Genomic DNA, 72,089 nt, shown 5'->3' on the forward strand with positions numbered 1-72,089 from the left:
CACACACAGTGGAAATGGTATTGGCAAAACATTCAAATGCTGACAACTTGAACCGGTAATGGGTAACTATTGTAATGTATATGTATACATTAACCACCCCCCCCCCCTCCACAAATCTGGCTATCGTCTGATGATGCTGGTTGTAATTACTGACGAAACGTCGTACTCGAATTGAAAATGTGGGCTTACTCTCCAACACACCGGTGTGCTGTACGAGTAAGGAATTGGCGCGTCTTGTTTACGCGACAAACCTTACTAATTGGCTGTGTCGGGTGGTGGCGGGTTTAATTACACATTTAGATTTATTCAATCTAACCCAAAATAACTCTATGGTGCTGAAAATGTACTTGCAAATCACTCAATTGGGATCACACACAGCAGCAGCAACATCCCCCCACCCGCTAAGAAAACTTGACAGGAGTCTTGGGAGTCAGTGAGGCTTCCCTGAGTAAAGAAGTGAAATAATAGAATAACAAGTACACTCGTGGTTGCAATGAGTGTGGCTGTGGTTATGCTGTTGCTGCTGTTACTGCCACAGCTGCTGCTGATGACCATGAAATGTATGGTTGGTAGTGGTCACGAGGATTGCAGCTGCGGTTATGATTCTGCTGCTGCTGTTACTGCCACAACTGCTGCTGATGACCATGAAATGTATGGTTGGTAGTGGTCACAAGGATTGTAGCTGTGGTTATGATGCTACTGCTGCTGTTACTGCCACAGCTGCTGCTGATGACCATGAAATGTATGGTTGGTAGTGGTCACGAGGATTGTAGCTGCGGTTATGATTCTGCTGCTGCTGTTACTGCCACAGCTGCTGCTGATGACCATGAAATGTATGGTTGGTAGTGGTCACGAGGATTGTAGCTGCGGTTATGATGCTGCTGCTGTTACTGCCACAGCTGCTGCTGATGACCATGAAATGTATGGTTGGTAGTGGTCACGAGGATTGTAGCTGCGGTTATGATTCTGCTGCTGCTTACTGCCACAGCTGCTGCTGATGACCATGAAATGTATGGTGGTAGTGGTCACGAGGATTGTAGCTGCGGTTATGATGCTGCTGTGCTGTTACTGCCACAGCTGCTGCTGATGACCATGAAATGTATGGTTGGTAGTGGTCACGAGGATTGTAGCTGCGGTTATGATGCTGCTGCTGCTGTTACTGCCACAGCTGCTGATGACCATGAAATGTATGGTTGGTAGTGGTCACGAGGATTGTAGCTGCGGTTATGATGCTGCTGCTGTTACTGCCACAGCTGCTGCTGATGACCATGAAATGAATGGTTGGTAGTGGTCACGAGGATTGTAGCTGCGGTTATGATGCTGCTGCTGCTGTTACTGCCACAGCTGCTGCTGATGACCGTGATATTTTTGGTTGGCAACGGTCACGAGGATTGTAGCTGCGGTTACGTTATTGCAGTTACTGCTGCCACTGCTGTCGCTGCTACCACGGCAGTGAGTGTAGCGTGACCGGCCTGGGCCTCCATCGCTCTGTTCCCGCACGACGTCCCCCCGGCCGCTGTGTCTGCGTGCGTGCGTGAGTGAGTGCGTGCGTGAGTGAGTGCGTGAGTGAGTGCGTGAGTGAGTGCGTGCGTGCGTGAGTGCGTGAGTGAGTGCGTGCGTGCGTGAGTGCGTGAGTGAGTGTGCGTGAGTGAGTGTGAGTGCGTGAGTGAGTGCGTGAGTGCGTGCGTGAGTGCGTGAGTGCGTGCGTGAGTGCGTGAGTGAGTGCGTGAGTGCGTGCGTGAGTGCGTGAGTGCGTGCGTGCGTGAGTGCGTGAGTGCGTGTGTGCGACACGGCCCCTGGATGAGCCTCCGCGTTCCTGTGCCGGTTTAATTCCGTCCCGTTTGGCCGCGATCAGCGGCGGCCCCCTCGCCCTGGGCGCGTCTCTGTCACCCGCCGCCGCACCGCCGGCTCGCCGCCCTCCAGCCAGCGACGGATCAAATGAAGCAGCCCCGCTCCCTGTGTATCCTGTTTGCAGGGCCGATTAACGCATCCAGGAGTTCGACTGGCCCACCCACATAGGCAGACGCGCGCGTGTGCGCGCCAGCCTGCTAATTCTCCTCCCTTATCTCATCACCTCTCCCCCTCTTCTGTTTTGAACTCTCCTTGTCCTTCTCCTCTCACCTCTTTCCCGGACTCCCGTTTCACCTCTGTGCTCTCTCCCTGTGCTGTTCTCTCGACTCCCCGTCGCTACTCTTTTCTCTCACCTCTTTCCTCTCCACCTGCCCTCTGCTCTCCTCTCTCTCTTCCCTAGGCTCCCCTCTCTCAACTGGTACCTCCCTCTCGTCTTACCTCTTCCCCTTCGTTCCCCTTCCCCACCTCCTCTCCACTCCAGTCTCCCATCTTCTCTCCTCTCACCTATAACTGCCCCTCCCATCTCACCTCTTCTCTCCTCTTTACACTGACCATGCTCCCCCCCCCCCTTGCCTTCCCATAATCCCACCTCCAAAGATGGACTGCTGGGGCAAGTGCTGTAGAGAGCGCCTATCGAGGCTGATATGCTCACACACGTACAGGTACACGTGCAGACAGACCACGTGGTTTAGAAACAACCTCACACAGTGATACAGTGGAACGGCAACAACAACAACAGCTGACACTTATGACAGCTATGGTGCCAGCCTAGATGCACTTTGACAATAACACTGAGAAACACAAAAACAACGATGGTAACGATTTTAATAATAATCACGGTGATAGTGAAATGAATTTAATTAATGGTGGGTTGATGATGATAAGATGCCTACGGCGTTGCCCATGATCATGCATCAAATTTCTAAATAAAATAAAAAAGTTGCTCTCACTAACCACTGTGCCTCCGCTCATTCCTCCCAACCCCCCTCCCCCGCATCCCTCACTGCGCCCCTCCAACCCCCCGGGGGACAGCCCCCACAGGGCCAACAGGGGGAGGCTGCCACACCGGGCGACGTCGGGCCCCCGGCTGCGATGGGGCTGGCCGCGGACTCCGTGGAGCCCTACAGCGTGCAGACGGAGCCCGTCGACCTCTCCATCAATAAGTCGAGCCGGAGTTCGCCCGCGGCCTCCGCCACCGCCCGGCTCAACCACACCAAGGCCGGCCACACGTTACCGCCGCGGCCGCTGCCGCCGCCACCGCCGTCGTCGTCCGTCTCCGTCGGCGTTATCGCTGCTGACCTCGTCCTGCTCCTCCTCCTCGTCGCCGTCGTCGGTGACGTGCCAGTCGCTGGCGCTGTCGGCGCTGCCTGGCACGGCCGCGGTGCTGGCCACGCCGACGGGAGCCGGCCTGGTGCGGGTGTTCCACGCGCGGCTCGCGGTTGGAGCCCACCCCCCGTCGCGGTGGCGGTGGGGGGGGCGACGGCTCCACCGCCGCCGCCGCCACCGCCTCCTTCCGTCGGGGGGGGTGCCGGCGGCGGCGGGCCCGGCGCTCGGCGCGTGCCGCTCGTGGTGCAGCCGGTGCCCGTGGTGTACACCGCGGCCGTGCGCAGCCACCCCGGCGTGTCCATCGCCGTGCCCGTCATCGAGGAGCACGCCGCACCACGGCAAGAAGGTGGGGGAGGACGATGAGGAGGGTGGTGAGGAGGGTGGTGAGGAGGGTTAGAGATGGTGATGGTGAGGCAGAGGAGCCAGTGTTATCCATAATCGATGTTTGGGTTAGGCCACAATGATCTGGCCAAATTTTTGGAGTGAAAACCCTCCACCATCCGACATAGCCAAGTGGGCGAGTAATTTGGTGAAAGTAATTTACCGCTACTAGCGTGAAGTTTGCTTATAAAGACCTTTCAGATTTTATTTCATTTGGTCTTGCTACTTACAGAAGTATGTATGTATGTGAACTTTTTCCGCTCTGTACGTAGCCTACCCTGCTCATTGGAGGTTCGATATGGCCAAATTGTTGGCACCTTATGCTCCACACGGGCACACCTTGAAATCGTCAAACGCAGAACGTCTTGTTGGTTGCTAACACCGTCGTTTAGGATCAGGAGGGCCTTGAGTTGATGTGTTCCTTGTCTCTGGATGTCTATCCTAGTCATGTTAGGACTGTCATGAGCCTGCGGGCCGATGTTGTGGGTAGTGCAGAATAATCCAATTCCAGTTACCAAGATTTCAACATACTGGGTGGCCCTAAAAGCCGGGACACAGAGTTATTATATTTATTTCAACGCACCACGTAGGGTTATTTCGTGTACTTTAACAAAAGTTTAAACTGACTTCCATTAAGATTCATGCATGATGCATGACATTCTGTTTTGAAAATTAATGTAGGCCTTTGTTTTTAAGATTACAGCTGTGCAATCTTAGAACGTTCATCAATTGCGTTTTGTAGTCTCGATTCATTCAGGATTCTTGGGCGAGTTTTGTCAACGCCGTCTGAATAGGAAGAAGAAGAAGAAAATTGTTAATTATGATAAATGGATAAAATATTAACTTAAACAATATAAACTATTAAAATGTTTTGATGCCAGTGTTAAAACAAAATTAAATAACCCAAAAGAATATAAACTATTCAAATGTTTTCATGCCAGTGTTGAAACAAAAAAAAATGCCCCAATGTGTCCCGACCTGTTTGGGACCCCCTCTATAAACTTTTGAATTTTTTTACTTGCATTTAATGTTTTTGATGCTCTCTCTCTGTGTGTGTACAATCCCAACTGAGCAATTTGCAGGTAACTTTTTTCAGCATTGAAATGTTGTTGGTGCATGATACCAGCAGTTAAGTCACATTGTAAGTTTGGGGTTAGCCACGGGAGGAAAGAGGAGAGCCCAGAGGAAACCCCATGCAGAACAGGGAGAGAGAACATCCAAACTCCACGCGCAGTCGGGAATCGAACCCAGGCCCTTCTTGCTGTGAGGCACGGGCATTACCGCTACGCGATGAACCAGCGCGACCCGAGTTCGATTCCTGCTCATGGCCAACGCCAGTGACGATTTATCTGAACCGGTCCTGGGCCTCCCCTAGGTCGACTTAACCTCAAACGAGTCACCGGTGCAGTGCGTAATAGGTGCTCGCTCACAGTACCTGCTCCAACGGTCTGTAAAGACTCTACACGGGGGATCTCTGTCTTCTGCATGGAAGTTATATGCCGAGTTATATTCGCTATCGAGGCGTAACTCGCCCCCTCGTGCAGCGTCAGATGAATGACTTGGGTGCCATGTAGACTGCCGTATTCACGGGATTATGAGACGTTCCGGAAAGAACGACGCACTCAAGATTTCTGCCTGGTGTCATCAAATTTCTACAAATATGAAAACAACAACAACAGACTGTTGGGACAAGTGCTGTTAGCGAGCAGCACCTATGAAGGCCGGCACGGCACATGAGGGGGTGGGTGACCAACACCACGCCCGGCCGCCTTTGTCTCCCCAGTAGCGATGTTTTTACACACCGCACCAGCCACTCGTTTGGAGGCTAAATCGGCATAGGGCAATCCAAGGAGCGGTTCAGATAATCGTCGTCACTGACGGTGATGGCCGTGAGTGGAAATCGAACTCGGGTCGCCGGGGTTCGTATCGCAGCGCGCTAACAGCTACGCCACCGCTCCCACACACGCACACACAGACACACACACAGACACACAGACACACACACAAGCACACACAGACAAACAAAGATCCCCCATACAGCCTCAATAGACTGTCGGGGCAAGTGCTGTTAGCGAGCACCTATGAAGGCCAGAACGGTACACGAGTGGGTGGGTGGCCAGCACCACGCCCGACCGCCTTTGTCTCCCTAGTGGCGATGTTTACACACCGCACCAGGTACTCATTTGAGGCTGAGTCGACGTACGGGAGGCCCGGGACCGGTTCAGATAATCGTCACCGATGTTGGCCGTGAGCGGGAATTGAACCCGGGTCGCCGGGATTATACACAGACACACACAGACACACACGCGCACGTTTATCGGATTCTAAGACTCACCCCCAACTTTTGCCTTGAAAATTCGGGTGGGGTGTGGGGAAGCGCGTCTTCTAATCTGCACGTGTTGTGAATCCACTACTGGATGAGGGCCGTCCCTCATCCCACTTGAGGGGCACTTGGGGAATGGTTTGGCCATACCCCTCCACCACGCTGGTCAACGCGGGCTGCAGCTGCTGCTTGTGGTGGGAGTTATTTTTTTTGCAGACGGATGGATGCTGCTGCTCTGCCCTCTGCTGCCTGCCCGTGCCTGCTGCACGCGTTGTCGATGCATGCTCAGGGGTCAGGCAACGAAAATATAACGAGAGCAGAGCTATTTTTTTGTTCGAATTCTCTCCAATTTTTTGTTATATTTCAAGAGCGTAACGAGCATGGGGGGCAAGGCACCCCCTGCCTTGCCACCCACTCCACCCCCCCTGGTGGCCAAAGCTACGAGCTGGGCCCCCCATGACACCCACCATGAGATTTGTTGTCAACAAGCAGTGTTAAAGAACAACGACGCTCATTTAAAACGGAGCGCCCCGTACAGCGTTAAATGTTCGAGACCGTGAGCGTTACGATTGCGAGGAGGCAGAAGGAGCCGCGATATCGAAAGGCCTCCTCGGTGCGACCGTGCGAGACAAATCAAATATTGTGGGTGCACCACCCTGACCGATCGCCGCGCCGCCTGAGCTGATGATGGAGTAACTGCGCCACTGATTACGCCGCATTGCGTGCGAATAGGAGACGGTGGGCCCCTTCATAAAATCACGTGACGAGGCCAGGCCCCTTAAAGAGCCACGCGGGTGGCTTCCGGAGCCGCAGTTTGCCGACCCACGCCGTGCGTCGTAGTCACAGCAACGAGTGATTTCAACTCGGGATTACTGATGCTGCCATCACTCCTCGTCGAGTAGAGGAGGGTGGAGGGGGGGAACGACTCAGCAGGTGCCGAGAGGAGGAACCCGCGGACGAGCGAGAAGGCAGCAGCCGGAACCACGCGGTGATGAGCCGGCGCTGCCAGCAATTTGCCCGAGCTTCGCGGTCCTCTGTACGTTGAGCTGTTATCGGCCAATTAGTGAGTGCGTGCGAGGGGGAAACACTCTATTCCGTACAGGCGGAACGGGTGGAGTCCACAGTTCTAGCTGGACCGCCTCCTCCTGGCAGGGCCAGGGCACGGATTGTCCGCGACGCCCACACGGAAAGGGAGTTTTACACCGTCTGTGTGGTGAGCCACCAACCCTCGCTGCCTCCACAGTGCTGTATTACAGGCCACATGCGTAGCCATCACGACCACCAACATCCAGGCACTGATACAGGCTCACAGCTGCTAAGCTTTCGAGATCGCGCTTATTTCTGATGATTTAGGAGTAAGCAGGTGGTGATAGCGAGCGCCTATTACGACTGTGAAGTTCATCACACTCAGATGTCACCTTAGCAGGTTTTTGAATGTCGATGAATTTAAATGTAAAGACTGATGTTCCCCTCGGTTTAAAATGGAACCGCCCGATGGGCAGGTCGTTACCATTCACCTGTGTGGACGTGAGAACGTGGAATGTACCACTGTGGCCAAACAGTGGGTTGGTTTTGGAGGTGGTCATGTTGATGATTGTAAATGTTGTAGATTTGTCACTCCAACACACCGGTGTGCTGTACTGGCAACGAATTGGCCACGTTCTATTTACGTGATAAACCTTACTAGTTGGCTGTGTCGGTTGGCGGCGGGTTTAACGACACATATTTACGCGATCTCATAAAAAATATACCTGTATGATGGATGATATTGGTCGCGAAAGCCTACTTGGTAAACTGATGTTGATGGATGACTGAATTTTGTGCCCGTGTCTCCTTGTCTCCCCTGTGTCTCTCTGTCTCTTCCCACGTCTCCCTCCCCGTCCCCGTCCCATTGTCTCAGAGGGTGCGGGAGCCGAGGCTGGGATCCGCGCCATCAAAAGCGAGAGTGGCAGTGAAGACGAGATGACGTCCCTGGTGGCAGACGAGGCGCGCTCCTCTCTCTCGCAAGAGTACGGGTGGAGGGGGGGGGGTCATGAGGGGTGGGGGTGAGGTCGGGGGGGGTCAGAGAGGAAGGTCATGAGGGGCGGGGGGGAGGTCAGGGGGGGGTCAGAGGAGGTGGGGGTCAGACAGGGATGTGGGGGGGGGGGCGGTCATGAGGGGCGGGGGGGAGGTCAGGGGGGGTCAGAGAGGAAGGTCATGAGGGGCGGGGGGGAGGTCGGGGGGGGGGTCAGAGAGGAAGGTCATGAGGGGCGGGGGGGAGGTCGGGGGGGGTCAGAGAGGAAGATCATGAGGGGCGGGGGGAGGTCAGGGGGGGTCAGAGAGGAAGGTCATGAGGGGTGGGGGTGAGGTCGGGGGGGGGGGGTCAGAGAGGAAGGTCATGAGGGGCGGGGGGGAGGTCAGGGGGGGTCAGAGGAGGTGGGGGTCAGGCAGGGATGTGGGGGGGGGGGGGCGGTCATGAGGGGCGGGGGGGAGGTCAGGGGGGGTCAGAGAGGAAGGTCATGAGGGGCGGGGGGGAGGTCAGGGGGGGGTCAGAGAGGAAGGTCATGAGGGGCGGGGGGAGGTCAGGGGGGGTCAGAGAGGAAGGTCATGAGGGGCGGGGGGGAGGTCAGGGGGGGGTCAGAGGAGGTGGGGGTCAGACAGGGATGTGGGGGGGGGGCGGTCATGAGGGGCGGGGGGGAGGTCAGGGGGGGTCAGAGAGGAAGGTCATGAGGGGCGGGGGGAGGTCGGGGGGGGGTCAGAGAGGAAGGTCATGAGGGGCGGGGGGGAGGTCGGGGGGGGGTCAGAGAGGAAGGTCATGAGGGGCGGGGGGGAGGTCAGGGGGGGTCAGAGAGGAAGGTCATGAGGGGCGGGGGGGAGGTCAGGGGGGTCAGAGGAGGTGGGGGTCAGACAGGGATGTGGGGGGGGGGGGCGGTCATGAGGGGCGGGGGGGAGGTCAGGGGGGGTCAGAGAGGAAGGTCATGAGGGGCGGGGGGGAGGTCAGGGGGGGGTCAGAGAGGAAGGTCATGAGGGGCGGGGGGGGAGGTCAGGGGGGGGTCAGAGAGGAAGGTCATGAGGGGCGGGGGTGAGGTCAGGGGGGGGGTCAGAGAGGAAGGTCATGAGGGGCGGGGGGGAGGTCAGGGGGGAGGGTCAGAGGAGGTGGGGGTCAGACAGGGGTGTGGGGGGGGGGCACGGTTGAGGACGATGTGGGGTAGAGCGGGTTTGGGGTAGGGATGGTGAAAACAAAACTACGGATGGGAATCCAAAGAAACGTCGATGTGCCGTCAGACGAGAAATGTTTGTGATGATAACATCGATGGGCCCTCAAAGATCGGAAACTCAAACGTCGAAGCGTGTATTTTTTTCGGTGCGGTGTTTTTTTGTATTCACTATTTGCAGGAGAGAGCAACATAAATGAGCGAAAGCCTTGTTCCTTACTGGAGAAAATAACGCATATTTAATAACAAATAGCACAGAGTCTAATGTTTACAACGCTGTTGCTGCAGTCAACACCCAGCCTACGTCTGCTTTCCAGAACATCCACAATAACCCTCTCTGCAGTGCATATTCATCTATCCTGTATACAGCATCGACATCTATCAACCACGTCAGTAGAGTTTAACATGTAGGTTTTCACGACCAATATACATAATGCAGGTTTTTCTTGGGTTAGATCGCGTAAATATATAAATATGTCGTTAATCCCGTCAATCAGTAAGGGTTGTCACGTGAACAGAAAGTGGCCGATTCGTCACTAGTACAGCACTAACCGGTGTGTTGGAGAGCCAAGCCACCACATTTACAATCTGAGTACGACGTTTTGCCATTAATTACAACCAGCCTCATCTATTTGAGGAACAACACAGGTGGACTTCTACACAAATCTGGCTGTCGCTTGATGAAGCTAGTTGTAATTATTGGCAAAACGTCGTACTCAGATTGTAAACGTTGTGGATTTGCTCTCCAACACACCGGTTAGTGCTGTACTAGTGACAAATTGGCATGTTCTGTTTACGTGACAACCCTTACTAGTTGGCTGTGTCGGGTGGTGGTGGGTTTAACGACGCATTATATTTATGCGATCTAACCCAAACAAAACGTGTATGATGGATGTCAGTTGAGCGACCAATTTGTCTCCTTATTTTAGATAAAAATTCAGGTGGCCGTCAGGTGGTGGGATGTTGTTTTTTTTATATTTTGGTGTTTACTTGCCTCCTAGAAATGAGTTTCAGAATTTTAATTGTTTTCCAAAATGTTCAAGGACACCTCTCGATTTGTTTTCTTCTTCAGATATCGTTCGTTGTAATTTAAGGCGTCGTCCTGCCACGTTTTGCCAATTTTGCCGGGAAATCAAATTTTCTGGCAGGAAAAAAAAAGTGGCAACGTGAGTGTCATTTCCTGTGACATCTTCCTGTCGACTCTACATAGATTTTAGTTTTCCGGATCGTCCAAAATATAATGTAATTGTGTATTATCGAGCGCATTCAACTCGAGGCGCTTGACATAGCTTGCAAAACGGTGACAGAGTAGAATGATTTAGATGGCGGCGGCGTGCTACAAGGAGTGAGGAATGAGAGACAGCGATAGAGGGTTACCTAGGGATCACGAAAGGGCAGGGGAGGGACAGGAAGGGGTGGAGGGGCGAGGCTTTGAGAGAGGAACAGAGGGAGGTTAAGGAGGGGGTAGCTTAATGTACAGGGGCAGTGTTGAGTCAATGGGCAGTGTTGAGTCTATGGTGCAGTGTTGAGTCTATGGTGCAGTCTATGGGCACTGTTGAGTCTATGGTGCAGTGTTGAGTCTGTGGGCAGTGCTGAGTCTGTGCGCAGTGTTGAGTCTATGGTGCATTGTTGAGTATGTGGGCAGTGTTGAGTCTATGGTGCAGTGTTGAGTCTATGGGCAGTGTTGAGTCTATGGGAAGTGCTGAGTCTATGGTGTGGGCAGTGCTGAGTCTGTGCGCAGTGTTGAGTCGATGGGTAGTGTTGAGTCTATGGGCAGTGTTGAGTCTATGGGCAATGTTGAGTCTATGGGCAGTGTTTAGTCTATGGGGAGTGTTTAGTCTATGGACAGTGTTGAGTCTATGGGGAGTGTTTAGTCTATGGGTAGTGTTGAGTCTATGGGCAGTGTTGAGTTTATGGGCAGTGTTGAGTCTGTGCGCAGTGTTGAGTCTATGGTGCATTGTTGAGTCTGTGGGCAGTGTTGAGTCTATGGTGCAGTATTGAGTCTATGGGCAGTGTTGAGTCTATGGGAAGTGCTGAGTCTATGAGCAGTGCTGAGTCTATGGGTAGTGTTGAGTCTATGGTGCAGTGTTGAGTCTATGGGCAGTGTTGAGTCTATGGGCAGTGTTGAGTCTATGGGTAGTGTTGAGTTTATGGGCGGTGTTGAGTTTATGGGCAGTGCTGAGTCTATGGGCAGTGCTGAGTCTATGGTGCAGTGTTGAGTCTGTGGGCAGTGCTGAGTCTGTGCGTAGTGTTGAGTCTATGGTGCATTGTTGAGTCTGTGGGCAGTGTTGAGTCTATGGTGCAGTGTTGAGTCTATGGGTGGTGTTGAGTCTATGGGTGGTGTTGAGTCTATGGGCAGTGTTGAATCTATGGGCATGGTTTAGTCTATGGGCAGTGTTGAATCTATGGGCAGTGTTTAGTCTATGGTGCAGTGTTGAGTCTATGGGCAGTGTTGAGTCTATGGGAAGTGCTGAGTCTATGAGCAGTGCTGAGTCTATGGGTAGTGTTGAGTCTATGGTGCAGTGTTGAGTCTATGGGCAGTGTTGAGTCTATGGGCAGTGTTGAGTCTATGGGTAGTGTTGAGTTTATGGGCGGTGTTGAGTTTATGGGCAGTGCTGAGTCTATGGGCAGTGCTGAGTCTATGGTGCAGTGTTGAGTCTGTGGGCAGTGCTGAGTCTGTGCGTAGTGTTGAGTCTATGGTGCATTGTTGAGTCTGTGGGCAGTGTTGAGTCTATGGTGCAGTGTTGAGTCTATGGGTGGTGTTGAGTCTATGGGTGGTGTTGAGTCTATGGGGAGTGTTTAGTCTATGGGCAGTGTTGAGTCTATGGGCAGTGTTGAATCTATGGGCATGGTTTAGTCTATGGGCAGTGTTGAATCTATGGGCAGTGTTTAGTCTATGGTGCAGTGTTGAGTCTATGGGCAGTGTTGAGTCTATGGGCAGCGTTGACTCTATGGGTAGTGTTGAGTATATGGGCGGTGTTGAGTCTGTGGGTAGTGTTGAGTCTATGGGCAGTGTTGAGTCTATGGGTAGTGTTGAGTCTATGGGCAGTGTTGAGTCTATGGGCAGTGTTTAGTCTATGGGCAGTGTTGAGGTTATGGGCAGTGTTGAGTCTTTGGGCAGTGTTGAATCTATGGGTAGTGTTTAGTCTATGGGCAGTGTTGAGTCTATGGGCAGTTTTGAGTCTATGGGCAGTGTTGAATCTATGGGCAGTGTTGAGTCTATGGGCAGTGTCGAGTCTATAGGCAGTGTTGAGTCTATGGGCAGTGTTTAGTCTATGGGTAGTGTTGAGTCTATGGGGAGTGTTTAGTCTATGGGCAGCGTTGACTCTATGGGTAGTGTTGAGTCTATGGGCGGTGTTGAGTCTATGGGTAGTGTTTAGTCTATGGGTAGTGTTGAGTCTATGGGGAGTGTTGAGTCTATGGGCAGTGTTGAGTCTATGGGCAGTGTTTAGTCTATGGGTAGTGTTGAGTCTATGGGGAGTGTTTAGTCCATGGGCAGTGCTACTCAATGTAGAGGGGGAGTTGATTCCAGTGGATCCATTTAGATTTTTCCATACCTTAATTTGTCTATAATAGGTCTCTGAATGTAATTTGTCCAAGCCAACTATTGTTATGATACATTTATTTTATTGTATGTTGTCTTCTGCAGTGCAGTTGATTCGGCTCTGATTTTGTACTTTCTTGATGCATTGGCGCTTTATACTATTGCTTTTGTAATTTTAGTGAGCTAAGCCCAAAAACTACTAACTAAACTATTTTTATTGAACCAGGCAATGCCCACTGAGCTATGTAGCTCTTTTTTCAGTAGCCACCTGGCCACAAATGACAGCTCAACGAAGTGGCTTTTTACGTGGACATGTATAGCAGCCGAATAGCATAAATGCATGTTTCTAAATGACATGCAAACTCCAAATATACAGGCGTCGTGGTCGTGATGGAACCCACGACCTCCTGTGTACCAGGCGACGTAGTAGACATCTCGATCAACTCGAGCAGTGGAACATAGATTCGTACGCCACACCTGTAACGTCTATCCGCACGTACGTGACCCTCGACCCTAACCGTGACCCCCCCCCTCCCGTGACCCCCCGTGACCCCAGCGCCCAGGGCATCAAGAGGTCGGGGAGCCCCGAGTCGCCCGACTCGAAGAGGAGGAGGATTCACCGCTGCGAGTTCGACGGCTGCGACAAAGTGTACACCAAGAGCTCGCACCTCAAGGCTCACATGCGCACGCACACAGGTGAGTGGACGGGTGAGGGTGCACATGTGTGGGCAGGTGAGTGGGTGAGGGTGTAGATGAGGGTGTAGGTGAGGGTGTAGGTGAGTGGACAGGTGAGGGTTCAAGTGTGTGAGCAGGTGAGTGGGCAGGTGAGAGTGCAGTTGAAACTACAACTGAGCGGCTAATTGAGGAGGTAGGTAAGTGGACAGATGAGTTGACAGGTGGAGGTACAAGTGTGTGGGCAGGTGAGTGGGTGAGGGTGTAGGTGAGTATGTAGATGAGTGGACAGGTGAGGGTACAAGTGTGTGGGCAGGTGAGAGTGCAGTTGAAACTACAGGTGAGTGGGCAGGTGAGTGGCTAAGTGAGGAGGTAAGTAAGTGGACAGGTGATTTGACAGGTGGAGGTACAAGTGTGTGGGCAGGTGAGTGGGTAAGGGTGTAGGTGAGTATGTAGATGAGTGGACAGGTGAGGGTACAAGTGTGTGGGCAGGTGAGAGTGCAGTTGAAACTACAGGTGAGTGGGCAGGTGAGTGGCTAAGTGAGTAGGTAAGTAAGTGGACAGGTGATTTGACAGGTGGAGGTACAAGTGTGTGGGCAGGTGAGTGGGTAAGGGTGTAGGTGAGTATGTAGATGAGTGGACAGGTGAGGGTACAAGTGTGTGGGCAGGTGAGAGTGCAGTTGAAACTACAGGTGAGTGGGCAGGTGAGTGGTTAAGTGAGTAGGTAAGTGAGTGAACAGGTGATTTGACAGGTGGAGGTACAAGTTTATGGGCAGGTGAGTGGGTAAGCGTGAAACTACAGGTGACCTCCGATTAGTACGATTGGCTACGTACGATATGAAAAAAGTTCAACATACATAGAGGTGAGGATGTCGGTGAGTGGGCAGGTTCAGATACCAATGTGTGGCATGGAGTGGGTAAATACATGAGTTTCAATTTTGGAGGTGAGGCTACTGGTCAGTGGATTTGTAAGTGGGTAGGTAGGTGGCCAGGTGAGTGTATAATCGAGTTAGACGGCTGATAGGGCAGTTGTGGAGAGCGTGGAGAGTTTCCCATACCTGGGCAGTGTGCTCATGACCGGCTCCGGTTTAACAGCAGAGGTCTCACTCCGAATCAGTCGAGCTGCAATATCTTTTCATCGGTTGCGTAACGCCGTGTGGAAGCTACCGGGTCTGTCGCTCCGTACGAAGCTTCAGTTCTTCTCAGACACGGTCATTCCCTCCCTTCTCTACGCTTGTGAAACGTGGACCCCTCTAATGGAACATCTTCGCCGGTTAGAAACATTTAGGCTGGCCTGCCTACGAGCCATCCTCGGTTTAACCAGGCTGGATTGTGTGAAGAGCTCACAGATCCTTGAAAGACCTGGACAAAGTCCCATCGGTGAGCTCCTCCGGCAGGCAAGGCTGCGTTGGCTGGGTCACGTAGCCCGCATGTCCAACCACGGCATGCCTAAACAGCTTTTGTCGGCCGGATAAAGGGGGCTAAACGGGCGCGGCACGGGCTAGAGAAGAAATGGAGTGATGTGGTACAGGAGGATGTGGAGCTGAGTGGACTTGCCAATGACTGGTACCAGCGGTGTCAAGATCGGCCTCTGTGGAAGAGGCTCGTGAAGGATGCTGCTACTGGGCAGTTGGAGGCAGTCGCCCTCTAACAACAACGGAGGGCGGAGGAGCAACGCTCACAACAATGAGCGGAGCGCCAGGTGGCTAAAGCACAGCAAGTTGGCATAGTAGGGGGCACAGGCGGTGTATCAGCCAGTCATCTCAGTCAGTCGACCCGTGGCACCTGGGGTCTGCCCCGTGACCTCCTGCCAGCGGGCGTTCGACACTTCACGTGGCCTCAACGTGCACATAGCCTGGTACAAGCGTCGTGGTGACGTCAGCGCCACTTAGTGTCGAATGGCGGTTGTTGTTGTAGTACAATCGAGGACTCTGGTAGGAAAGCAATTGAGAATATAGGTGAGTAGAGAAGTGAGTGGGAGGTAAATACGCAGGTGTGTGTTCAGATGAGTGGGCAGGTCAAGGCATGGGTGAGTGGGAATACGAGTAGCGGAGAGCTGAGGGTACTAGTGTCTTGATGAATGGACTAGCACGGAAGAGTAGGCCAAATTCCCAGGAAGAGGGGTTCTTTCGAGCTTCCTTTGGTGCAGAGGTCGCAACTGGGTACCCGATACCCGTACCCTACCCGATACCCGGCTACCCGTACCCGGCCGGGTACGGGTACCCGTTTGCGACCCTGGTGCAGCCGGGTACGGGTACAGGTAGACCGTGAGTCACTGGTGAGTAACTGTTTGTCACTCATTTCCCAACGTCTTGTCTCTTCTCACAATTCAAGTTCCTAGAATCAACCCACCCGTGCCTGCAACATGGCTTCATCCCAGAGGTCGCAATCAGGTACCCGATACCCGTACCCTACCCGTACCCGGCTGGGTACGGGTAGGGTACGGGTACGGCCGTTTGCGACCCTGGTGCGGCCGGGTACGGGTAAGGAATCAAAACCCGTTTGCGACCTCTGCTTTGGTTGGTGGAAGCATTTTTGCCAGTAGGTGGCGCGAGCGAGCAGTTTCAGGGCTGCGTCTCTCTGTGCCAAGTCGCCAAGGCGGCTCTATTGCTGCCACGAGGGTGCGCTATGAGACAGCTGTAGCTGTTGCTGCTGCTGCAGCTGCTGGAGGTGTCAATCAGATCTACCACATTGATGGTTCAAGCGCTAAGGGGCCTGATCGGTACCACCTGGGGTGGAAAATGCCACCTGCCTCCAATGCTACCAGTGTCAGAATCAAAATCAGAATCTGTTTTGATATCTGGAGGAATTCGCTGAACTATAAAGCTCTTTATTACACAGATGTCCAGGGTGGGCAGTGTCGACCACGAGCAGTCTCCACCATGGGCTGACGCCTTGCGTACCTCCGACTAGCACTGTTGGCTACGTAAGGCGCGAAAGAAGTTCGACATCCAGCGATATATTCACTTTCATCCACTTGATTTTCGTCGCTTCGCTCTTTCGTCCGATTTCAACTATAACCGCATTTAAAATTTCGTCCACGCACCGTCGTTTTTCGTTCAGCCCTCTGTGACGTGCTATTTTTTTCGGAGCGTACATTACCTGCTGCGATCTACGGACGAGAAACACGGACGTTGGCAAGAAAAAGTGCAACGAAAGCCGAAGAACAGAAACTCGCGAGATGTTTGCTACCTCGCCTGGTGTACAGGAGGTCGTGGATTCGATCCCGCCCCTGGTACCTGTTGTGTATTTTGGGAGTTTGCGGTGTCTCTCTCTCTCTCTCATCATCATCATCACGGTGGCTATGAGATGTTAACTACCTCGCCTGGTGTACAGGAGGTCGTCGGTTCGATCCCGACCTTGGTGCCTGTTGTGTATTTTGGGAGTTTGCGGTGTCTCTCTCTCTCTCATCATCATCATCACGGTGGCTATGAGATGTTTGCTACCTCGCCTGGTGTACAGATGGTCGTGGGTCCGCCCCTGAAGCCTGCTGCTGTATATTTGGAGTCTGCATGTTTCTATCTCTCCCCGTGGTCGCGTGGATTTTTCTGCGGGTTCTCCGGTGTTGCCCCCCGCATTTATAAAACCACACGGCTTTATAGTACACTACTTGGCTATTATATATTTCCACATTGATAAGCCACTTCGTTGAGCTGTCATTTGTGATAGCCAGGTCGCTTCTGAAAAAGAGTTGTTCAGCTCAGTGGGCCTCACCTGGTAAAAAACAAAACCAGTTTATGGTAATTGTTTTTTTTTACCCTTCTATTTGGCAACAAAACTGACACCTTTTTTACAAGGAGTCATGTTTACATAGACCACAATACCTGCGGTCATAATGCAAACAAAAAAACACAACTCTGATAATGTGCACTGTCCTTGAAGTTGATTGGTCCACACCCGAGACAGCTTTCCTTAGAGCCTAGTCTCACATGGTGTTGGACCAGATGACGCCAAAAGGCGCACAACTGAAAGACAATGCACCATCAGAGTATGAGAGCTCGGGGTAAGCATTTACACCATTGGAACCTCATTTTTTACTGGCAAATGAGGTTACAATGGTGTAAAAAACTAGTTTAGTTTCGATGGGGCTCGTGTGAAGCGGCTGGATGCAGCGTTGCTTCGTGAGGCCGTGAGAGACGGTCATGACCTGCGGTGGGCTTCATCCAGCGGTTGATAGATCCTGGATGATTATGTTCTACGCTAGGACGGGATGTGTTGTGGCAGGGTTGTGGCTTTGAAGTGTGGGCTTGCAGCGCCCGGAGCAGGGATTGACGGGTAATGATTACACACGCGAACACTCGTTTTTCTAGCCCTCTGTTCCTCCCTCTCGCTCGTAATGTCTCCCTCCCCCTGATCCCCAGGCCTCCCTCCCCCTGATCCCCAACATCTCCCTCCCCCTGATCCCCAACATCTCCCTCCCCTTGATCCCCCACGCCTCCCTCCCCCTGATCCCCAACATCTCCCTCCCCCTGATCCCCCACGCCTCCCTCCCCCTGATCCCCAACATCTCCATCCCCCTGATCCCCAACATCTCCCTCCCCCTGATCCCCCACGCCTCCCTCCCCCTGATCCCCAACATCTCCATCCCCCTGATCCCCAACATCTCCCTCCCCCTGATCCCCAACATCTCCCTCCCCCTGATCCCCAACATCTCCCTCCCCCTGATCCCCTAACATCTCCCTCCCCCTGATCCCCAACATCTCCATCCCCCTGATCCCCAACATCTCCCTCCCCTGATCCCCAACATCTCCCTCCCCCTGATCCCCAACATCTCCATCCCCCTGATCCCCAACATCTCCCTCCCCCTGATCCCCAACATCTCCCTCCCCCTGATCCCCAACATCTCCCTCCCCCTGATCCCCCACGCCTCCCTCCCCCTGATCCCCAACATCTCCATCCCCCTGATCCCCAACATCTCCCTCCCCCTGATCCCCCACACCCCCCCCCCCCCTGATCCTTCACATTTCCCTCCCCCTAATTCTCCACGCCTCCTTCCCCCTGATCCCCCACGCTCCCCCACGCTCCTCCCCCCCCCTGATCCCCCACGCCTCCGGCCTCCTCTCCACCTTCCTCGTAAACATCCCAAACCTCCTCCCTCGTCCCTCCCGGCGCACGCCACCAAACCCCCCCTCGGTGTGCAACGCTCACGAAACCGCAGCGAAACTTCGGGCACCGCGCCGCGCGAAAAATTCACGCGGAGAGAGAACGATGGCCAACGGGGCGACGTTTCGGGCAAGCGGGCACCTCGTTCCCAGCGCCGGCCGCGGTCGGCCAAACGTCCCCGTGTACAGCAGCAGCAGCAGCGGAGAGCCCTCTTTGGATAGAGTCCTGAGACTCATTTGAGCAAGGCGTGTGTTCACGAATCGGAAGTCTCTCACTTCCGAGCCGTGACGGATCACCTGCGGATGACAAAGCACATTTGTCTCTCTCCAGACCCCCCCTCCCACCCCCGTTTCCCCCGAATCGAGAAGAATGGTCTCACGGTGTTTTGCAACTAAAAATAATAATAATAAACCTCCGGGTACGTGCGTGTGAACATTTGTGTGCGCGCGTGCGTTTAATAGTGGGGAGCGGTAGCGTAGGCGGTTAGCGCGCTACGCTACGAATCCGGGCGACCCGAGTTCGATTCCTGCTCGCGGCCAACACCAGTGACGATTTCTCTCCCCTAGGTCGACTCAGCCTTAAATGAGTACCTGGTGTGATGTGTAAACATCGCCACTCGGAAGATAAAAGCGGCTGGGCGTGGTGCTGGCCACCCACCCCTTCGTGTGTGTGTGTGCCGTGCCGGCCTTCGTAGGTGCTCGCTAACAGCACTTGCCCCAACAGTCTGTTGCAGGCTATACGGGGAATCTTTGTCTTTGTGTGTACGTTGTGTGTTTCATAGATCGCTCAGATTGCATTGTCGGATGGGGAACACGCAGCGTCGTTGGAGCTGAATTAAAATATTTAATCTGATGTTCTCTAAAAATAGTGAGATGCGAGAGTTAAAAGCTTGGCTGGGTAACTGCAGAGCAAATGCCATTCGAGGTGTGTTGTTGTTGTTGTGCGCGTGTGTGGTGCTCACTGCTCGCTTATGATCGTATGGGGAGTATTAGCTAAGCCCAATTGCGAGCATTACCCCTTGCCCTAGCATTAGCCCTAGGGCAAGCATTGCCCCTGGCCCTCATTAATAGCAATGCCACAAACACTTGGGCTGCGTTTGGGAGGAAACCGGAGAAAGCCCACTCCGCATACGATGGACGAGCACTCACCACAGCCCATCCCCTGGCCACACCACCGCAATAGCACGCCTGCAGCACCTGGCAAGCCCCCGGTGGTGGTGGTGGTGGTGGCGTTGGCGGTGGCGGTGATAATGATGGTGGTCACCCATCCAAGCGATAAACCAGGCTCAGTCAACTCTGCTGAGGCTTTGGAGTTCCATCGCGACCGGGGCACGTTCCGGCTGATTCTTTCGTAAGCCCGCCAAGTGCAAAGCTGGGCGCGGGGGGAGGGGGGCGGTGTGCGTGGGTCTCCGCGAGTCTCGTGGCGTGATGCACAGGCGCTAAATGCCGCGTGAAAGAGGCGGAATGTTACGGGGCAGCTCCCGGCGGCCGCTCTCCTCGCACCAGCACGGCAAACGGGCGGCGGTCCCACCGTGCCGAGTTGTTGGGACGCGTGCTGGCTTCGGCGAAGGCCGGCAGAGTAAAGCTGGCCGCCGCCGTCGTGTTTACCCCCCAAGATGTTTACCCCCCCCCCCCCCCCAAGATGCGCGCGTTGTTTGGTTTATTTATAGGCGCCGTACGCATCAATCTCGGGATTGCGTGATGCGTGCGCGTATGGGGGGTACGGAAGGGGCGACTCAAGTTGTGCGCCGATGTTTTGCCCGCTGGGAGAGTTATTTTTTGTTTAACTCCATGATGGTGGCAGCCGGCCTGTAAGTCCAGTACCGTGGGGGCGGCGCGGATTGTTGGATCGCACTCGTGTTGTGAAACTCCCTTCTCCGCGTGGGCTGTTGAGGAGGAAGCCATCCTCTGGCTCGCCAGGAAAAAGCGGGGCAGCAAAATGTTGACTCCACCTGTTCCATCTCTGCGGGATGGAGTGTTTCTCCCTCGTACGCGTGGGTTGTCTCCGGTTTCCTTTCGTGCGTAAACACTCATTAAATGGCCAATAACACGTTCATATGTAGAGGACCGCAGAGCTTGGAGGGGAATGTTTCCGCTTTGCGGTTCCTCCTCGTGCCTCTGAGTCGTTCTCTCTCTAAGAGAGCGAGCGAATACGGTGCGGTGTGTTACAAGTTGACATTCGTGTATTATTATTTGTCAAAAGTCTCCACCCACAGCCCAATGCCGCGTGGACGGAAGGCCCCTCTCTCTGCCGCCTGTTGCTGCTGCTGGACTTCCACGTGTTTGTCCCTCTGTCGGAGGAGCGCAACTTTTTGAGTCGGAGACGACTCCAATCAGACGACGGGAGGCGTCATCCTGATACGCTTTTCCAAGCAGAGGGACGCATGCTTCTATCCATTGTAGCGACTCGCACCTCGTCTGCTCGTAGAGCGGTGTTCTAACCCGACTGCGCGAGGTGCTTGCGCTGTGCGGGCGCGCCACGTGTGGCGTGGAGATCTTGAAGTTGTTGCATTGTGTCTCGTCGTGTGCGTGCGTGCGCGCGCAGGCGAGAAGCCCTACCGCTGCACGTGGGACGGCTGCACGTGGAAGTTCGCGCGCTCGGACGAGCTGACGCGGCACTTCCGCAAGCACACGGGCGTGAAGCCCTTCAAGTGCGTGGACTGCGAGCGCTCCTTCTCGCGCTCCGACCACCTCGCGCTGCACCGCAAACGCCACATGTTGGTGTGAGGGCCCCGGGGGGGGGAGGGAGGGGGTGCGTGGCCTCCCCCCCCTGTGTGTGGCGAGGCCCTGCGGGTGAGGCCCTGTGGGAGTTTTATGGGGCCTGCGTGAAGTAGCAAGGGTCAAGGTTGAGACCTGGCTTTGACGCACTCGGTTTCATCCCAGAGTTTGAGGCCTGGGGTTGAGGCGTGGGATTTAAGCCCCGAGGTTTGAGGCGTGGGTTTTGAGGCCCTGGCGTGAGGCGTCGGAGGAGTCGTGGTGGCAAAGCAACAGGAGGAGGAGGCGGAGGGTTGGTGGATGTTGGATGGACGTTTACACCGGTGCAGGTTGTGCGCGTCTGGTTTGTGTCCGCGCGCACTCACATGCTTGCACAAGTCCTGCCGCTTTCAACGCACTCACACGTGTACACGAGCTTGCACTCATAAGCGCCCACCTACACGCGCACCGGCTCACACATGCAGACGCATGCACGCAAGCGCACACACAGTGACTTACGCGTGTGCACGTGCGTGCACGACTTCATGGTGACCAACACACCAAACGCAACAGATACACTCACACACTCGATGCTCTCGCCACGTCTCGCGCACGCAAAATTGCACGATGAACACACCACATCAAACAGACATTGGTACCATTGGAGGGTGGATACATTTTGGTGGTACCAATTTCTCCATGTGGCCAATAAATGTGAATTTACACACGATAGCATTTTCCTACTGTTTTCACATGAACATATCATCTGTGTTATTAGGGGCGTAACGATGAAATCGATCGATACGGACTATTATCGACTCTAAAACTCAAGGTACAGGCATCAAAATCTCGCCGGTTCGAATTCATATATTCCGTTTTCAATAATGTGACCCCCCCTCCGGCCACTAGAGCCTGCTACATTCACCGCACGTGAAAGCAAATGATCAAATCGCACCCCAAACGGTGATGGACTTTTCAAGAGATTGTGTTTTGCCAACCACAAGTATCAAGCCTACCGAGAAGTGAGATGATACCTGGAGTCGTGTATAAATGAGTACAGAACGACATGCAGTGGCGTAGGTTTGATTTAAGATAAGATTTATGATAAGATGTGTCGTAATTCTGCGTGAAGTTGATATCGTGGCCTGCTGGACGTTTTACAGTTCGTGAGAGAATTTTCTGTGCTTTGGTCCCGGGTTATTTACGCCCGGGCTAACAGCAGCAGTGGCAATAGCACAACAATTTACAACAACAACAACAACCACCACTGTTCACCACTAAGTTGCGGTGACGTCACCGCCCCCCCCCCCGTACCAGGCTCGGTGCACTTTGACGTCGTGTGAAAGTGTGGAAGGTTTTGCACGTTGAACGCACGCACACAATGGTAACAACAGCCGCAGTTCACCGTTCAGTGGCGGTGACCCTCTCCACTGGTTCTCGTGCCAGGCTAGGTGCACGTTAACAGTGGTGGAAGGCTCGCTGGTGGGCCGTCATCTATCAGACCCCAGGTGTTATGGGTTAACTCGGTGAGGTGACTGGCATCACCACCTGTTGCGAGCCCACTTGCACACACACACACACTCTAGCGACTGCTTATTCAATGAACAATTAAAATAAAATAAACTACCTAAACTTATTTATATAAAATTCTATATATATAGTGACACAGAGAGTTAGCAGAGGCTATCCCGGTTCTAGTAATAACACACGGTGTGTATTTTTTTTTTCTCTTTCTGAACGATGCAGTGAAAAGCGACGTGGATATTGATCAGGTTTGGGAACGTGATTTTTTGTTGTTGTAAATCTAAATGTGACACAACAACAACAACAAAATCCATCACTGCTTCGACGCCGGCGAAGCCCCAAGGCCTTCGCTTGCGTGACCGGGTGAATTATTTAAAACGAAACATAAAATTCTCGGCTCGGAATTCTAATTTTTAGACGGGAGCCGTAATATTCGATCTTGGGACAGGAATCTCTCTTTTGTCGTCGTAATTGTTTCCCTCTTCCCTGAAAAGCACTAACTGCGTTTTATACCAAGTGCCATGCTGCTGAACTGCGTCAGGCGGACGGGATATTTACGATGGCGATGACAACGACGACGACGACGATGATGATGATCAGGGTCTAATTTCTCCCGGGATATTTTGAGAGGATTTACCGGACATAGCAGTTGCGCCCGGGGGGGGGGGGGGGGCGGGGGGGGGGGCACGCACTTTGCTCTACTGGAGTAGATGGCACGTGGCTTGTTCGTAGCCACGGGCATGAGCGAGCGAGAGAAGGTAAACATGATGTGGTGTGCCGGGCGTGGGAATATTTTCCCGGAATAGCTGACACCCGGACGGACCTGGCCTGAAATTAAACCCTGATGATGATGATGATGCCGCCGCTACTACTACTACTGTAAAACTCCTCTTATTCGCGATTATGTCGTTGGGGGGGGGGGGGGGGGGGCATCAATGTTTATTTTATCCGTGGGGCGATCTGCAAATCGTACGGATCGCGGATGAGAGGAGTTTAACAGGACTCCCACTACGACTACGACGCCACTGCTGTACAAACTCCCACCAGTATTTCTGATCGCCGTAAGATGAACACGGCGCGGAATATGCAAGCGACCCACCCCGCGGCCGCATTGCTCCACGCCGAGTGGTCGATGTACACTGCACCAGAGCCTCGCGAGTGAAACTCACCGCAGTTATTTTACGGGCGGAATCGGAGCTGCATTGCGTACAAGGCGGGCGGGCGGGCGGACGCACGGGGAAGCGCACATAGACCTATATAGATACGAATATATTTTTTTGTTCCTCGTGTGTTTCGCTAAACGGGCAGACGGTCTTTTTGTGGTGGGGGGGGAGGTGGGTTGGGGGGGGGGCACGATGTGATGTGAAACTCGGGAAAAACTTTGACCAGATATTTCTCGGTTTTTTTTTCCTGCATTTTGTAAACACGTTTATCCCCGTTCCTTTCATCCCAAACGCTCCCCACTCCCAATGAGACCCGGGGGGGGGGGGGGGTGGGCGGGCTTCATTTCTCACCCGACTATTTTCCGGGATGCTGGGAAACTGGAGTCGTCGTCGGCGCAATAAAAATTGCGTCGGCTCGCAATGCGCCGGCCCCGCACAGCGCTCGCTCCTCGCCCCCGTCGAGAGAGAACGAGCGCAGAGGCGTGATAGGAGGAGGAGGAACCAAGGACGAGCAGCAGCCAGGCGGTGAGGAGCCGGTGCCAAATTCCCCCACGAGCTCTGCGGTCCGATCTAATGAGACTGTTTACACGTGGGAGGTGAAACCGGAGCACCCGGACAAACCCCCATGCGTGCGAGGGGGGAACGCTGTATCCCCCTGAGCACGTGGAGTCGGCACTTTGCTCAACTGCCTTCTCCCGGCCAGCCAGGGTACGGGCATCGCCTCGATGCCCGGCGTGAAGGCAGTTTCACGACGTTTGCGTGATCCACCGACCCTTGCCTCCACAGTGCTGGATTACAGGGATGCACCAGCACGCGACTGGTAGCAGCCAGAGCAGTAGCAAAGAAGAGGCTCTACTGGATGTGCTGTGCCAGGCAGAGACATATTTTACGGGTTTCCAATAGACCTGGGCAAACCCGGCTGAAATGAATCCCACTCGCGCACCCACTCACCCACCCACTCACCTAACCGCACAAGTACCCACTCACCTAAGCGCCCGCTTACCCGATCAGCTACTCACCTACCTGCTCACCTGCTCACTCGCCTTCCCTGTCACCGACACCCAGGCTCCGTTTATCACTGATTATTCCCAGCGTCGCTGGTGGGCTTTATGTAGCAACTAAAACCATCGCGAGAGGGAGGGAGATACACGCTGTATGTGGTTTTACCGGCAGGTCAATTATTTCTTCAGGCCGGCGACAGACCCGGCTGCAAGTGAGCCCTGCCCACAGCAACACCAAGGGCAGCATCGTAGCCACCCAGTGTGAAACATACAAAAATCGTAGATCAGCTCCGAAATATTTTTTTTGTTACGAAAGAATTTGTTGGCAGTGATACAAACCTTTCGCTCGAGGTCACGCGGCGCAAATTCAAGGAGTTTCCGCTGATCTTTGCGTTCTTCATGCGGCTATGACTTTGGTGGGTGGTGGTGGTTGTGGTGGGTGGTGGTGGTGGGTGGTGGTGGCGGCGGCTGGCATTGGTAGTGTAGAGATCAGCGCGCTGCGCTACAAACCCTGTGCCCCCGAGTACGATCACCCGCTCACGGCCAACACCAGTGACGATTATCTAAATTGGTCCTGGGCCTCAGCCTCAAATGAGTACCTGGTGCATTGTGTGTACGCATTGCTACTGGGGAGACAAAGACGGCCGGGCGTGGTGCTGGCCACCCAGCCTCTCGTGAGCCGTGCCGGCCTTCATAGGCGCTCGCTAAAAGCACGTGCCCCAACAATCTGTTAAGGCTATACGGGGGGATCTTTGTCTTTGGTGGCCCCTACAATTTATCGCGGGTTTTACAATCACGTGTGAGGATATTTGGTGTCTTGGCAGTGGCGTTTTATTTTTTTTATTTATGCGGAGAAAAACCTGGCCGTGTCTCGGGGCTCTTTCCCAAGAGGGCTCTGCCACATTGGGATGTTTGGCCCAGGTCAGTTTCTGTTTAATTAGGAGTTGTCTTTTGTGAGGATGCTGCTGCTGCTATCATCGCCGCCGGTTCCATTCCTCCTCCTGGCGCGGCAGTTGGAACAACGCCACAAGTTTCTTAAATTCCCCCTCGTTTATGATTTCAATTTTATTTTATTATAACCCTCCACCACCCAGCGACAGAATCAATCGAATCGAGTTGACACGCCATGGCCAAATATGCCACTTGATTTGGAGTTTCAGCAAATCGGAGGAATATTGAAAGGCCAGCAGCAACATTTTTGACAAATTTGTCTAACGTTTCGCTGGAGATTACAGCCAGCATCTGCAGGAGTTATTTAAAAGTTTACCTTTTACTGAATCATCCCTTTTTATGGTCTCATCCATAGAGTCTGAATCTGCAGAATCACCAGTTGAGTGAATCTGCAGTGTCCATAGCAGAGTGATTCTGTAGAATCCAATGCGGAGTGAGTTTGCAATCCAGAGTGGATTGAATCTGCAAAATCCCCAGTTGAGTGAATCTGCAGTGTCCATATCAGAGTGATTCTGTAGAATCCAATGCGGAGTGAGTTTGCAATCCAGAGTGGATTGAATCTGCAAAATCCCCAGTTGAGTGAATCTGCAGTGTCCATAGCAGAGTGATTCTGTAGAATCCAATGCGGAGTGAGTTTGCAATCCAGAGTGGATTGAATCTGCAGAATCACCAGTTGAGTGAATCTGCAGTGTCCATAGCAGAGTGATTCTGTAGAATCCAATGCGGAATGAGTTTGCAATCCAGAGTGGATTGAATCTGCAGAATCACCAGTTGAGTGAATCTGCAGTGTCCATAGCAGAGTGATTCTGTAGAATCCAATGCGGAGTGAGTTTGCAATCCAGAGTGGATTGAATCTGCAAAATCCCCAGTGGGTGGAGTGAGTCTGCAGCATCCAGAGTGGAGTGAATCTGCAGAAATCACAGTCGGTTGAGTGAATCAATCGACTGCTTCTAATTCACCTCCTCACCCCCTCCCGATGTGGAGCCCGGTGCCTGGACCCCTTGTGGCAGTTGGACCGCCTGCGCACCACTATCCTGTCATAGTCACTACCCTGTCATAGTCACCATCCTGTCATAGTCACTACCCTGTCATAGTCACTATCCTGTCATGGTCACTACCCTGTCATAGTCACTACCCTGTCATAGTCACTATCCTGTCATAGTCACCATCCTGTCATAGTCACTATCTTGTCATAGTCACTACCCTGTCATAGTCACTACCCTGTCATAGTCACTACCCTGTCATGGTCACTACCCTGTCATGGTCACTACCCTGTCATGGTCACTACCCTGTCATAGTCACTACCCTGTCATAGTCACTACCCTGTCATAGTCACTACCCTGTCATGGTCACCATCCTGTCATAGTCACTACCCTGTCATAGTCACTATCCTGTCATAGTCACTACCCTGTCATAGTCACTACCCTGTCATGGTCACCATCCTGTCATAGTCACTACCCTGTCATAGTCACTATCCTGTCATGGTCACTACCCTGTCATAGTCACTATCCTGTCATGGTCACTACCCTGTCATAGTCACTACCCTGTCATAGTCACTACCCTGTCATAGTCACTACCCTGTCATAGTCACTACCCTGTCATAGTCACCATCCTGTCATAGTCACTACCCTGTCATAGTCACTACCCTGTCATAGTCACTACCCTGTCATAGTCACTACCCTGTCATGGTCACCATCCTGTCATAGTCACTACCCTGTCATAGTCACTATCCTGTCATAGTCACCATCCTGTCATAGTCACTACCCTGTCATAGTCACTACCCTGTCATGGTCACCATCCTGTCATAGTCACTACCCTGTCATAGTCACTATCCTGTCATAGTCACCATCCTGTCATAGTCACTACCCTGTCATAGTCACTACCCTGTCATGGTCACCATCCTGTCATAGTCACTACCCTGTCATAGTCACTATCCTGTCATAGTCACCACCCTGTCATAGTCACTACCCTGTCATAGTCACTACCCTGTCATAGTCACTACCCTGTCATAGTCACTATCCTGTCATAGTCACTATCCTGTCATAGTCACTACCCTGTCATAGTCACTATCCTGTCATAGTCACCACCCTGGCATAGTCACTACCCTGTCATAGTCACTACCCTGTCATGGTCACTATCCTGTCATAGTCACTACCCTGTCATAGTCACTACCCTGTCATGGTCACTATCCTGTCATAGTCACCACCCTGTCATAGTCACTACCCTGTCATAGTCACTACCCTGTCATAGTCACTACCCTGTCATAGTCACTATCCTGTCATAGTCACCACCCTGTCATAGTCACTACCCTGTCATAGTCACTACCCTGTCATGGTCACTATCCTGTCATAGTCACCACCCTGTCATAGTCACTACCCTGTCATGGTCACCATCCTGTCATAGTCACTACCCTGTCATAGTCACTATCCTGTCATAGTCACTACCCTGTCATGGTCACCATCCTGTCATAGTCACTACCCTGTCATAGTCACTACCCTGTCGTAGTCACTATCCTGTCATAGTCACTATCCTGTCATAGTCACTACCCTGTCATAGTCACCATCCTGTCATAGTCACTACCCTGTCATAGTCACTACCCTGTCATAGTCACCATCCTGTCATAGTCACCATCCTGTCATAGTCACTATCCTGTCATAGTCACTATCCTGTCATAGTCACTACCCTGTCATAGTCACCATCCTGTCATAGTCACTACCCTGTCATAGTCACTACCCTGTCATAGTCACCATCCTGTCATAGTCACCATCCTGTCATAGTCACTATCCTGTCATAGTCACTATCCTGTCATGGTCTAGGCGACAGATGGTTCCCGCGCGCACAGCTGGGCATCCCTGCCCCGTGCGGCATGGACGTGCTGCCCCACGCCCCCCATTGACCCCCCCCCTCCACCCACCACAGAGACCCCTCGCTATCCACATTGATTCTACTCGTCTCCCTGTAGATCCCCCCTTCTTCTACTGATCCCATCACCCCCCTTCCCCCATTGATCCCACTCACACCCATGTAACCCTCCTCGCTCCCCTATATAGATCGCCTTTACCGCCTATAACACCATCGTTTTAGGCATGTTGGTCAGGCCCATTGCCCGAAACGTCGCCCATGATTTATTTGTATTTAATGCCACGGTGTCTATTGACGGTCGTGCTGAGTTGTTTATTTGAGATCCCGTGAGATCGGGCGCCATCCGGACGATTGATATCGCAGATGATGCCGTGTCTGTCTGTGTGTGTGAAGTGTTACACCTGGGGAGCGGCGGTGCAACGGTTAGCGCTACGTTGCGCCGCGAACCCTGCGACCCGAGTTGGATTCCCTGCCCACGGCCACCAACACCAGCGACGATTGTCAGATCAGCTCTCGCCGGTGTTGGCGATGAGCGGGAATCGAACGCGGATCGCTGGGTTCGCAGTGCGCTAACCACTGCACCACCGCTCCGCGCAGATCTGGTCCCACGTGCGCACGCACCGGATTATAAGACCCACCTCCTGCTTTGCCCTTAAAATATAGGGGGGGGGGGGTGGAAATGCGTCTTATAATCTGGAGAACACGGCAAATGCCCGCGGGATAAATTATATCGATTAATATCTAGCGATTACCCTGACCGACAACGTGCATTGAATGGATTTCCGTCAAATCATCGATTATTTCACAATTGTCCGTCCTAGAGGACAACGTCCAACCGAGGAGACGGAGCGAGCAAAAATCAGTTCACGTGCGGGTGCTGGGCGGATCATTTTTACATCCGCGGAATCGCGAGGAATGCGAGTGGGCAGCGGCGTGGGGAGAGTGGGAGGCCCTCATCCAGCAGTGGATCGATAATGGCTGATCGCTCGCGATGCGACGTGAATAGATGATGTTACTCCAATCGATGACATCGTGAAATTGAATCGTTATTTCGAATCGTGCTCGTGTGTGGGGAGCGGTCGCCTGGTTCTTAGAGCCAACATCGCTGGCGGATATCTGAACCGCATCTTGGGCCTCCCCTAGGTCGACTCAGCCTTGAATGGTTACCTGGTGCGGTGTGTAAACATCGCCACTCGGAAGACAAACGCGGCCGGGCGTGGTGCTGGCCACCCACCCCTTCGTGTGTGTGCCGTGCCGGCCTTCATTGGTGCTACTCGCAAACAGCACTTGCCTCCAACAGTCTGATAAAGGCTACACGGGAGATCTTTGTCTTTGTCTTTGTGTGCGCGCGCGCGCGTGTGGATCGCATTTCGCGAGCCGTGGCGAAGCGAAGCAGCTGGAGCGTGGCGGTGCGGTTGGTATCTGCTGCGTCTGTCTGTCAGGACGGGGGGGTGAGGGAGGAGGGCGGCCAATGCCCCCCCCCCCCCCCCCCCGATTTGTCTGGAGCCCCCTACCCCTTCCCCCATCTCCTGGCCTTCTATGGGTGATGGGCGACGGGTGAGTGGGGACGAAGCCGGGCGAGGTGCGGCAAGGTTTTTTAATCTTCTGCTTTGCTTGGGACTGGTCCCAGCGGTACCACTCGGAGCCTGACACTTCACACCTTTCCCACCCCACGCCTCTCCCTTCGCCTCCTCCACGGCAGCTCCCACGCCGCCTTTCTTCTACTCCGCCTCTCACGCGCACCAACGCGCTCAGACTCACCCCGCTCCGACACGAACTTCATCGTTCACTCGTTTGCTCGCTCGCTCACTCACTCACCCACTCACTCGGTCGCTATTTCATTAAATCGCTAGCCCCGTTCACTCACCTATCCACCCAACTGTTCACTCACCTATCCACCCAACTGTTCACTCACCTATCCACCCAACTGTTCACTCACCTATCCACCCAACTGTTCACTCACCTATCCACCCAACTGTTCACTCACCTATCCACCCAACTGTTCACTCACCTATCCACCCAACTGTTCACTCACCTATCCACCCAACTGTTCACTCACCTATCCACCCAACTGTTCACTCACCTATCCACCCAACTGTTCACTCACCTATCCACCCAACTGTTCACTCACCTATCCACCCAACTGTTCACTCACCTATCCACCCAACTGTTCACTCACCTATCCACCCAACTGTTCACTCACGCTCTTGGCAACCCACCCCACTCACGTTTGTAGTTGTAACTTTGTGAGCAATACCTTACCGCACATGTGTGAACAAGAGCTTCATCGCTAATCGGATTCCTCCAGTCTAAATAAAGATTCCGATTCTAACACGCACTCGTTTAATCACTGACACACCCACCCTAGCCCCCTCCACATGCCTCCTGCACGCATTAAACAGGAACAGGCGTGGAAATTTCAGCACCGTGCAGATTTGGAGCTGGGGACGAAAAGAACCCAACAACCATTGCCCACGCTTTACCCCACCTCCTGCACCCACCCACCCACTGAGCCAGCGCCACCTGGACTCCCCACTTGACTCACAACCCCCTTACACTCACCCAGAGCTATCACACCGTCTCGCTAAAGTTTGCATCGCATCCAAGGTTCCACTTCTGACTCTGTGAGCTGCTTCCACCGCAAAGTTGGCAGGTAACACTAGCACAGCCCCCATCCACCCCCCCACGTCCCTCCCCCTCTCTCTTAGCTGGATCACTTTCACACGAAGAGAAGTGTCGTGCCCCAGGGATTAATTTTGTCGCTAAATATTTGCTGGGCCGCTGATGCAACTGGAGGTAGCGGCACGTGACTGGTCGCCACAGCCGTCTCGAGACGTATACTGGATGTGGTGTGCCGAGTTGCGGAAATCTATTTATCTTTTTTTTTCGTTTCGTGGTGTCGCCGACCCGGACATGCAAACGTAAAGGCGCAGTCCCTGCAATTGCTGCGCTCGCGTCAATGCAGGGGGCAAGGGGTAGGGGGGCGGGGGCTCCAGAGTGCCCCCCTAATCGGTATTTGTTAGCCGACTCTTTCACGTTGGCCAGACGTTATGGAAGCGGCAGGGCTACCCACATTGTACCCCCCCCCCTCCCCACCGCACGCGACTTCTAACCAAGCGGGCCCGGTTGTGCCCCTGGTTTTTTGTATTTATTTTTTTCCGAATGAATCGTCGCGCTCCGCCGCGGAGGGTTTCCGTTCGGGGTTTGTCCGGTGACGGGCGGGATCGCGACGGGAACCGTGGACTCGATTCTCTCCGCTTGCGTTTTGGAATTTCTCGTCCGCCTCCTCCTCCTGCACTGAACTTCCTTCTGCCCGTCCGTCGGGAGTGTTCCATTCGTTTCGCTGAGCGACGCGAGTAATGTGCCAAACCCGGAACGTCCCGGGCCGCCTCAACCCTCATCCCTCCTCCTCTTCGTTCCGTCCCTCACCTCTTCATTGCCCTCTTCTTCATCCCGCTCCCCACACCACCCCACCTGACCCTCCTACTCCTTGTGCCAGCCTTGCCCGACTCATCTTAAGACTCCCCCGGGCCCGTGATGGGGCTACTTGGTCGATGAGTGGAAGAGGTTCGAATCTGAACTTCGTTGTCCGACTCGGACGCTTGGTAAATGATTCATATATTAATGTGATGGTACTGCGTTGGCAGTGGTGTACAAGCACAAGCTGAACAACACGAACAACAACTTTAAACACGAATACAATCACGAATCTCACCACCTCCACCGCGAATTCAAGCGGTGGGGCTTCAACTTTTGTCCCGTTCTCGCTGCATCAGCCGCGTCGCAGCGCGGCCGTTTTGGTTCCAGTTTCCGGCACTGGACGGACGACGGAATGGCCCCGCAACCCACCCACGAGTCCCATTCGCCTTGCCCGAAGCGCGCACAAGTGGTGTCGCGTTCTCCGGCATTCTGCTCGGTGCGGCGTCGTCCCGCGACTCGCGGACGGCGGTGAGGTGGTGGTGGTGGTGGTGCTCGCTGGGGATGTCGGTTTCTAGGAACGAGGGTGTTGGTTCGTGCGCTCTCCAGGTCGGCTCTGGACCTCTCTAAGAGCACACTGGCATTGTGAATGGGGGGGGGGGGCATTGTCCGAGTTGCGTCTTGTTTCACGTTTTGGCTCTCGAGTTATATTTATATATAAACGATGCACAAACACTTTGTCTTTGTGTACAGGTTTCCCTCGCCCTACGCGGGGTCGGTTTGTGCAAGTTCGCGTCTATGCGGTTCACTTATTTCTACCCAAACTGTGCGGTTTGAATTCACCGACTTGCGGCTGTGCGGTCGGACGTGAGACAACGTTGTGTGTGTACTGTGTGTGTGTGTACTGTGCATACTGTGTATACTGTGTGTGTGTACTGTGTGTGTAGTGTGTGTACTGTGTGTGTGTACTGTGTGTGTACTGTGTATGTGTGTGTACTGTGTGTGTACCGTGTGTGTGTACTGTGTGTGTACTATGTGTGTGTACTGTGTGTGTACTGTGCATGTGTGTGTACTGTGTGTGTGTACTGTGTGTGTACTATGTGTGTATACTGTGTGTGTACTATGTGTGTGTACTGTGTGTGTACTGTGTGTGTGTACTGTGTGTGTGTACTGTGTGTGTGTACTGTGTGTGTGTACTGCTTGCGCTACTCGGCAGGCAGCTGGCTCCACGTGTGATTTCACTTTGTGAGCCTCATTTTGGAAGGTATCTACTACTACCGCATAGAGCGAGGGAAACCTGTTATAAGATGATAGGTTGACGTTTCAGGCAATGACCCTTTCAAGTATAGAGAATGGGGCAGATCAACTTGTACTTGGATGCCATACTTCACTCGTGAAAACGCTGCCCTTTCTCTCATCTGAAGCAGGGTTATTGCTCGAAACGTCAGCAAATTTAATTCCAATCTGTTGCAAGACCTGATACCGTATTCTCCGGATTGTAAGACGCAGCCCATTACTTGCGCCCCCGGTGTCAATAAAGTTAAACAAATCCAGCCACACACACAGACACACACCTCCCAGATGATATCAACCAGATTATATGAGACACAGCCTCAACTTTTACTTAAAAATTCAGGGGAGGGGTGTGCGGAGGGGGGAGTGCGTCTTATATATTGGAGAATACGGTAATTATGCATTTGTTTTTGGTGGTGAGCATATCCTGTGTTCGGTCAGGGACTACACAACCCTGTGCCGCTAAACCCTGACCCGCTAAACCCTTAACGACCTTAACTTTGACCCTAGCACAGTTCAATCGCTCATTCATACATTGTGCAACTGTGAATTTGAGAGCAAACGCTCTGCATTAGATCAGCGTGATCTGGATGGGTCCCGTCTCTTCCAGCACATTGCCGTTTTATTTGTTGTTATTATATTTACAGATGTATTTATTTATTTTGGTGAAGGTTTGAACAGATGCCAGACTGAAGGCTTCGCGGTCCGATGATTGGGACTTGTGGCCACATTTGTGTGGCTTCCGTCAAGCCCTCTGAGATATCAAAGTGCTGGAATTGAACAATTTTTTTACATGTTTCAACTCTTCCCCCCCCCCCACCCCCTCCAAATATTCATTTGGATCTAATTTAATATTTCGATTTGTTCTTACCGGTACTCCCCACTCATACAATGAATTGCGTGATCTCATACTAAGTTTCTCTCTCTGCATCTCTCATTCTAAGCCTAACCCTGACCCAGAGACCCTACGCCCTGACTCAGAAACAGGATCCTAACCATAACCCTCGCACTAAGTCAACCTCCTTTCAATCTCATCCTGACCATGACCTTAACCCTCACCTTGACAACTAACCCTGACCCTACCCCCTATTCCCTGTGGTTCTCTTATCCCCAAGCCCGCTACCCTCGAATACACCCCCTACGCTTGCAAAAACGACGTCTACCCCCTTACTTTATAGACGGCGGGCGTGCGATTACTCGAGTGAGTTTATTGGTTGTGTATATTCCGTACACAAGGGTCGTTAAAATTTCCGTTGTTTTTTAACAGTACTTGCTCCCGTGCACTATGTATTGTACATATGGTATATTGGTACATTTCCCCCCCCCCACCCACCACCATCATCACCCTATCTCCTTTTGGCCGAATTGGTAACGGAATTTGTTAATTGTTAGTTTAACAAATAACACACACGCGCGCGCGCGCAGAGATACGCGAAATAAAACTAAATTATTGTGAATAACGACGGCGAGATACAAGAGTGAGAAGCTACGAAACACGTTACTTTTGGGTGGGGGTGGTGGCTTGTTTAATTTTTGAATTAAATTTGATTTCGATCGAACATTATTCTCCGGAGTTTGTAATGCGCGGACAGCAAAAAAATAAAAATAAATCTGCGCCTCTTAAAAAAACCACACACACGCGCACGCGCGGAGATTGAACGTGAATCGAACTGTGAAACAGGTCCAGGCGGGATCTCCCTCGGTTATGCTTATATTTGTTTGTGACGCACAGAGGCAGACGGAGCCGTCCATGGACAAAATAAAAAAAAAGTTTTGTACTAAATGTCGTCGGTTCTCGTTCAATGCGACCTCGTGTCTCTCTCTCTGTCTGTGTGTGTGTGTGTGTCTCTTTCCTGCACGATATAATGTTATCAGCATCATCATCGAATGAAAAATAAGAGTAGGTTTTACCCTTTCTGGCAATAAAAAAGTTTTTAAAGGCAGGAATCCATACTCTTTGGTTCTTTCGGTAAAGTCACGTAGGTATAAAATGTATTTAGGTATAAAATAAAATACAAATTTTATTAAAATAAATTTTATACCTACGTGACTTTACCGAAAGAACCAAAGAGTATGTGTTTTAAGGCCTCGACACAGAGGCGTTGTCTTTCTGTTTGTCTAAGTGTGTCTCTCTCTCTGTGTGTCTCTCTCTGCTTGTGAGTCTGTGTGTCTCCGTGTCTGTGTTTTGTCTCTCTCTCAAATGTAGCAATCTTTGGAAGAACGTAATTAACCAGGTAGGGTGTTGACTGTTGTGTTAGCCGACTCTCTGAGTTGCATTGCATTATATTACTAAGTTTGCTATGTTTTTTTCTTATTGATTCTTAACTGATGATGGTTGCTTGTGTTGCAATCGAAATGTCGTATTCTATTATTATTTAATTTATTTTCTTTCTACGCGACTTTACCGAAAGAACCAAGGAGTAATAAATAGAAACATTTTGCAAGGAATCGTCCGCCTTAACCACACGCACTTGTCGTGAGCATACAAACAACACATGCTCTGATCATGTTTGTGAACATCTTAACACAACCGTTTTATTGCCAGAAACGGTAAAATCTATTCTTGTGTTTCATTCTTTGATTATGCAAAAAGATCCCATGATATAGCATCATCATCATCGCCATCATTATCATCATCGCCATCATCAGCATCGCCATCATCACCGTCATCATCATCATCAGCAGTTATGTGTGCTTGAACAAATAGGCAATGATCCTTTCTGTTAATAATTGGTGACCGGGATGAGTTGAATCACTTGTATGCAGGAGTTGATGGCAGACTGTCTAAATGGCTGGGTTCCTTTGCCATCGCACCTCATCGATGGTCCCCCTCGTCACCCACATCTGCCATCATCACCCACAACCAGCCTCGTCACCCACAACCAGCCTCGTCATCCACAACCACCATAGTCACCCACAACCTCCCTCGTCACCCACATCCACCATAATCACCCACAACCACCCTGGTCACCCACATCCACCATCGTCACCCACAACCACCCTCGTCACCCACAACCACCCTGGTCACCCACATCCACCATACCCCTCATTCCCCCCCGCCCCCCATGAGTCACCCTCTCCCCACCTCCTCATCCCACGCGCCCCAGAAGTGGGTAAACCAGTTCGCACCCGGGTTCTGCTCCGCGTTGCGTGCGGCTGGAGTAAGCTCACGTGGTGCAGCGATTGTTACTCAAAAGTTCGCTTGGATTAGTCCGGAGCTCCTGGATCTACGGCCGAATTCTGCAGTCCACTGGCTGGTTTACGCGTGCCACCGGTATGTGTGCGTCTGCATCATCACGAATCTCACGTATACACACACACACTAAGACAAAGATCCCCAACAGAGACCTTTAACAGACTGTCGGGGCAAGTTCTGTTGGCGAGCGCCTATGAAGGCCAGAACGGCGCACGAAGGGGTGGGTGGCCAGCACCACATCCGGCCGCCTTTGTCTCCCCAGTGGCGATGTTTACACACCGCAACCAGGTGCTCATTTGAGGCTGAGTCGACCTAGGGGAGGCCCACGACCGGTTCAGATATTCGTCACTGATGTTGGTCATGAGGGGGTATCGAATGCATGTACGCCAGATTCGTAGCGCGGTGCGCTAACCAGACGACGAGAGACAAAGATGCCCCGTACAGCCTGAACAGACTGTTGGGGCAAGTGCTGTAAGAGAGCACTCGTGAAGACTGGCACGGAACACGAGGGGGTGGGTGGCCAGCACCATGCCCGGCCGCCTTTGTCTCACAAGCGGCGTTGTGTCCAAATCACACCAGGTACTCATTTGACCCAGACATAACCCCATCTCGCATGCACCAACATCAGTACAAAGATGCCCCATACAGCCTCAACAGACTGTTGGGGCAAGTGCTGTTGGCGATCACCTATTAAGGCTGACATGGCGCATAAAAAAATGTAACGTGCGCGTGTGTTTGTGGCCTACGATTACTTAAACCGATCCTGGGCCACCCCTCGGTCGACTCGGCCTCGAATGAGTACTTGGCGCGGTGCGCAAACATCGTCGCTGGGGAGACAAAGGCGGCCGGGCGTGGTGTTGGCCACCTACCCCCCTCGCGTATCGTGACGACCTTCATGGCGAGCACGTGCCCTGGACAGTCTGTGACACGGGGGAATCTCTCTCTTGCCTTTGTCTTGTGGCCTTAGAAGCACCACGTCCCCGCGTTGGTCCCTGGGCGTCTTCATTTTCCTGGTCGTCTTATAATTCGGAGAATACGGTGATGGTGTCAAGGGGGGGGGGGGGTGAGGGGGTCAAGGTGATGCGGTCGAGAAACAGGCGCGAGTCTTTTGGCAAATCGAATCAATCGCGCGCGGGTTTTTCTTTATTGCGTCGACGATTCAACGTCGAGAAGCCTCGTCCAGTCTGACCGCGCGGTCACGAATTCGCGACGTCGCGTTTTCGCAAAAGGACCCCCGACCCCCCGCACCCGAATCCCAGAAAGATCGAATCCCCCCCCGCTTTCAAATCCACAAAACATCCCCAGCCACGTGGGCATGCGAGAAGCAACTTGGTGCGGAAGGTTTTGAGGGATCCGCGTTAACGATGTCGAACGCGAACAAACCGAAAACTAAAATCGATGAATCAACACCAGCAGCAGCAGCAGTTGCAGCAGCAGCAGCAGTTGCAGCAGCAGCAGCAGTTGCAGCAGCAGCAGCAGTTGCAGCAGCAGCAGCAGTTGCAGCAGCAGCAGCAGTTGCAGCAGCAGCAGCAGTTGCAGCAGCAGCAGCAGTTGCAGCAGCAGCAGTTGCAGCAGCAGCAGTTGCAGCAGCAGCAGCAGCAGTTGCAGCAGTTGCAGCAGCAGCAGCAGCAGCGGTTGCAGCAGCAGCAGCAGCAGCGGTTGCAGCAGCAGCAGCAGCGGTTGCAGCAGCAGCAGCAGCGGTTGCAGCAGCAGCAGCAGCGGTTGCAGCAGCAGCAGCAGCGGTTGCAGCAGCAGCAGCAGCGGTTGCAGCAGCAGCAGCAGCGGTTGCAGCAGCAGCAGCAGCGGTTGCAGCAGCAGCAGCAGCGGTTGCAGCAGCAGCAGCAGCGGTTGCAGCAGCAGCAGCAGCGGTTGCAGCAGCAGCAGCAGCGGTTGCAGCAGCAGCAGCAGCGGTTGCAGCAGCAGCAGCAGCGGTTGCAGCAGCAGCAGCAGCAGCGGTTGCAGCAGCAGCAGCAGCGGTTGCAGCAGCAGCAGCAGCGGTTGCAGCAGCAGCAGCAGCGGTTGCAGCAGCAGCAGCAGCGGTTGCAGCAGCAGCAGCAGCGGTTGCAGCAGCAGCAGCGGTTGCAGCAGCAGCAGCAGCCGACGAAGTTGGATGCAGAGCGGGAAAACGCGTGCACAGAGAAGATCTCGTACTTAATTTTGGAGCTTTCGTGACTGCAGGAATTATTCTTTGGTTCTTTCGGTCAAGCCACGTATAAAGATAAAATAATAAATAAAATAATAGCATTATTTATTATTTTATCTTTATACGTGGCTTTACCGAAAGAACCAAAGAATAAGATCTCGTACGTGAACATAACTCGTAAGTGAACATAACTAGTCAGATATGTCACCGCTTCATACCATGTGTGTGTTTAATGATGTTAGACCAGATTATTTTAAACCTGATTAATTCATCGATCCACACAAGCGGACATGTGTACCAGGTGTATACATAATTCAGAACAACGATTTTTTTTTCTTCCGGATAATCCGTAAAATCGCATCGGATACCACACACCACATTATTTCACCGCTTCAGAGCGGATATTTGACCGGATAAGTCACCATTCAAGAGCAGACGTTGTCACCACACTCCACCAGATATCAATTCACACGCTTGCCAACCAGCGGTAGGCTGGTGATTGTGTTTTTTTTTTACAACCCTCTCTCTGTTTTGTTTACTGCCCGAGTAAACAACCGCAAGATAATGAACAGCGCAGATAAGCAGGCGATGCGTTTCATTCATAGGTCTGCGTCTCCGCATCAACGCAACCACGGCGAAACCTTGCCCCAGTATCAAGATACTGAATGATATAAAAATAAAAGAACAATGCAGTCTTATAGCCCTTTCTCGTGCAAATATTTGGTGTTCGAACATCCGAACACCCGTATTTATGTCATCATTCAAATTTATTAAAAATGCTTTGCACGCATCCCATCCGTCCCACAGCCATTGTGGGGGGTTGTAAACTAAGCAGCACTGATTCGGCACAAGCACAACTTAACTCGGCGCCGGTTTCGCCATGCAGTGTCTCATCAGCAGAGTCGGGCTCCGTTGGAAGCAGTGGTGCTGAAACCGGGGAGCTGTGGTGTAGCGGTTAGCGCGCTGCGCTACGAACCCGGCGATCCGAGTTCGATTCCCGCTCACGGCCAACTTCAGTGTCGATTGTCTGAATCGGTCCTGGGCCTCCCGTAGGTCGACCCGGCCTCAAATGAGTACCTGGTGCGGTGTGTACAATTATCACCACTGGGGAGACAAAGGCGGCCGGGCGTGGTGCTGGCCACCCAGCCCCTCGTGCTCCTTGTCGGCCTTCTTAGGTGTTGGCTAACAGCACTTGTCCCAACAGTCTTTTAAGGCTACACGGGGGATATTTATCTTTGGCGGGCCGGTGCCTGGTTTGCCGGCGTCACGGGACAGCCTCTCGCGGCAATCGGCGACCCTGAAAGCTTCCAGAATATCTGTGAACCCTCATTTTGAAAGCAGCCCCGGTGCGATTTGTGTTTCAATACAGCAAGCGCTGTCGAGCTGGTACGCGATGGCAGTGCAGCGATGGATCCCTGGAATCCACTCCCTGCGGAGCTTTCGATGTCACCGTGTGTGCGGCGGGTTCCGTTTGCGTTTCTTCGCTCGCCCGCAGACGCCATCCAAACACGCCGAATCGCAGAGGAACTTCCTCGTCGAGTAAACCACGAGGCTCGCCGAGAGAGGGACCCCTTTTTAAACAAAACAAACGAGCCAAATGTGTTTTTGTACATTTCAAGATGTCCCGTAGCCGGAACCCGTTGTTGTTTAGCCCTGCGAGGAGGAAAGGGGGAAAACGAGGAAGAAATGCGCGCCGGGGCGTGCTGGCTCACTGGTGCCGCTTGCTGTGCAGCGCCAGGTGGTCGGAGCGAGAGAAGGCCCGGCCGCACGCGTGGCACGGGAAGGGCCGCGAGCCCGTGTGCTTGCGGAAGTGTCGCGTCAGCTCGTCGGAGCGCGCGAACCTCCACGTGCAGCCGGCCCACGCGCACGCGTACGGCTTCTCGCCTGCGGGGACGTCACAGGCGCGCGCGTCACAGGTGTACGTCACAGGCGCACGTCACAATAAAATATCACCCCTCCCCACTCTCCCCGCAATACCAATACAACCGCCATTCGCCACTAAGTGACGGTGGCGTCAGCACGGCGCCTGTGCCAGGCCAGGTGCACTTCGAGGGCACGTGAAGTGTTGAAGGCTCGCCGACAGGAGGTCTCGGGACAGGCCCAGCAGGTGCCATGGGTTGGATGACTGAGATGACCGGTAGATGCACCAGCTGTACCCCCCCCCCCTCCCCGCTGTGCCAACTTGCTGCATTTTAGCCGCCCGGCGCTCCGCTCGTTGTTGTGAGCGTCGCTCCTCTGCCCTCCATTGATCCCCCCTCCCCTACCACCCTCACCACCCCAGCCACCGCCATGTTGGAGCACGTGCTGTTAATATAATAATAATAATAAGAATGTGCCACTGTATAGGGGGGGGTCTGCTGGTTGGTGTCGTCGGTTCTTGACGCAAATTGGTAAAATATTATTTCTTAAAAACGTGAAAAAGGCCGTGAGACGCGGTTCGGAAAGACGTGGTCATGAACGCAACACGCATGGAACACGAGCTCGGCAACACAGGTGTACGTGGAGGCGCGAGGCACATGCACGCGGCTTGGAATGTTACATCGTTGGTCCTTAGGAGGAGGACCGCGTGGATCAGAGAAGGCGCGCGCAGGTTCACGGCATCGTGCACGTCGGTCAGGAGAGGGAGTGGGGCTTTGGGTGAAGCGCGTCACGGACTAGATGATCACTAAAATGCATTTATTTATTTATTCAGCAGAGCCACACTTGTGCCGTATGAATCTTTTTCAGAATGGTCCTGCTGCATTGCCTTTTTTTATAAGATGTTGTCGGACAATTAATTATGAGTTTTTTTATTATTCAGTTTAACACGTAGGTTTTAGCGACCAATATCATGCATACATTTTTTGGGGGTTGGATCGCGTAAATATATAAGTGTGTCGTTACACACCAGTCTGTTGGCTCTCCAACACACCGGTTAGTGCTGTACGAGTGACGAATTGGCACGTTCTGTTTACGTGACAACCCTTAGTAGTTGGCTGTGTCGGGTGGTGGCGGGTTTTAACGACACATCTATATATTTATATTATTTTTTATTTTATACGTTGGAGGAAAATCGGAGCACCCGGAGAAGACCCTTGCCTTGCACAAGGGGGCAACACTCGATCCCCGTACAGGTGGAATAAGCAGATGACGATTAGTCCATTTGCTGTACTGCCTTCTCCTAGCGAGCCCAGGGCATGGCACCTCCTCTATGATCACGGCACTCCCGTCCGTGTCGTGATCCAACAACTCTCGCTGCTGCTGCCTTCAGCAGTGCTGGATTACAGGCAACCACGTGCAGCGTGTAGCCACCATCTGTTACTACGCGAGTTGGCACGGCACACGCAGATTGGGGAGTCACGGGGTGGGTGAGTGGGTGGGTGGGTGGGTGAGTGGTGGGTGAGTGGGTAGGTCGGTGGATGAGTGGGTGGGTTAGTGGGTGCGTGAGTGGTGGGTGAGTGGGTGGGTGGATGAGTGGTGGGTGGGTGGATGATGAGTGGTGGGTGAGTGGGTAGGTCGGTGGGTGAGTGATTGGGTGGGTGGGTGTGTAAGGTGGGTGGGTGGGTGTGTAAGGTGGGTGGGTGGGTGTGTAAGGTGGGTGGGTGGGTGGATGAGTGGGTGGCCGACCAGCACCACGCCCGGCCGTCTTCGATGACAACCGTCATTGCAGTATTCATAGTGGTGATGTTGCGATGGTAAAAGGTCTTGCTTGGGCACGGCAGTGGTGGTAGGGGGGGGTGGGCGGGTGGGCGAGCAACTTTATTTAGATACCAGTGACAAGGGGGGGGGGGGGGACTGTGCACCCCCCTCTTCCACTGCCCCCCCTCCACCTTCACCTTCCAACCCCCACTGCTCCCCACTCTGCCCCTCGCTGAGAGTGGCGATTGAAACCGGAGAACGCTCTTCCTTCCCAGATGTCGAACGGTGGGTCCGATGTTGGAGTTTGGCAGAGCCGTGTTATGCGTGGTGGGGGGCGGGGGGGGGGTGTCAGCTTCTCAACACCCCCCCCCCCCCCATACTCTCTACTCGCGAATAAAAAAACAACTTCTTTGAGCTAAAAACATCCCAATGCTGAAAAAGGACACGGCACGTCACTCAATGTGGATGACGCGGTAGCAGCGGCAGCAGCAGCAGTAACATCACCGCTCTGCGACAACTGGGCCAGGACCCCCCCCCCCCCCCGGCCATCCCTTTGAGACTCAGCGAATGCTTCCCTAAGTGAAGCGAGCGTGATGATGTGATAGGTGTGGACACTAAGGTTCGCTTCCCGTTGCGTGCCGAGTCTGAGTTTCCGACAGCCAAAGGAGATGGAATCAACCTTCACGAGCTCCCAGGCCTCTCCTGTCATCTTTAATGTCGGGACCACTTGTTCAGACACGTCTCGCTGCCTTTGGAAAATTGTATATATGTAGATGTGTGTGTACTTATATATTGTGATATCTGTGTGTGTACACACGCATTGTGATAGATGTGTGTGTGTGCACATACACATTGTGATAGATGTATGAGTGTGGGTGTACGGGCAGTCGACTTACGAACGGGTTCGTAAGTCGGTTTTGTTCATAACTCGGAACTTCTTAGTGAATTGTAAATATGGTGAGTTGTTATAAAGTGTATTGTGGTTCCACAAAAAAAGTGTCTTGTGGTTCCACAAAAAAGGGACGCATTGCCAAACTCATAAATAACGAGAAACATTGTACATAAGCATGTAATACTGTGATAAATACTTCATAATAAGTAAAATCAAGAAACATGAACGCATGTTTTTTTCATGTTTACGTACCTTGAGTCCTGATGCGGGCTTGCCTGTCGCATGGGGCGTAATGAGTTCCAGCGGGACTCATTACGCCTCGCGAAGGGGTCGCTCTGCTAAGCAAATTAGTTCCGCTGGTTCGGCTCATATGACCGACCCCACCCCTCTGGCCTTCGCACCTGAGTGCCTCACAAATGACGACATCGCATTTATCCCTCTATTTAAGAACGAAACAGGAGGATTTCTCCACAAATCTGGCTGTCGCCTGATGAGGCTGGTTGTAATTACTGGCGAAACGTGGGGCTCTAATTTGTAAACGTTGTGGATGTACTCTCCAGCGCACCGGTTAGTGCTGTACTAGTAACGAATTGGCACGTTCTGTTTACGTGACGAACCTTACTATGATTGGCTGTGTCGAGTGGTGGTGGGTTTAACGACACATTTCTATTTACGCGATCTCACCCAAACAAAACCTCTTATGGATATGACCGAACGGCTGCAAGTTGTTGGATGGTTAAACATAACACCTTGCTGATGTTTGCAGATGTTTGGAAGTCGGAAGTTCGTATCTCGTGTATTGCCTGTATGCGGGTTTGGGGCCGTCCATAAATGACGTCACGCGATTTTTGACGATTTTTGACCCCCCTCCCCCCTCGTCACACGGCGTCACAAAAAGTCAGACCCCCCCCCCTCAAATATGACCTCACAAAGCTCTGCCCCCCCCCACCAAAACCATATTTCCATTTTGAAAATAAAACATGCTTCAAATCGCTTTAAACTATTGTCATTGTAGTGCGTATTTAATGTGGCGCTGCACTCTGATGCTGTAGGAGTGTTGTTATAACAATTCGTGTTGTTATAACAATTCCATATTTTTTTTAAGTTGCGCATTTGGATGTGACGTCACATTTCTCAACCCCCCCCCCCCTCGTCACACATCGTCACAATTGTCTGACCTCCCCCCCCTAGGTGCGTGACGTCATTTATGGACGGCCCCTTTCTCTCGCTCTATGCGGGTTCCGACTGCGATTCCGCGCCGTATCTGCGGCGCGGAATCTATGTCTACCCAAGATTCGCTCTGCTATGCGGTTTGAATTCATTCTACACGCGGTGTGTGTATACTCTGTGTGTGCTGTGCGTGTGCTGTGTGTATGCTGTGCGTGTGCTGTGCGTGTACTGTGTGTACTGTGTGTGTGCTGTGTGTACTGTGTGTGTGCTGTGTGCTGTGTGTGTGCTGTGCGTGTACTGTGTGTACTCTGTGTGTGCTGTGTGTACTGTGTGTGTGCTGTGTGTGTACTGTGTATGTGCTGTGTGTACTGTGTGTGTACTGTGTGTGTGCGCTGTGTGTGTACTGTGTGTGTGCTGTGTGTGTGCTGTGTGTGTGTGTGCTGTGTGTGTGTGCTGTGTGTGTGTGCTGTGTGTGTGCGCTGTGTGCTGTGTGTGTACTGTGCGTACTGTGTGTGTGCTGTGTGTACTGTGTGTGTACTGTGTGTACTGTGTGTGTGTACTCTGTGTACTGTGTGTGTACTGTGTGTGCGCTGTGTGTGTGCTGTGTGTGTACTGTATGTGTACTGTGTGTACTAACTCGGCAGGCAGCTGTCTCCTTGTGTGGTTTCACGCATTGTGCACCAGTGCGAGGGGTCTTGAGAGTTTACATCGGTCACCGCATCGCGCGCTTTCAGATACGCTTCTGCGGCCGTCTGGAACGCTCTTCCGTCCGATATTGGGAAGCCACTGGAGGGAGCTATGCACGTTTAAATCCCGGTTGAAAACTCAGTTCTTTAGAGCCGCTTGTTGCGTTTAGTTTTCTGCCTCTCCCTCCGCACCTCCGATCAGCACGGTTGGCTTATGTACGGTGCGAAAGAAGTTTAACACACGTACACACAAGAAACTTGTCCCGTTGTTTCAACTGCCGGTGACCTCTGGGTTGCAAGTTCAGTGCGCTACTTATGCATTCCAGCTGATTCTCACGAAACTTTACGTGATCCCAACAATCCTGGGACCGCACACACTCAGAAAAAAATATTCATACTGGCGGAATCCGATAAGCTGTAAAGCTCTTGTTTTTTAACAGATGTCCAGTATGGGCACGGGGGTGGGGGTGGGGGTGGGGGGGTCACACAGGCCACGCTAACGCGATGGGAGGAAGGGAGAGAAAGGTGGCTCACAGTGGCCGTGTCGGGAAATAATGGAGCGAGCAACCGTGGGGGAGCCAGGAGGAGTTTGCGCCCAAGTCGCTCACCTGTGTGCGTCCTCTGGTGAGCTTTCAGGTGAGAACTCTTGGTGTACACCTTGGAGCAGCCTTGGGAAAGAGGTGGGGGGGGGGAGAGTTAACGAGAGAGAAGTGAGGTGGGGGGGGGGGTAGTTGGTACGGTGTGTACACAGCAGCAGTGGAGAGACAAAGGCAGTCGTGGGTGGTTCTGGTCACACAGCTTTCCTCGAGCACCGTACCGCCTTTCATAGGCACTCGCAAACAACAGCACTTGTCAACAACAGCCTGTGTAGGCTATACGGGTGATCTTTGTCTTGTTTTGTGTCTGTGTGTATAAGTCCTGTATATATGGGAGAGCGGTAGCACAGTGATTCGTGCACTGAACTTCGAACCTGGCGAGCCAAGTTCGATTCCCGCTCACGGCCAACGCCAGTGACGAATATTTCCGAATCGGTCCTGGGCCTCCCCTACGTCGACTCAGCCTCAATTGAGTACCTGGTGCCGTGTGTGGACATCGCGAGTAGCACCTATAGTGGGCAACACTGGGGTTGTTGCCCACTATAGGTGCTACTCGCTATAACAGCACTCGCCCCAACAGTCTGTTAAGGCTATTCGGGCTACGGGGGTGATCGTTGTCCTTGTAAATAAACACACGCACACACGAATGGTGAGCGATCGAGTCGTCCTGCAAGCTGCAAATGCCTATACCCCCCCCCTACTCCCAACCCCGCTCCCCTCCGCCTACACGCAGTTATTTAGGGATGCGACAAGAAGCGGGCATCTGCCGCTCATGGCAGGGGGGATGGGTGGTTATCGTGTGGTGGGGTAGCGGGGTGGGGTGTCGTCCCTTCGAGACAGGCGGCTGCTGGGTCAGGCGCTTGAGACGAATGCTGGCGGAGTTGACACCCAGGTGAGACATTGCGTCTTGGCCGTGACTCACGCCAACAGCTCGTTCGAGTTCGTTCATCGCCCTGCGTTCGGCGGCGTCGCTGGGACAGCTTCACCAGGCTTGGCTGCTCAGCAGCGGGATATCCCTCGCCGGTGATGCAGGCCCTTGCCGAAATTTAAATGAAAACGAAACTAAATGATTGTATTGTTTTACCAGGTAAGGCCCATTGAGTTGTATCGCTCTTTTTTTCAGACGCGACCCGACTATCACAAATAATGATTGCTCAACGAAGTGGCTTATCGTGTCGAGGTTTAGAGCAGCAGCCGAATAGTCTAAACGCGTGACGTCGATTTTCTAAATGTGTGGGGGGAGAGGGGGGCCGGAGAAAAATCCACGCGACCACGGGGAGAGAGACACGCAAACTCTAAATATACAGCAGCAGGCGTCAGGGTCAGGATCGAACCCACGACCTCCTGCGTATCAGGCGAGGTAGTTAACATCTCCTAGCCACCGAGGACAGGTTCACAGTGCGCTAACCGCTGCGCCACCGCCACTCCCGACAGTGTGTATACGGGGTGGCCCAAAAGTCAGGACACACAGGGCTATTTATTCAATTTTACGACTGGCATTGCATTCTGTAATTGTTTATTCGTTTAGTTATTATGTTCTCTATTATCATTATTAATATCTAATTGTACTCTTCATCATGGGGGGGGGGGGGGGGTCACCTTAAATCTGTCGTTTACAAAACTCGACCAAGAACCCGGAATGAACTGAGACATCAAAACTATTTGGGTGAGCATTCAAAGATCCCATCTTTGAAAAACAAAAGTCCTACATTGAATTCAAAAGAGAATTCATGCATCGTTCATTCGTGTTAATATAAGTCTGTTTGAACATTTGTTAAAATAAATGAGGTCACCCTACGTGATTTGTTAAAGTAAATATAATAACCCAACGTGTCCTGAATTTTGGGGCCACCATCTACATATGTGTACACCTGGAGCAGGCAGCAGAGGGTAATGCAAAACACATCCCGTTGTACAACACTTCTATGACGCCCCCCCTCCCCCCCCCTGTACGCTGCCCACTTCACTAATCTAATCCGCACTGACCAGCGTGGTGAAGTATGGTCAAATACCCCCCCCCCTGGGGGAGGCGCCAGGCCCCCCTCATCCAGCAGCGGATTGACTTGATGATTTTACAAGGCGCGTGCACACGTGGCGCGTGGCGGCGAGCCGATGTGCTGAACTCATCTGCACAATGGAAATGGGGAAATGCAGCGGGCGAGACAACGGACGTTGCTTCGCTTGTGCCGGGCAGGTGGGAAGGGGTGGGTGGGTGATGGTGCCTTAGTCTGGCTCAGTGAGCCTCGACTCCACTGACCCGCGACAGGGAATCCAACCTGGGAAGAGGCAGTGGTGGATCCGTCTCTTCTCCAACTCGGGGTTGCTCCGACGGCTGCTGCGTGGAGCTCCGGGGAGTCGCGGTGTCACTTGCTGATGATGGTGCTGATGCTGATGGCGACTTTCCTGCTGATGCCGCAGCGGCTGATCATTAACGCTTTCCTGCTGCTGCTGATGATGGTGAACACTTTGCTGCTGTTGTTTCTGATGCTGCTGTTGCTGATGATTAACGCTTTCTTGTTGCTGATGATGGTGAACACTTGGCTGCTGTTGTTTCTGATGCTGCTGTTGCTGATGATTCACACTTTCCTGCTGCTGCTGATGGTGAACACTTGGCTGCTGTTGCTGCTGATGATGGTGAACACTTTGCTGCTGCTGTTTCTGATGCTGCTGTTGAACACTCTCCTGCTGATGGTTGTGAACACTTCCCTGTTGCTGCTGATGCTGCTGATTATAAACACTTTCCCGCTGATGCTGCTGCTGCTCGTTGTTTGAATGTAGACAGTGGTGCTGCTGTGCCACGTTATTATGATCAGCATCATCAGCGGAAACATCTCGTTGGTACAAGTCGTGCTCGTGATGATGATTGTGGCTTTGCTGACTTTGAGCCAAGCTTGGGCTGTTTAAACAGTGCTGTAGTAATTGCTGCTGCTGCTGCTGATGTTGCAGTTGTAGCTCAGCCTCGGGGTGTTGCTGCACCTGCTGCTGCTGCTGATGGTGCTGCAGCTGATGGTGCTGCTGCTGATGATGATGATGATTGTGCGGCCCACTCGTGTACAATCGAGAAGGAAATTTCACGGGCGTGTGACAATTCTGGACAATCTCGATACACCGTTGATCTTGTTGTTGATTTTGGTGCTGGTGCCGATGCTGCTGCTGCTGATGATGGGGGTGATGATGACCCATGGGCTTCTGCTGCTGCTGATGATGATGGTGGTTTTGAAGCTGATGTTGCAAACCCAAACTTGCGAGCACATCCCCATCCACTTCGGGGCTATGTGGCTGTGACCTTGGAGGAGTCGGTGGCAGAAAATTCCCCGAGGGCAGATGCACGTAAGGGGGTGGTGGTTGTTGTTGATGCTGCTGCTGTTGCTGCTGCTGTTGCCTCTGGTCCCCGTAGTTAATCGTCAGGCGCGTTGCCATAGTAAACGCGTTGCCGTGGAAACGCCCATCACCGCCGGTGGTCAAGGAGACGGGAGCGGCGGTACCCGGGTACGGCGGAGGAGGCTTACGAGGCACCGGGTCCTGTGCTGGAGTCGAATCGGGGCGGAACACATTGATGTGCGGCAGCAGCAGCAAGTCCGACGCAGCAGCAGCAGCGGCGCAATCGTCATCAGTCGCCCCCAGTTTGAGCCCCCCATTTAGGGGGCTCGGCTCCGCCAGCACGATGTTCACGTTGATGCTGAGCGGGGTCGATGTTGGCGGCTGGGATTCGGGTCCCACGTGGAACCACGATGGCCGCTGGGAGAACGTAGCCCGGTTCGAGCCCAGACGAGGGTCCAGGTCATGGTCACCGTTCACCTGGCACGCACGCACGCACGTGGACTCGTGTGCAATCACAACCGCGGTCGGGCTAAATCGAGAACTCTTCCGTCCCCGATCTGTGCCGTGTCGTGCTAGGGGCTACCTCCTGGCCATCACAAAGTGAAAGCGATGTCCTGTCGGCGTGGCCGTCATCTCAGACGTCCCACGGTCACATGGCGGGGGCGAGTACTGAGTACCTGGCGGCCGGGAGTGGTGTTGGCCTCCCCCCACCCCCTCGTGTGCCGTGGCGGCCTTCATAGGCGCTCGCTAGCAGCACTTGCCCCAGCAGTCTGTCGAGGCTATCGGGGGGATATTTGTCTTCGTGACCGTGTGTCCGTGGTTGGTTGTGTCGTGTGCGTGACTATGAAATCGGAAACTTTGTGCCGATGGTCGTCAACTGCCTTCAGTGACCATCGTTAACTCGGGTTTTATTCCGGGCATAAATTTACTGGGGTTGGCAATTGATATAAATAAGGTGGGGGGGGGGGGGTCCAAAACGGGGGGGGGGGGGGGCTGGGGGGTGGTGGTGGGGGGGTGAGGATGGACGTGGTGGGTGGGTGGGTGTATGGAGGTGTTTGATTCGTTCCCACTCCCCGCACCACCTCCTACAGCAGTGATGTTCAGCCTCATGCAGGACAACCCCCTCCCACGCAATCCAGACGCCTGGTCTCGTTGCCCCCACCCCAAAGACAAAGATCCCCCCCTTATAGCCTCAGCGGACTGTTGGGGCAAGTGCCGTTAGCGAGCACCTATGAAGGCCGGCACGGCACACGAGGGGGTGGGTGGCCAACACCACGCCCGGCCGCCTTTGTCTCCCTCCTAGCGACGACTCGTGACCAGAGCCCCCTCCCCACACAACCTACTACTTGTTGTGCCATTCATTCAGTTTTCAATATCTATCGTCCCCCACTCTCCTGGCTTTAAAGAAAACACTTAAGCTCATCCTAAGGAATGAAGCTGGTGACTTCTTTTGGAAGGTCGGTGGAGGACTTCTCTGATGCAAGCGAGGGTTGTTTTTTTCATTTTTTTGCCCGGAGGCAGTTTTGGCCAAGAGTAAAAAACAACCTCCCTCTCAGCGGTGAAAACTTTGAGAAGGTGGCAGCTGCTGATGCTGCGGACGTTAATTCACAAGTCGATAAGTGTGATGTCACACGATACAATAACGGCACTGGCTGCACGTGCACACAACCGCACCACGTGTTGTTGGGGATGGTCCTCTGACACACACTACACGTGGCTCGATATTGATCGAGCCTGAGTCTCTGCGTGAACCTGTGGGTCTCTGCGTGAATCTGTGGGTCTCTGCGTGAATCTGTGGGTCTCTGCGTGAGTCTGTGGGTCTCTGCGTGAATCTGTGGGTCTCTGCGTGAGTCTGTGGGTCTCTGCGTGAGCCTGTGGGTCTCTGTGTCAGTCTGTAGGTCTCTGTGAGCCTGTGGGTCTCTGTGTGAGTCTGTGGGTCTCTGTGTGAGCCTGTGGGTCTCTGCGTCATTCTGGGGGTCTCTGCGTGAGTCTGTGGGTCTCTGCGTGAATCTGTGGGTCTCTGCGTGAGTCTGTGGGTCTCTGCGTGAGCCTGTGGGTCTCTGTGTCAGTCTGTAGGTCTCTGTGAGCCTGTGGGTCTCTGTGTGAGTCTGTGGGTCTCTGTGTGAACCTGTGGGTCTCTGCGTCATTCTGGGGGTCTCTGCGTGAGTCTGTGGGTCTCTGCGTGAACCTGTGGTTCTCTGTGTGAGCCTGTGGGTATCTGTGTGAGTCTGTGGGTCTCTGCGTAAACCTATGGGTCTCTGCGTGAGTCTGTGGGTCTCTGCGTGAATCTGTGGGTCTCTGCGTGAATCTGTGGGTCTCTATGTGAGCCTGTGGGTCTCTGTGTGAATCTGTGGGTCTCTGCGTCAGTCTGTGGGTCTCTGCGTCAGTCTGTGGGTCTTTGTGTGAGCCTGTGGGTTTCTCCGTGAGTCTGTGGGTATCTGCGTGAGCTTGTGGGTCTCTGCGTGAATCTGTAGGTTTCTGCGTGAGTTTGTGGGTTTCTGCGTGAGTCTGTGGGTTTCTGCGTCCGTCTGGGGGGGTCTCTGCGTGAGTCTGTGGGTCTCTAAGATGTAGTGTGGTCACACACTATGATGCTAATGCAGGTGGGCTACTAAGCTGTTTTATTGGTAATTTGTCCTGCATGGTAACCATGCCGCAGCCTGTGCCCCCCCCCCCCACCCCTTCCTTCGCTACCTCTGAAAGAACCGCTGCCATACAGGACACAAGGTCATGTTCAACCCCTGTCCCCGATTCAAATCTACCACTCGGTATAACAACAATCACCACGACCTTTAAGAGCGAGTCTCTGGACTGCGTGGGCGTGCGTGTCTGTACACGTGCGTGTGTGTGCGTGCAAGTGGGGAGCGGTGGTGCAGCGGTTCGCGCCACGTTGCGCTGTGAACACAGTGACCCGAGTTCGATTACCGCCCACGACCAATAAGAGGTGGCGAATATTTTAATCAGTCCTGGGCTTCCCCTAGGTCGACTCAGCCGTAAATTCCGTCACAGTTCCTATGATTGCTTTTTTATTGCTTTCATGGCTTTATTTTGGTGATTTCGAAAAGTGTATTGGTTTAGCCATGTTTGTTTGTAGTACAGAGTTAGACTGATTGCCTTAATCTAAGTTGTCTTGTGGTTGTTGTTGTTGTGGTTTGACTTGCATCCCACTGGGATTTTTGCACACAGTGTTGGTGTACGGTGTTTTTTCTGCAATATTTTGCTGTCTTTTCTTGGATTTTCTGTTTGCACTTAGTCACATATTCACTTTAAGATGTTTTTTGTTCATGTTTTATGTTTTTGTTTGTTGCGGTTGCACCCGATTCAAGAGCCGAATGGCTCACAGGGCTATACCTAATAAATTAACTTGAATGAGTACCAGGTGCGGTGTGTAAACATTAAGCATTGGAAGACAAAGGCAGTCGGGTGCTGCGACTCTAAGCCGAGGTCGATTCTAAAGCCACGGCTAACATCGTCGGCGGAGAGTGATATTTGACCCGATCCTGGGTAGGCAGTGCCGGATTATCCTCGTAGCAAAAGTAGCTGCACACGCTACGGGCAACTTACAAGGGTCCCGCGGTAAACGCTTTCAAGCAGGCAATTCCGGTTCAGTGATTCTGCACGTGCTCTATTACTATAGTACTATACCGCCTTCAACTTTTATATGAACGACTGGGTGTTTGAGGTTAGCGATTTGTCGCATTATCTGGCTGTATATCAAATGAAAAAATACAATTACTTTACTATGAAAGTTAAAAATGCGTCTTCTTGGTTCTTTCGGTAAAGTCACGTAGAATGGAAATAATAATAAAATAAAACATAATAAAATAATTCTCACGACGTTTCGGCCACAACGCAAGTAGCCGTCCTCAGGTGAAGACCACGGTTTAAATAATTTGCTTGGAGCGGTGCTGTTTCATTCAGACGCTGTCTCCCCGACAGACCTGGTCTTCACCTGAGGACGGCTGCTTGCGTTGTGGCCGAAACGTCGTGAGAATTATTTTATTATGTTTTATTTTATTATTTTATTATTTCCATTCTACGTGACTTTACCGAAAGAACCAATAAGATGAATCCCTGCAGTCACGAAAGCTTTAAATCGAAAATTAAAAATGCGTGTTTTAAGATTTTTTTTTTTTAGGACCCCTTTATAACATATGCTACAGGCCCCGTACTAGCTTAGTCCGGCACTGCTGGTAGGTCGATTCAGCCCTAAATGAGTACCCGGGGCAGTGTGGAAAATCAGCACCTGGGAGACAAAGACGGCTGGGCATTGTGTTGGCCACCCACCCACTCGTGTGCCGTTCCGGATTTCATAAGAACTCGCTAACAGCACTTGTCCCAACAGCCCGTCAAAGGCTATATGGGGCGTCTTTATCTTTGTCGGTGTGCGTACGTCTTTACCCGTGCAAGTGCTTTGCGCGTGTGCGTGTGTGTCGTTTCATGACTATGGATGTGTGGGTGGGTTTCTTGTTTGTTATGAATGTCTGTGCGTGTGAGCGCACGTGTGTCTGTGGTTGTGATTGTACCATGTTCATGCACGCGATGTTGTGGGCGTGTGTACGTGTGTGTGTCATTGTGTGTGTTGGGGAGCGGTGGTGGAGCGATTAGCGCGCTGCGCTATGAACCTGGCCACCCGAGTTCGATTCCCGCTCACGGCCAACACCAGTGACGATTATCTGAACTGATCCTGGGCCTCCCCTAGGTCGACTCAGCCTCAAATGAGTACCTGGTGCGATGTGTAAACATCGCTACTCGGAAGACAAAGGCGGCCGGGCGTGGTGTTGACCACCCACCCCCTCGTGCGCCGTACCGGCCTCATAGATGCTGCTCGCTAACAGCACTTGCCCCAACAGTCTGTTAAGGCTACACGGGGGGATCTTTGTCTTTGTGTGTTCTCGTGTGTATGCATCGATAGATGATGGGTGTGGTTGTGTTGGTGGCGAGCGTTGGGAGTTGTGGTTGGTTGGTTGTGGTGGTGCGGAGAGATGAAAGCGGGGTAAGGGGGAGAGGGTATCCCTTGTGGAGGGGGTGGAGAGGGCGGGAGGGGTCGTGGTGGACCACTGGGCGAGTTCCGACACTGATTTACTCATTACACCACCTCGCTTATCCATCTCGCATGTCCCCCGCGCCACCCACACACATCACCTCCTTCCCGCCCCCTCCAAACCCCTCCCCCCACCCCACTCCATCATCAGCCTTGTTCAATCAACTGCTGGATGAAGGACTCCCCAAGCCACCACCACCACCACCACTCGCGATCCGGCGATGGATAATAATTATCCACCCCTATAACCTACTCGTGGACAGCTGATTTGATTGGTGGACGTGCTCCTTCCTACACACCCAGACGAACACATGGCAGACCCTAAAGCAGCCCCCCCCACTACCCTGTCCCCCTGCGCTACCCTGCCCCAACCCCACTACCTTGCCCCCCCCTCGGCTACCCTGCGACCCTCCACCCCCCCCCCCCCTCCCTACACTGCGCTCCCCCCAACCTCCACCCCAACTTATTTCGCTGTACGAGGCAGTAGCTACCCTGCACACGTTATCTTCCCATACCCGCAGCTGCGGCGAGAGGAGTGCGTGCGGGGGGGGGGGTATGTGGGAAAAAGGGGGGGGGGTGGTGGAATTTATTGGAACCCCCCCAAATCATCAACCCCCCCCCCTCATCCCTCTTTTAGCCTCGTCTCGCTACCCCCTCCCCACCTCCCTGGCCCCCTTGCTTTTCCTTACCTGGAAACATAAAAATAGTTTATAGTTTAGTTTCCGCCCGCATTTCTCATCGTCAGCAGCAGCAGCCGCCGTAGCCGTGATCTGTCCACTGCTGGCTGAAGGAAGTTCTCCGCGAGCCATGCCCAGGCACACCCCGCCACCACCCACCCATTACCCCCCCACCACCCCCCCACTACCACTCGCAGCTCGTCGTGTTGAAGGGGGTTGGCTTGGCGAGTGTCAGTGGAGCCAAGCTCGGTGAGAGACGCGCCTTGAGAGCCCGAAGAGGGATGAGGCCCGGACCCATTCAGCGAAAGTTCAGTCTCATGCATCCTCCTCTCACCTCCCTCACCTCACCTCCTCTTGCTCACCCCCTCTCCTCACCTCTTCCTCATCTCTCCTCACCTCTTCCTCACCCCCCTCTTGCTCATGCAGATTGGGTTTGCTGTACTGACACCTCTTGGCCACCTCGAAGCCCATAACCAAGACACGTGGTGTACACGAGACACGTGGTGTACACGAGACACGTGGTGTACACGAGACACGTGGTGTACACGAGACACGTGGTGTACACGAGATACCTGGTGTACACGAGACACGTGGTGTACACGAGACACGTGGTGTACACGAGACACGTGGTGTACACGAGACACGTGGTGTACACGAGACACGTGGTGTACACGAGATACCTGGTGTACACAAGATACCTGGTGTACACAAGACACGTGGTGTACACAAGACACGTGGTGTACACAAGATACGTGGTGTACACAAGACACGGGGTGTACAGAAGACGCCAGGCTGAACTCAGATTAGCTTCCGAATTGAGATGAGGTTTGGCGCGTTCTGGATGATGTGGTCAAAGGCGTGGCCAGTACTCCCCATCAACACCTCTTCTCAACTATCACCACGACCACCACATCACCTCAACCACCACCACCACCCCATCACCACGATCACCACGTCTCCTCAATCTCCACATCACCTTCACCACCACCACCACCACTGCATCTCTTCAACCACCATCACCACAACCACTAACACAACCAGTGCCTTGTAATTATAATCAGCATCTTCACTTACTCCACCACCACAATTCCCCAACCATCACGACCTCTAGTATAACCACAACCACCACCACCTCCACCACCTCTCTCATGACCAACGCCATTCCTACAACCAATGCCTTCACCACCAGCTTTGATCACTGCCATCACGTTCAGCATAAACAGCGCACGTCTCCCCCTTCATCACCAACACCACCACCACCTCATCCTCCTCGACTACCACCTCATTCTTCTCGACCACCACCAGAAACACCACTATCTCATTCATCACCATCACTTCCTCGACTACCACCACATTAATCTCACACCACCACCACCACATTAATCTCACACCACCACCACCAATCTCCTTCAACACCACCACCTCCTCGACCACCACCACATTACTCTCACATCACCACCACCTCCTCGACCACCACCACATTAATCTCACACCACCACCGCCACTATCTCCTTCATCACCACCACCACCACCACATTAATCTCACACCACCACCACTATCTCCTTCATCACCACCACCACATTAATCTCACACCACCACCACTATCTCCTTCATCACCACCACCTCCTCGACAACCACCACATTAATCTCACACCACCACCACAACCACTATCTCCTTCATCACCACCATCTCCTTGACCACCACCACATTAATCTCACATCACCACCACCACCACATTAATCTCACACCACCACCGCCACTATCTCCTTCATCACCACCACCACATTAATCTCACACCACCACCACAACCACTATCTCCTTCATCACCACCATCTCCTTGACCACCGCATTAATCTCACATGACCACCACCACCACATTAATCTCACACCACCACCGCCACTATCTCCTTCATCACCACCACCACCACATTAATCTCACACAACCACCACTATCTCCTTCATCACCACCACCACCACATTTATCTCACACCACCACCACCACCTCCTCGACCACCACCACATTATTCTCACACCACCACCACCACATTAATCTCACACCACCACCACTACCATCTCCTTCATCACCACCACCTCCTCGACCACCACCACCACATTAATCTGACATCACCACCACCACCACCACCCGCACCACCTCCTACCTGCAGGGCGGCTGGCACAACCCCCGCGTCTCCCGCGAGGGTCTCTCCGACCTCCGCTCCGTCTCCCTTCGGCTCGTCCCAGCGAGTCCCAGGGAACATCTCTGGGCAGTATCCACGATGGGCACGTGAAGGATGCTGCTGCTGCTGAATAATGATTTTGTTGTTATTATTATTGCTGTGATGGTGGTGGAGGTAATGGTGGTGATGATGTAGAGAAGATTGTGACGCGGGCGGTGTAGCTGCGACTGTGACTCCTCCGACGCTCATGACGAGGTGGCTGAGACCACCACACACACGTGGGCTAGAGGGGCAGACGATGTGAGCGGGGGATGAAGGAAGCCGACACAGATCGAGGAGGGGCGCGAGCTGAGCGATCAGCACCTCCCATCCGCACGTGTCCCACCAACCCTGGCCCGCTCTTGTCTTCACTCGCGCCCAAGCGGTGCGGCGACCTGAGCAGCTCTGGGGAGGAGGAGGAGGGGTGGGGAGACGATTTGTTTGGGAGGGGAGGAGGAGGAGGGGAGGGGAGGGGGGTGTAAAGGAGGAGGAAGGGGGAGGGTCCGATGCGCGTGTGTGATGGGTGGGTGTCTGTGTGTCTGTGTGTGTGTGTATCATCGTGTATGTGTCTGTGTGTGTAGGAAGCGATAGGCCTTCATAGGTGCTCGCTAACAGCACTTGCCCCTACAGTCTGTTAAGGCTATACGGGTGATCTGTGTCTTTTGGGAAGCGGTAGTGTAGTGGTTTGCGCTACGAATCTGGCGACCATGATTCGATTCCCGCTCACGGCCAACACCCAGTGACGATTATCTGAACCGGTCCCGGGCCTCCCCTAGGTCGACTCAGCCTCAAATGAGTACTTGGTGCGGTGTGTAAACATCACCGGTGGGGAGACAAAGGCGGCCCGGCGTGACGCGCACCGGACCAGTCTAACCTTGTGCTCGTTAACGGCACTTGTCCCAACTGCCACGAAGAAGCTATACGGGGCATCTTTGCCTTTGATGGGATGTGCGTGGGTGTGCGTGGGTTTGTACCCCAGGATGGTATGCGTCCGTGTTGATTATGGGACTGTTTGGGTGTGCATATGCGTGTGTGTGTGTGATAAAGTGATCCCCGTATAGACTTAACAGGCTGTTAGCAAGCACCTATGAAGGCCGGCACGGCACGCGATGTTTACACATCGCACCAGGTACTCATTTGAGGCTGAGTCGACCTAGGGGACCGGTTCAGATAATCTTCACTGATGTTGGCCGTGAGCGGGAATCGAACCCGTGTAGCCGGGTTTGTAGCGCTACGCTACCGCTCCCCTCTTTTTGTCGTCAGAAAGTGCACGTAGCCTGGCACAAGGTCCGTGGTTGTTGTTGTATCTGTGTTTTTTTGATTCTATCTGTACGCGAAAGGTGTTTGAGTTCTGAGCAAAACGCCTTTACCAATCATTGGGCGCGTGCAGCGTGTATAAACGAATGGTGCGCGTTTGAGACGAGTGGTGAACGTGGGTCGGTCGCGATCTGATGCGTTTGTTTCAACACACACTGTTTTAGAAATGCTGTGTTCAGCCAAGAAGGTGACGTGGGGGGGGGGGGGGGGAACCCTTATCGGAATAACAATATGTATTTATACTGGAGGAATCCGATGAGCTATACAACTCATTTTCCCAGATTGCACCCTTAAAGAAGAGGCCCAGTGTCATAATTCGCAAGAGTGGCCCATTGTATGCCGCGGGGATTAGCCAATCTCTAGCAATAATCTATATTTACCAACAGCAATAATAGCCTCTGTGCACATCGTGCAACATTATACATCTCAATGGGTGTAACCACTTACACAACACAGCGCGGCGATGACTTCTTTGTTTAAAATCACAGTTTGCTGAGAACAGCACCTAAATGACCAAAAACGCCAAGCGGTCAGCAACAAACGGCACTGCTTGAAAGTTGTCACATAATTGAGCGACGCGGTCATCATTCTACGACCTGGGGGAAAGAGAGAAGATGGGAGGGGAGGGAATTCCGAAGCGGAGCATTGGCAGGGAATGAGGGGCCGGAGAAATGCGATCTGCAGTGTGGTGCGTGGGTCGCTGAATGAATGAATGAGTGGGGTGAATGAGTGAGGTGGGTGAATGAGTGAGTGGGGTGAATGAGTGAGTGGGGTGAATGAGTGAATGGGTGAATGAGTGAGTGGGTGAATGAGTGAGTGGAGTGAATGAGTGAGTGGAGTGAATGAGTGAGTGGGGTGAATGAGTGAGTGGGGTGAATGAGTGAGTGGATGAATGAGTGAGTGGGTGAATGAGTGAGTGGGGTGAATGAGTGAGTGGGTGAATGAGTAAATGGGTGGGGGGGGGGGTGAATGAGTGAGTGGGGTGAAGGAGTGAGTGAGTGGGGTGAATGAGTGAGTGGGGTGAATGAGTGAATGGGTGAATGAGTGAGTGGGTGAATGAGTGAGTGGAGTGAATGAGTGAGTGGAGTGAATGAGTGAGTGGGGTGAATGAGTGAGTGGGGTGAATGAGTGAGTGGATGAATGAGTGATTGGGTGAATGAGTGAGTGGGTGAATGAATGAGTGGGATGAATGAGTGAGGGGATGAATGAGTGAGTGGATGAATGAGTGAGTGGGTGAATGAGTGAGTGGGGTGAATGAGTGAGTGGGATGAATGAGTGAGGGGATGAATGAGTGAGTGGATGAATGAGTGAGTGAGTGGATGAATGAGTGAGTGGATGAATGAGTGAGTGGGGTGAATGAGTGAGTGGGATGAATGAGTGAGGGGATGAATGAGTGAGTGGGGTGAATGAGTGAGTGGATGAATGAGTGAGTGGATGAATGAGTGAGTGGGGTGAATGAGTGAGTGGGATGAATGAGTGAGTGAATGAGTAAATGGGTGGGGGAGTGAATTAGTGAGTGGGTGAATGAGTGAGTGGGTGAATGAGTGAGTGAGTGGGGTGAATGAGTGAGTGGGTGAATGAGTGAGTGGGTGGGATAGTGAATGAGTGTGCTGTTGTGTGCTGCAGTGTGGTGAGTGAGTGGGTGTGAAAGTAAGTGAATTTACGAGTTAGTGAATGAGTGAGTGGTAGTGAACCGCTTATCGCTCTGCGCTACAAACCCGGCGACCTGAGTTCGATTCTCGCTCACGGCCAACACCAGTGACGATTATCTGAACCGGTCATGGGCTTCCCCTAGGTCGACTCAGCCTCAATTGAGTACCCGGTGCGGCGTGTAAACATCACCACTGGGGAGACAAAGGCGGTCGGGCGTGGTGCTGGCTACACACCCACCCCCTCGTGTGCTGTGCCGGCCTTCATATACGCTCGCTAGCATTCTGTTGAAGGCTATTTGGAGTATCATTGTCGGTGTGTGAATGAGTGGAGTGTGGGTGGGTGACCGTGTGAATGAGTGGAGTGTGGGTGGATGGTTGACCGTGTGAATGAGTGAGTGAGTGTGGGTATGTGACCGTGTGAATGAGTGGAGTGGGTGACCGTGTGAATGAGTGGATTTGTGCTGTTTGTGACCTGCGGTCTGGACCGAGGTCCTCAACACGGACGAACTCATGAATCGGCGCGCAAAATTCACGGCAAGAGCTGCCCCCACGGTCGTAGTGGCGGCCACGGAACAGCGACGAGTGAATCGGTGAGTGCTGGACCATCAATCGCGCCCTCACTCGATTGCGTTTGTATGCTCAGCGGCACGACCTGGGTGCCCCTCCCTCCCCCGGGACACGACTGCCGGTCGTGACATCGCGCGCGGCCGGGCAATGCCGCAGTCAATCTATAGCCTGGACCGAGTTTGCACTCCGTGTAGATCCTTGCAGCCGCAATGATTGTTCGGATTTAATGAGGGCTTCGGCGCTGACGAGGTTACCAAGCCTCGCTCGCCAAATGCCACCTCGGCCAGATTCGCGCAACGTCGCCACTCCGCCGTGCCGATGATTACCCGGGTGGGGGGGGGTAGCGGCCACTCGTGTCTTGAGGGTGTCACGTGAACACAACGCACGCGAGTAATAACAACAATAACAACGCACGACGCTTTGTTAATTAAGCCACTGCTGGATGGTGGCCTTGCCCCCCCCATCCCTTCCCCTTCCAAAATGTGGACGGGTAGTGGGGGTTATTTGGCCATACTTCCCCACGCTGGTCAGTGCGGGTTGGTGTGACGGGGAGGAATTGTAAGCACGTGGGTGCATCGCAGCGAGAGTACAACTGCATTTTGCACCACCACCTCGCTGGCTCGCAGCAGCAGCAGCAGTGATCGAGTGTGATCCCGTTTCCTTTCAGAAGTAAGCACTCATTCATTGGCCTATAACGTGTTGATGTATCGAGGACCGCAGAGCTTGGGAAACTGGTTGGTAGCGCGTGGCTGCTGCTGATGATTTCTCGCTCGTCTGTGGTCCCTCCTCCTTCTCTCGCTCTCTCTGCCTCTACGAGAGCGAGCGAACACTGTGTGGGGGCGGCAAGGTGTTGCGAGTTGAAACTACGATGACATTATTATTATCACCGGTGGCTCCGAAACGGAAAATAAGAGAAGGCTGTCGCTTGGACGCTCGTCCTCTTCTTGCACTCCGCCTGTTCTCGGAGAACTAAAAGCAATCTGTATTTGTCTACGATTTAAATAAATATCTGGCGAAAGAATTGCATCGATAGGAGTACACGTTGAAGGTTTAGAGCATTTTTAAAAAAAGTCTTCTGTATTCGTTACTCCAACTGCTTCGGTGTCGCTATATCCATCATTGTTATAATTATTACTATTAAACGTCTTCCGAACATCTTCTACCACCGTTTCAATCTAATTCGGTGTTTGGCTCTCAACATGTAAAAAATTAACCCGTAAAAACAAAGTTTTTCACTATAAATCCTTTATATGCGTGGCGGCTAGAGTCCTCTCGTCCTCTGGCTTGAGATGGCTGCCACCTATGGGTCAGATGATTGCCTGCCACTATTAAGCAATTGGTAATTAAATATAATTTTTTTTTCCTAAAAAGTGTAACATTTTTGAAATTTTTTTTTCACGAAAATGAATTGTCACGCACAATGAGTCTGTGTGCAAAATGTCAGCTCGATTGGATCACGGGAAGTGGGTTAAAAAACGACCGAAAGATTTGCACGGTCGTAAGTGTGCAATCAAGCAAGCAAGTGAACTTAATATAAAGGATTTAAAAATCCCCGTGTAGCCAGTTACCCCCACCTGGTTTCGGAGGCAAAGTGTCCCGCAGCAGCCACTAACAACAGCTGCGTCAGCGTTGGGGTGGTGAGGAGCCCAGCCAGCAGTCAGCCAGGACACTCGAGGCATGAGACGTCGAACGCTGCGGTGGCTAGGAGATGTTAACTACCTCGCCTGGTATACAGGAGGTCGGGGGTTCGATCCCGACCCTGCCGCCTGCTGTATTTTGGAATTTGCGGTGTCTCTCTCCCCATGGTCGCGTGGATTTTTCTCCGGGTCCTCTGGTTTTTTCCCCCTCCACATTTACAATCAACACGTGTTTAGAGTATTTGGCTGCTATACTTTTCCACATGATGATAGCCACTTCGTTGAGCTATCATTTGTGACCGGGTCGCTTCTGAAACAGAGCTGTACAGCGCAGTGAGCCTTACCTGGTAAAAAAAATAATTGTGTTAGTTTAGTAAATAATTATTATAGAGCAGCGAGAGTTGACAATGTACGACTGTGGAACTACGAGAGGCCTAAATGGTTTCCGCTGTGACCTCCTTGGCCCGTGTTCGCGTGGGGTCGCGTTTATATTTATCAGTCACAGTACTACACACACGCACGTACACGCACACGCACGCACACAGACGCACACACGCACGCACGTGCAAGCACACACACGCACACGCACAGACACGCGCACGCACACATACACACGCACGCACACGCACGTACACACGCACGTACACACGCACGCACACACGCACGTACACACACACGCACACACACGCACACACACGCACACAGACACGTACACAGACACAAACAAAAACAAAGATCCCGACAACGACTGTGGGAGGCGAGTTGCTGGGAGAGCGAGATTCTGTTTAGGCCGCCACGGCGTGCCATGAATTGTGTGGTGGTGGTGGCCACCACCACTTGTCTGCCCGGCCGCCTTTGTCTTCCTCTTCCCCCCATCGCCGATGGTTAACAGCCACATAGCACAAAGTCTTCATTTAAGTCTAAAACTAAACTATAAACTAAACAGTTTTTGTATTTTACCAGGTAAAGCCCTCCGAGCTGCCTATAGCTCGTTTTCAGCAGCGACCTGGGCGCAATTAAAATCTGAACCAAGGCTGAGTCGACCTAGGGGAGGCCCATCATCACGATCCATGCGATGATGTCACCCGGTGGCGAGGAATGGAACTCTGCTCAGATGGCGCCGCCGATGTCACCATTTGCGCCACCGCTCGCCCACACGCACCCTCGGTGGCCATGGGAGTTGCGTGCTCACGTGCACGGAATTCGTCTCGGTGCTTAGCGGTGGGATGTGAACCATGGGCCGGGGTGTGGGGGACCAATATATTTTACAAGTTTGTGTGGGGGAGAGTGGCGTGAGCAGTGGGCGATGAAGGAGGCCGTGTGCTCGGTGGCAGATGACGGGGAGCTCTGCATGCTGATATGAGCTACCCGTCGGAGGCCGTCGGACTGCGAGAAGGGCTGCGTGCAGAACGAGAGTGAGCGAGAGGTGGGGGTTTTACATAAAGCTAAGTTAAAAAAAAAATTACGAAATGATGAACGAAGCAAAGTGCTGAATACACCGGGCATCTTCTTGTTTCCACTGATCGTAAAAAAAGAAAACAAAAAGTGGGGTGTAAGGGGGAGGGTCGGGGGAGCGGATCGTGTGAGCCAATGCCGTCCACATGAAGTCAGTAGCGTACGGCTCACTCGGTAATCCTGCACGGTAGCGTCGCTGCGCTGTAGCCCAGGGTGGAAGTAGAGGGGTTGGAGAGCAAGCCCCCCCCCCTCTCTCTCTGGAGAACACGGGGAGTGACGGAGCCCACCTGATAACAGGGGGGGGGGGGGTGCGAACGTTCCACTTGATCATCATCAGCAGCCATGCCTTCCCCGAGCCATGCGCATGATGCACAAACTGCAAGGGACAGCTCCGTGCGTCATAGAGGTCCTCATTGTGACGTCGCGGTCTTACGATGCGTCCCCTCGCTCCTGCACACGCACACAACCACACACACAACCACACACACACACAACCACACACACGCACACACACACAACCACACACAACCACAACCACACACACACACACAACCACACACACGCACACACGCACACACACACACACAACCACACACAACCACACCAACAACCACACACACACACAACCACACACACAACCACACACACACAACCACACACACACACAACCACACACACAACCACACACACACACACACAACCACACACACAACCACACACACAACCACACACAACCACACACAACCACAACCAAAAAGCCAAAGCCAAAGATCCCCCGTATAGCCTTAACAGACTGTAGGGGCACGTGCTGTTAGCGAGCACCTATGAAGGCCGGAACGGTACACGAGGGGGTGGGTGGCCAGCACCACGCCCGACCGCCTTTGTCTCCCCAGTGGCGATGTTTACACACCGCACCAGGTACTCATTTAAGGCTGAGTCGACCTAGAGGAGGCCCAGGACCGGTTCAGATAATCGTCACTGGTGTTGGCCGTGAGCGGGAATCGAACCCGGGTCGCCAGGTTCATAGAGCAGCGCGCTAACCGCTACACTACCGCTCCCCACACAACCACACACACAACCACACACACAAAACAACCACACACACAACCACACACCCACACACACAACCACACACACACAACCACACACACAACCACACACACACACAACCACACACACAACCACACACACACAACCACACACACACAAACACACACACACAACCACACACACAAATACACAACCACACACACACAACCACACACACACAAACACACACACAAACACACACACACACAACCACACACACACAAACACACACACACAAACACACACACAAACACACAGCCACACACACACACAACCACACACACAAACACACACACAACCACACACACAACCACACACACACAACCACACACACAGCCACACACACACACAACCACACACCCACACACACAACCACACACACAACCACACACACAACCACACACACACACAACCACACACAACAACACACACAAACACACACACAACCACACACACACAACCACACACAACCACACACACACACGAGCCGCCGACTTCATATCTCGCTCCATCTCCACCGGTGGTCGCACTCTCGTGCGAGTTTGTGCCACCTCTGACTACCACTGCGTCCTCAGGCTCGACCACCCAAGGCCATCATCGTCATCATCATCGTCACCATCATCATCATAATCATCACCATCACCATCATCACCACCATCACCATCGTCACCATCATCATCATCATCATCGTCACCATCATCATCATCATCATCGTCACCATCATCACCACCATCATCATCATCACCATCATTATCACCATCATCATCACCATCATCATCATCATCATCATCGTCACCATCATCGTCATCATCATCATCATCATCGTCACCATCATCGTCATCATCATCATCACCATCATCATCATCATCATCATCGTCACCATCATCGTCATCATCATCATCACCATCATCATCACCATCATCGTCACCATCATCATCATCACCATCATCACCATCATCACCATCATCGTCACCATCATCACCATCACCATCATCACCATCATCATCACCATCATCATCACCACCATCATCATCACCATCATCACCATCATTATCACCATCATCATCACCATCATCATCACCACTATTATCATCACCATCATCACCATCATCATCACCATCATCACCACCATCATCATCATTATCCCTTCCAGCCATGACGTGCCGTGGCCAAGCCCACTCGTAATACTAAACTGTAAACATTTTTTTTATTTTACCAGGTGAGGCCCACTGAGCTATTTCGCTCTTTTTCAGAAGCGACCTGGCCACCACAAATAATCGATGTGGCTTATGTGGAAATTCACAGCAGCCCGCTACTCTAAGCACAAGCTTCTAAATGTGGAGGGGGGGGGGGAAACCGGAGGGCCCGGAGAAAAATCCGCGTGACCACTGGGAGAACACGCAAACTCCAAAGGTAAAGCAGGCGTCAAGGGTCGGGGTCGACCCCACGATCTCCTGTACACCAGGCGAGGTAGTTAACATATCCCAGCCACCGTGGCGCCCTCTGTCTCGACTGTCACCACGCCTTCGTGTTCACGTGTCTCAGTGCCAATCGCAATCAACGCATTTTTGTGTTTAGTTTGGTGTCCTTCCCCCCCCCCCCAGCACCTCCGATGAGCAAGGTTGGCTACGTACGGTACGAAAAAAGTTTAACATGCGTACTCATGCCACCTCGCCACGCGTCTTTGCGCACTTCTATTTACCCGTGTTCTTTGTCGCTGTCAAATTTCCTCATCCACTTTGCCACATACAAATTGGCAAATTTCAAACCGTGTTGCCAGCACGCAGCCGGGCAAGCGTTCTTGCGAAGGACGCCACGGGGATCATTAACGTTCCGCGTGAAGCCGACGGCGACTCGGGGGTGTTCGACGACTGCCACGCAGCGTTTGCTGTTCCAACTTGTGCTTCGTGCACGAATGATTGTTGCGGAGTTAAGAGGTCCATATCCGAGCTTCTGCACTACCTCCTGAGCCAGATCAGTCGCGTGGCGGCACGGTGAGTGGCTGAGTGCCGGATGATGAAAGCCAGCGGAAGTGCTAGTAGGGCTGTGACTTTAAAGAGAAATTCTCTCCCTCCCACGTTTGTCCCCCCCCCCAGCCGCCAACTCATCCCATTCTGGTTTTACTAGTTCCATTAAGCTCTCACACTTTGATTTGTTATGGAAAATAATAATAATGATGGTGGTGGTGGTGACGATGACGGCAGCTGTTTTTAAATCCGAGCGAGCGTTCAGAACGTTCTGGGATGTGGACATTTCGTTATATTTACCCGCAGTCGCTGTCACTTATGATTAAAATGAAAGTCGTAATAATTCACAGCCCTTTGTTCCTTACGGATGATCATGGTTTGTGCTCTGTGGTGGTGGTGGTGGTGGTAGCTATACTGCACGTGGCTGCAGCAAAGCACTGTGGAGGCAGCAGCGTGGTTTGGTGGATCACCCACAGATGGGGTTTTTGTGAAAACCCCTTCGCGTTGGGTGTTGACTAGGAGCCATACCTTGGCCCGGCAGGAGAAAGCGGTACAGCAGAGTGTGTGGACTAATCTCCATCTGTTGCTTTTGTTGTCGCCCGCTTTCCATCCCGCACGTTTAACAAACGCTCGTCAATTGGCAATAAACATATGTGAGATGCGTTGGCATAATTGACGCTGCTTAACACCGCACAAACGCAATCGTTCCATTATAATTATCACCTGGGCGACCTCACTTCGAGCCCCTGCCATGGCATACAACAGTCGGCGAACGATATCTCTGACCCAGTTATTGGAATTCCCTTCACCAACCCGAACAGCGTGGTGAAGTATGGTCAAACAACCCTCACCACTTTGGGATTTTCCTCCCCCATCATCTTATACAAATCTATTGTAATGAATAAATTAATGTAAAAATCATTATTATTTTATCATGGGACCTCCTTTGCCAGTACCAAAATATGATAATAGGGGTTCCCCTTTCTTCTGGCAACAAAACATGTGTTAAGATGTTGAAACACCAAACTGAAACCTTTTGCAAGGAATCACGTCCGCATTAACCACAATACTTGTGGTCAGAATGCAAACAAAACACACACTGATAGTTTATGCATTGTCCTTGAAACTGATTGGTCCACACCAGAGACAGCTTTCTTTTGAGCCTCGTCCTCTGGTATAACACTGCTTGAGACGAGGCTCAAAAGAAAGCTGTCTCTGGTGTGGACCAATCAGTTTCAAGGACAATGCATATATTATCAGGGTACGTTTTTTGTTTGCATTCTGACGACAAGCATTGTGGTTAATGCAGACATGATTCCTTGCAAAAAGTTTCAGTTTGGTGTTTTAACATCTTAACACAACTGTTTTGATGCCCTTCCCTGCCAGCAGCCAGCGCTATGCTGCTACGTGACCGATTCTATGTCACTAAAGGTGGACTAAGTTTTGCCCAATGCTGGCCAGCTGGTTTAACAAACGTAATCAACTAACTCAGAAACGGATTAAACCTTTTATATATACGTATGACAACGTTCGTAGTGATGTTTGTCTCTGACCGCTTGACGTTTTGGAGATTTTGGCCATTGCTCAGCGACTGTGGGGGAGGGAGAGCCTGTCATCCAGCAGTGGATTGACAAAGGGCAGCCCCTGCCGCTTGTTGATGTTAATAACGATGCGTCTATTAATACGAGGCTTGCATCGGTGGTAATTTCAAGGGCTGGGTCTAAGAGGGTAGGTCGCTGTGACTTCTGGTGGTTATAGCAGTCACTGTATTTTTTTTTATTTTTACTTGCAAATTTCGTGACTGCAGGAATTAAATCTGCGTGACTTTACCGAAAGAACCAAAGAATATTTTTTGTTACGTATATTTGTAGACCCTTTTATATTCATGCGTTTCATTAGTTCGATATTCTGACCGGAACACGAAAAGTCAGACCTACTGGAAACGAAAGTCACGACATTGCGTCTACGGAGCTTTGTAACGTCAGACGTTGGTTAACCCCATGCATCTTCGTACAACATCTGTTCATTCCTTAAAGCCCCAATGTAGAGATGTGCGTTGCTGTATCATTTGCTCACTTTGCACACTACAACAACAATAACGGCAGCCTTCCCCATTACGTGGCGGTGACGTCACCACGGCGCCTGTGCCAGGCTAGGTGCACTCCGAGGCCACGTGTAGGTAGGTGCCCATGGGTTGACTGACTGAGATGACTGGCAGATGCACCCGCATGTTTACACACAAGCACACCCGTGTGTTTATATGCGCGTGTGTGAACGTCGGAGTGACATCATCCTCCAATTATCGTGGAGGTGACGCTCATAGCTTTATGGCAGGGGGCGAGTTTCTCCATCGGCAGGCAGGGATCCGCTGTTGTTGACTTACCCCACAACGTGGTGAGTGTTGTATCGAGCACGCGAAGAGGGTTAGTGGCCAGCACCACGCCCGATCGTCTCATCGGCAGTGGCGATGTTTACACGCCACACACCAGGTACTCATTTGAGGCTGGGTCAACCTATAGGCACGTACACATACGACGATCGCCCGTATAGACATTACTACTTGTTGGGGCAAGTGCTGTTCGCGAGCACATATGAAGTGCACAGCACGGCGCGCGAGATGCGGACTGTGCAACCTCGGAGTAAATGGTGACACCAATATCGCGATAATCGTCGTGCACAATCGCGTCCGTATCGCGATATCGCGATAATCGTCGTGCACAGTCGTGCACAATCGCGTTCGTATTGCCAAACGGAAAGAACGCGGCAACCCTCTGTTAAATGCCGCTCCGTGAGAATGAGCCTCTCATCTGGATGAGCTAAATACATCGCTGTCATTGCAATCGCGTGGGTTTTTTTTCCATTCATGATTGATGGCCGGACACGTGTTGAGACAGCCTTGCGTGCACATGCTACGAACAGATAATTTTGGATCCCACAAGCAAATCATGTATATATGTTGGACAACCATGTGCCGTCCCACACTCCCAAAGTGATCTGTGTCTGTCTCCTATCGTTTTTGTGGTTGTGCGTCTGTGGGTCTATCTGTGTGTGTGTCTTTATATCTTCTAGATTTGAAGCTTTCGTGACTGCAAGGATTCATATTCTTAGGTTATTTTCGGTAAAGCCACGTAGGTAAAAAATTAAAATTAATAAAAGTAAAATAAAAATGTATTTTACTTTTATTAATTTACATTTTATACCTAAGAATATGTATTTATATCTCTCTGTGTCTGCCTAACTGTCTGTCCTTGTATTTATCTGTCTACATCTGTGTGTGTATCTCTCTCTTATTGTGTCCGTGTCTGTCTCCGCGTCTCCATGTCTGACATCTCTGAAGAAGAGCATGAAAGCTCAATCTTGTATTGAAGCTTTCGTGACTGCAGAAATCCATACTCTTTGGTTCTTTCGGTAAAGTCACGTAGAGTAGAAATAAAACAAAATAAATAACGACGTTTCGAACGCAACACAAGCTCGTCGGAATTCCTCGAGTATAAATAAATATTCTGATTCTGTCTCTGTACGCGTGTCTCCGTGTCTGTTTCTCAGTGCGCCCACATCTCTCTGTGTGCGCGTGTTCGCGCGTTTGTCTCTGCATTCTCTCCGATGCGAAGTGCTTGTTCTGGCCATCACCTGCACGGGCCCCTGCCTTTATCTCTTCCCCAGTGCTTAGTCAAGTCACTGATGTTGGGCGCGAGCGGGAATGGACCTGGGGGTCGTCGGGTTCGTGGCGCGGTACGCTAACCACTTGCGCCACCGCTCCCTCCCCACCCACCCCGCACATGCTCGCTCTCCTACAACCGCACACGCGTGCGAGGGTTATGATCCCCGTTCATAATAGGCAGCAGGTGGGAACCCCCATTCACCCGGACGACTGTGGAACGCAAACAAAGCGACGAGGAACCCGGCGGCAAGACAATGGTGAACGCGAACAAAGGTGAGAACACCACGGCGGCTTTTGAACATCAAACGAGAAATCAAATAAAGAATATTCAAGTTGAGCGGCGCGCGCACACGCGGTCAGCCTGCTGGGTGGATTGTTACACCACAGGGCGTGAGAGAGTTGGCGACGACTTGGGGGAAGGTGGGGGTGGGGTGGGGGGAAGGCCTTCATCCAGCAGTGGATTAATCACGGCTGCTGTCCTCCTTATGGCCGATGAAACAGCGGGTTAGACCTTCCCCCCTCCCACCGTAGGCGTGTGTGTAACAACAAACGGTGGTCTAGATATCAAAACAGAAAGACGAGACGAGTCGAGGATAGGAATCCGCACGAACCCCCCCCCCCCCCCCCCCACGGTGAGCTCGTCGTTGTGGTGGCAGGTAGCGGAGGAGACGCGAGATGAAAATAATAACACACCGCTTCGAGGGGCGGTGGCGCAGCGGTTGTCGCAGCGCGTCGTAAAAAAAGCGGCCCCCCACCCGAGTTTGAGTCTTGGCCACGGCTGGGCGTCTCCACCGGTGATGGGGGTCTCCTCCCTTCACAAGCTTCACCCAACCCGCACGGACCAGAGCGGTGAAGTATAGTCAAAGCCACATGCATGGCTGACACACTGGCGGAGGCCGTGGGGGGTGGCACGTGCCCCCCCCCCCAAAAGATCCGATCGAAATCCCTAATTTTGATCAGATCATTGGGGTTTATTAGTAATAAATCGGCAATTTGCGACCCCCACTGCCACTGTGTAGCATATTATTACGTACCAGGGACTCTATGAGATGATAGGACACTAGTCTGAGTCCATAATTGGCAATAAGTAACGGCAAAGCGGTTCATCTTCTTGTTTCTTTCGGTAAAGTCACGTAGAAGGGAAGTAATAAGTGACTCAGAATTGTGCGCAGTTGCGTAAACAGCACACGACTTCCCTGAAGGTAAACACCTTCAGCGAGCGCGATGCCGATCACGCAACGCGGTTCGAATTCGACCCTCGATCGATGGCTGCACCATCGCCGCACACGCGTCGAATAAAAAGCAAGGGACAAGTCCTTACTTACTAACAAGTCCTTACTTACTAACAACTCCTATAATTTTTAATTGTTGGAGGGGTTGCCCCCCCTACCTGAAAATCCTGGCTCAGCTATTGGACGCACTCCCTTAAAGATTATATCTATGTGATATGTGACATTTTGGGCAATGACCCTGCTTCGTGGCCCATCTAAAGTGATATGAAAATATTTTGTATTAACAGAGACACCCGTAGATACGGCCATACATCGATAGAGTAATTCAACTGTATGCATGTTGAACTTCTTTCGCACCGTACTTATCCAACCGTGTTCATCGTCGGTGCGAATCGGGGTATTAGCTCTTCTTCACATCGAGAAGCCAGAGATACCAAACACGACCTATAGCTGTGAAGAAAGGCCATTTTCCCCTGAACTAAACTGGACAAATGTAGAATGGAAATAATAAAATAATAAAAATAAAACTTAATAAAATAATTCTCACGACGTTTCGGCCACAACGCAATCAGCCGTCCTCAGGTGGAGAACAGGTCTGTCGAGAAGACATAGTCTGAGGACGGCTGCTTGCGTTGTGGCCGAAACGTCGTGAGAAT

The 72,089-nt window shown here is 52.5% G+C and overlaps 2 protein-coding genes across 3 annotated transcripts; one reads left to right on the forward strand and one right to left on the reverse strand.

The window, feature by feature from the left end:
* The first annotated feature begins 2,489 nt into the window (after positions 1–2,489).
* On the forward strand, positions 2,490–25,176 carry LOC133349960 (Krueppel-like factor 12). Its single transcript, XM_061563872.1, is given in 7 exon segments — positions 2,490–2,513; positions 2,884–3,128; positions 3,130–3,305; positions 3,308–3,523; positions 7,782–7,890; positions 13,176–13,315; positions 20,939–25,176. Coding segments are annotated over 7 exon segments (1,086 nt in total). The 5' UTR covers positions 2,490–2,495; the 3' UTR covers positions 21,121–25,176.
* A 14,236-nt stretch (positions 25,177–39,412) lies between these two features.
* On the reverse strand, positions 39,413–57,241 carry LOC133349954 (putative mediator of RNA polymerase II transcription subunit 26). 2 transcript variants are annotated; one of them, XM_061563860.1, is made up of 4 exons: positions 56,800–57,241; positions 47,857–49,397; positions 45,612–45,671; positions 39,413–40,521 (listed from the first exon to the last, which is right to left on the reverse strand). In XM_061563860.1, exons 1-4 carry the CDS (start codon positions 57,064–57,066, stop codon positions 39,867–39,869), a joined length of 2,523 nt encoding a protein of 840 aa, XP_061419844.1. In that variant the 5' UTR covers positions 57,067–57,241; the 3' UTR covers positions 39,413–39,866. The 2 variants fall into 2 exon arrangements, with proteins under 2 accessions (XP_061419844.1, XP_061419845.1); XM_061563861.1 differs by having other exon boundaries at positions 40,194–40,521; positions 47,876–49,397.
* Between the last annotated feature and the right edge of the window lie 14,848 nt (positions 57,242–72,089).

This window comes from Lethenteron reissneri, chromosome 32 (genome assembly GCF_015708825.2).
Source record: "Lethenteron reissneri isolate LAM-NWPU_2019-01 chromosome 32, ASM1570882v1, whole genome shotgun sequence".
NCBI classification, from domain to species: Eukaryota; Metazoa; Chordata; class Hyperoartia; order Petromyzontiformes; family Petromyzontidae; genus Lethenteron; species Lethenteron reissneri.

Excerpts from the sequence above, each read along its gene's own strand:
- LOC133349954 (XM_061563860.1), bottom strand. The coding sequence starts at position 57,066 with ATGAGCGTCGGAGGAGTCACAGTCGCAGCTACACCGCCCGCGTCACAA. Across the intron at positions 49,398-56,799 it reads TTGTGCCAGCCGCCCTGCAG|GTGAACGGTGACCATGACCT; the intron begins GTAGGAGGTGGT and ends CGTGCGTGCCAG. Across the intron at positions 40,522-45,611 it reads TCACCAGAGGACGCACACAG|GCGAGAAGCCGTACGCGTGC; the intron begins GTGAGCGACTTG and ends ACGTCCCCGCAG.